General features: G+C 41.7%; 1 protein-coding gene, 30 non-coding genes and 1 pseudogene across 33 annotated transcripts; 31 read left to right on the forward strand and 1 right to left on the reverse strand.

Annotated features, from left to right (window-relative positions):
- Window positions 1-3,439: 3,439 nt before the first annotated feature.
- LOC135501868 (breast cancer anti-estrogen resistance protein 3 homolog) lies at window positions 3,440-23,032 on the reverse strand. Of its 3 annotated transcripts, XM_064794260.1 has the most exons (7): window positions 22,803-23,032; window positions 19,728-19,898; window positions 17,583-17,694; window positions 14,461-14,515; window positions 11,625-13,124; window positions 10,264-10,432; window positions 3,440-7,424 (listed from the first exon to the last, which is right to left on the reverse strand). In XM_064794260.1, exons 2-7 carry the CDS (start codon window positions 19,821-19,823, stop codon window positions 6,921-6,923), a joined length of 2,436 nt encoding a protein of 811 aa, XP_064650330.1. In that variant the 5' UTR covers window positions 19,824-19,898; window positions 22,803-23,032; the 3' UTR covers window positions 3,440-6,920. The 3 variants fall into 3 exon arrangements, with proteins under 3 accessions (XP_064650330.1, XP_064650332.1, XP_064650331.1); XM_064794262.1 differs by lacking the exons at window positions 17,583-17,694; window positions 19,728-19,898; window positions 22,803-23,032 and adding an exon at window positions 16,064-16,166; XM_064794261.1 differs by lacking the exons at window positions 17,583-17,694; window positions 19,728-19,898; window positions 22,803-23,032 and adding an exon at window positions 14,818-14,927.
- Window positions 23,033-28,450: 5,418 nt separating this feature from the next.
- Window positions 28,451-28,571, forward strand: LOC135501948 (U5 spliceosomal RNA). Its single transcript, XR_010449690.1, has one exon. It is a non-coding gene; the product is annotated as a U5 spliceosomal RNA (small nuclear RNA).
- A 1,327-nt stretch (window positions 28,572-29,898) lies between these two features.
- On the forward strand, window positions 29,899-30,017 carry LOC135501936 (5S ribosomal RNA). Its single transcript, XR_010449680.1, has one exon. It is a non-coding gene; the product is annotated as a 5S ribosomal RNA (ribosomal RNA).
- Window positions 30,018-30,418: 401 nt separating this feature from the next.
- Window positions 30,419-30,539, forward strand: LOC135501950 (U5 spliceosomal RNA). The gene has a single exon (XR_010449691.1). It is a non-coding gene; the product is annotated as a U5 spliceosomal RNA (small nuclear RNA).
- Window positions 30,540-31,865: 1,326 nt separating this feature from the next.
- LOC135501946 (5S ribosomal RNA) lies at window positions 31,866-31,984 on the forward strand. Its single transcript, XR_010449689.1, has one exon. It is a non-coding gene; the product is annotated as a 5S ribosomal RNA (ribosomal RNA).
- Window positions 31,985-32,377: 393 nt separating this feature from the next.
- Window positions 32,378-32,498, forward strand: LOC135501951 (U5 spliceosomal RNA). Its single transcript, XR_010449692.1, has one exon. It is a non-coding gene; the product is annotated as a U5 spliceosomal RNA (small nuclear RNA).
- A 1,325-nt stretch (window positions 32,499-33,823) lies between these two features.
- LOC135501958 (5S ribosomal RNA) lies at window positions 33,824-33,942 on the forward strand. Its single transcript, XR_010449699.1, has one exon. It is a non-coding gene; the product is annotated as a 5S ribosomal RNA (ribosomal RNA).
- A 401-nt stretch (window positions 33,943-34,343) lies between these two features.
- Window positions 34,344-34,464, forward strand: LOC135501952 (U5 spliceosomal RNA). The gene has a single exon (XR_010449693.1). It is a non-coding gene; the product is annotated as a U5 spliceosomal RNA (small nuclear RNA).
- A 1,326-nt stretch (window positions 34,465-35,790) lies between these two features.
- On the forward strand, window positions 35,791-35,909 carry LOC135501970 (5S ribosomal RNA). The gene has a single exon (XR_010449710.1). It is a non-coding gene; the product is annotated as a 5S ribosomal RNA (ribosomal RNA).
- Window positions 35,910-36,310: 401 nt separating this feature from the next.
- On the forward strand, window positions 36,311-36,431 carry LOC135501953 (U5 spliceosomal RNA). Its single transcript, XR_010449694.1, has one exon. It is a non-coding gene; the product is annotated as a U5 spliceosomal RNA (small nuclear RNA).
- Window positions 36,432-37,759: 1,328 nt separating this feature from the next.
- Window positions 37,760-37,878, forward strand: LOC135501974 (5S ribosomal RNA). Its single transcript, XR_010449714.1, has one exon. It is a non-coding gene; the product is annotated as a 5S ribosomal RNA (ribosomal RNA).
- A 401-nt stretch (window positions 37,879-38,279) lies between these two features.
- LOC135501954 (U5 spliceosomal RNA) lies at window positions 38,280-38,400 on the forward strand. Its single transcript, XR_010449695.1, has one exon. It is a non-coding gene; the product is annotated as a U5 spliceosomal RNA (small nuclear RNA).
- Window positions 38,401-39,726: 1,326 nt separating this feature from the next.
- On the forward strand, window positions 39,727-39,845 carry LOC135501937 (5S ribosomal RNA). The gene has a single exon (XR_010449681.1). It is a non-coding gene; the product is annotated as a 5S ribosomal RNA (ribosomal RNA).
- A 393-nt stretch (window positions 39,846-40,238) lies between these two features.
- On the forward strand, window positions 40,239-40,359 carry LOC135501955 (U5 spliceosomal RNA). Its single transcript, XR_010449696.1, has one exon. It is a non-coding gene; the product is annotated as a U5 spliceosomal RNA (small nuclear RNA).
- A 1,325-nt stretch (window positions 40,360-41,684) lies between these two features.
- On the forward strand, window positions 41,685-41,803 carry LOC135501938 (5S ribosomal RNA). The gene has a single exon (XR_010449682.1). It is a non-coding gene; the product is annotated as a 5S ribosomal RNA (ribosomal RNA).
- A 401-nt stretch (window positions 41,804-42,204) lies between these two features.
- Window positions 42,205-42,325, forward strand: LOC135501956 (U5 spliceosomal RNA). The gene has a single exon (XR_010449697.1). It is a non-coding gene; the product is annotated as a U5 spliceosomal RNA (small nuclear RNA).
- Window positions 42,326-43,651: 1,326 nt separating this feature from the next.
- Window positions 43,652-43,770, forward strand: LOC135501939 (5S ribosomal RNA). The gene has a single exon (XR_010449683.1). It is a non-coding gene; the product is annotated as a 5S ribosomal RNA (ribosomal RNA).
- A 401-nt stretch (window positions 43,771-44,171) lies between these two features.
- On the forward strand, window positions 44,172-44,292 carry LOC135501957 (U5 spliceosomal RNA). The gene has a single exon (XR_010449698.1). It is a non-coding gene; the product is annotated as a U5 spliceosomal RNA (small nuclear RNA).
- Window positions 44,293-45,618: 1,326 nt separating this feature from the next.
- Window positions 45,619-45,737, forward strand: LOC135501940 (5S ribosomal RNA). Its single transcript, XR_010449684.1, has one exon. It is a non-coding gene; the product is annotated as a 5S ribosomal RNA (ribosomal RNA).
- Window positions 45,738-46,138: 401 nt separating this feature from the next.
- On the forward strand, window positions 46,139-46,259 carry LOC135501959 (U5 spliceosomal RNA). Its single transcript, XR_010449700.1, has one exon. It is a non-coding gene; the product is annotated as a U5 spliceosomal RNA (small nuclear RNA).
- Window positions 46,260-47,585: 1,326 nt separating this feature from the next.
- Window positions 47,586-47,704, forward strand: LOC135501941 (5S ribosomal RNA). The gene has a single exon (XR_010449685.1). It is a non-coding gene; the product is annotated as a 5S ribosomal RNA (ribosomal RNA).
- A 401-nt stretch (window positions 47,705-48,105) lies between these two features.
- On the forward strand, window positions 48,106-48,226 carry LOC135501960 (U5 spliceosomal RNA). The gene has a single exon (XR_010449701.1). It is a non-coding gene; the product is annotated as a U5 spliceosomal RNA (small nuclear RNA).
- Window positions 48,227-49,554: 1,328 nt separating this feature from the next.
- LOC135501942 (5S ribosomal RNA) lies at window positions 49,555-49,673 on the forward strand. The gene has a single exon (XR_010449686.1). It is a non-coding gene; the product is annotated as a 5S ribosomal RNA (ribosomal RNA).
- A 401-nt stretch (window positions 49,674-50,074) lies between these two features.
- LOC135501961 (U5 spliceosomal RNA) lies at window positions 50,075-50,195 on the forward strand. Its single transcript, XR_010449702.1, has one exon. It is a non-coding gene; the product is annotated as a U5 spliceosomal RNA (small nuclear RNA).
- Window positions 50,196-51,525: 1,330 nt separating this feature from the next.
- On the forward strand, window positions 51,526-51,644 carry LOC135501943 (5S ribosomal RNA). The gene has a single exon (XR_010449687.1). It is a non-coding gene; the product is annotated as a 5S ribosomal RNA (ribosomal RNA).
- Window positions 51,645-52,045: 401 nt separating this feature from the next.
- Window positions 52,046-52,166, forward strand: LOC135501962 (U5 spliceosomal RNA). The gene has a single exon (XR_010449703.1). It is a non-coding gene; the product is annotated as a U5 spliceosomal RNA (small nuclear RNA).
- A 1,716-nt stretch (window positions 52,167-53,882) lies between these two features.
- LOC135501963 (U5 spliceosomal RNA) lies at window positions 53,883-54,003 on the forward strand. The gene has a single exon (XR_010449704.1). It is a non-coding gene; the product is annotated as a U5 spliceosomal RNA (small nuclear RNA).
- A 1,329-nt stretch (window positions 54,004-55,332) lies between these two features.
- LOC135501944 (5S ribosomal RNA) lies at window positions 55,333-55,451 on the forward strand. Its single transcript, XR_010449688.1, has one exon. It is a non-coding gene; the product is annotated as a 5S ribosomal RNA (ribosomal RNA).
- Window positions 55,452-55,844: 393 nt separating this feature from the next.
- On the forward strand, window positions 55,845-55,965 carry LOC135501964 (U5 spliceosomal RNA). Its single transcript, XR_010449705.1, has one exon. It is a non-coding gene; the product is annotated as a U5 spliceosomal RNA (small nuclear RNA).
- A 1,764-nt stretch (window positions 55,966-57,729) lies between these two features.
- LOC135501945 (5S ribosomal RNA) lies at window positions 57,730-57,848 on the forward strand (annotated as a pseudogene).
- A 401-nt stretch (window positions 57,849-58,249) lies between these two features.
- LOC135501966 (U5 spliceosomal RNA) lies at window positions 58,250-58,370 on the forward strand. The gene has a single exon (XR_010449706.1). It is a non-coding gene; the product is annotated as a U5 spliceosomal RNA (small nuclear RNA).
- Window positions 58,371-60,557: 2,187 nt separating this feature from the next.
- On the forward strand, window positions 60,558-60,678 carry LOC135501967 (U5 spliceosomal RNA). The gene has a single exon (XR_010449707.1). It is a non-coding gene; the product is annotated as a U5 spliceosomal RNA (small nuclear RNA).
- Window positions 60,679-65,246: the final 4,568 nt, after the last annotated feature.

The following is a 65,246-nucleotide window of genomic DNA, read 5'->3' on the forward strand; positions in this document are numbered from 1 at the left end:
ACTGTGGTCAATATGCTAATGAGCGGCTGATAATGAGCTGGACAAGCAACATCAAAAATGTGATAGCCACTTCGTTGATGACCAGAAAGGGTGTAAATTGTACTCATTCACTACAGTAAGACATGGTCAACACCTTGGAATTGACCTTCTGCACTTGAAGTATCAGAAACAAAATCTATCCCTATTACAAGATCAAAGGAATATGCCGCCTTGCAAACAAGCAGCCTGCTGAGTTTGAGAGATTATAGCAGACAAGTGTATAAACAAATTAACCCAAATGTGTGTAATTAATCAAGCAGAAAGGTCCCTGTACCAGGCTGTATCATGATACCATACACAAGTTGACCACCAAGAATGTTATTGACAGTTTAGTTGAGGGGGAGGGGGCTGTGCTGGGTGGACTCCAGCCATTCATAAGCCTCATACATCAAGGGGTGTGCATATTCATTGAGAAAAGTGGTTGAATTCCACAGCCAAGATGTCAATCAAAGGTCTCCCATCAATGGTCTCTTGTTTTAGACATAGAAACTTTTTCTATCCCAATTAGAAGTTGGGGGTGGGGTGTGTGTTGGACAGTACTCACAATGAAATGCATTTTATGCTCTGAAAAGTGCTTAAATGGAATACATGTTGCATTAGGATTGTAGTGTGGTATGTATCTAACAATATTAAGCATGTTTATTGAGGTAAAAAAAGATTTGGGCTGTGTCAGAGTCATTTCAAATAATGACCCCAGCTATCAAAGCACTATCTGAGATCATAGTGCATTGAAACTGGAATGCACTAGATAGTACACAAACTAGGTCAATCCAGAACGAGGCTGACTTTGGCCTATTTTGTATAAGTTTTGACCCAGGTTGTACACTGAGTGGGTGGTATTATCAAGCTGGTCTTATAGAGCTGAGTTGAGAGTATATGGCTCCATGCAGCGCCTTTCTATAGTACATCGTGGGGTCGTCTTACGGAAACGAGGCTGACTGAGCCTTATGAAACGAAAATACACATGTCAGCAAGTAGATTCAATCGATGCCTGATGTCGGTATAAGCGATTGTCCGCTGATCTCACTCCTCACCGGTATAGGCCCGCCGCATACCAAGCGATTCGTTTGAATTCGAGAACATCTCAAATAGTTGTCGTCACATGCGAAGAATCGATTCGAAATATTGTAAACCCATCGCAAACAAAGTCATTCATCGCAACTCAAATATTATTGCAATGCATCACTCAATGTTTGTTATACTTACGATGGATGGGAGCGCACGGTTCAACGGTAAAAGACGTCGCACAGCCGGCCGTACATACAGTCTGGACGCAGTGGACAGGCCTCCTCGTCCTTCCTCACCAAGGAGACCCAATTAGGATAACGCAATGGACTGCCCGGGGAGTCTAGTCATACACTGCAGATTCATTTATGTCTCCTCGATCCATTGCATTAAATCGCTTGATATGGGTTTGGTCCTGTAAGCATCATGAATAATGGATTGCAACTCGATTCATTCCAAGTGTACCGTGAAGCCCTTAAAAGGTAGGCTTCACGGTGTTCATAGGGTTAACTCAACTCGTTTGAAGTATACCGGCGTGCCTTACCAAGCTGTTCGCCATTGTTCTTAGCCTTGATTAATATTATTACACATTATAAGCAGTGAGTCCAGGTGTCCGAGACACGCGGTTCCAAGGGGATTGCGGCGACAGCAGTATTCGTCTTCCGTAATCCTGGACTCTGAGCCCGTGACTTGGCGTCTGGGTATTTAAGCACTGGGCACGTCAGCTCGCTCTCTCTTTCCTCTCTGTTGCCAACCACCTCTGAACTAGGACTTTAAGCGTGCTCTGCCGTTAAGGATTACAAACTGATTGCGATTGTAAGTACGAATAAACTACATGTATTCTAATTAATACTCTTGTCTTCCGGCTTCCTCTTCTACCAGTAGTTAGTCTCTTTGCAAGTTCAGCCGGTTTACGGCAGCAGGGTTTCTGGATACCCCGTATCCAGGGACTTTGTGTACACAAGTTTGCTTTCAACTTCAGCGAAATCGCTTAGTCTGTGGCACCAGGTGATAAGCGGGCACCGATTGCGCCATGCCAATCCCTGACATCTATTATGGTTACGCCGAAACCGTTTCGTAAACTTAGGCAGCACAGTTTATTTGAAAGGCTCTGATAGGTAAGCCCAGTATCGTTTCCGTAATTCCCCCCCCCCCCCGACTTACTAAGTCGTCCCCCAAGATAATGAAAATGACGGCAAAAAAACGAAAAAATAACCACTTTCTTCGTTTTTTGTTTTTGTTAGCCCGTCCCCCCAATTTCATAACTCTATCGTCCCGCCCATAAAAAAATATGACCTTTCCCACGGCCGCAACCGTACTTTCTGCCTAGATACCAAAGCATTTTAGCTGGCTATTTGGCAAAATTCATTACTAGCTGTATCATGGAGCTGGGTATACCCTGTTGACAATGTACAATGACATACTGCATTGTACGAGACATACTTTCTATAGAAGGACAGCAGACGACAGAAAAAATAAACACAAGATAAGTTACAATGATTTTTTTTTAATGTTACATTGGAGAAACATGCAGGCCCCTCCTCGCTACGAGGATCACTGAGCATTTAAATTACCCAAAATCAGCGGCGTTTATGAACACGTTACGAACAACGGCCAGAATATCGACTGGGACCGAACAGAAGTTCTAAACTCACGCCTTGAGAAATTTTACCATCGAAAACTCCACATTATATTCGCCTTCCTCAAGAAAGCCATTCAAAGATTTGAGAAAGAATGATTATTTTTTTTGCCATGCTGAACTTGCCAACAGTCAAGTTTACCGTCGAATCAAATGCATTGTACATCACGTTACGTTACATCGTAGTTACGTCATGCATTGATTCCTTGACAAAATTCAGTGATAAGTAACGACAATATTAATATTATAAAGTGCCATAAAATATTCATAAGAATCCTTTTTGTAAACAAACCTTTATTGCTTGTATGTATTTGCGTAATATTGTACTGATCATCTGGGGTTTTTTCTTACCGGTACGAAAGGTAACGCCATGAGGCAACGATGATTACCCGGTGTAGCAGTACAAAATGTAGCCAAGACCTTGTATTCTGATGGATTATAATAATATGGTTCCATAGAGACCACAATCGTCAATACCCAAGCGATTGAATGTGCGTTATAGAATACATGTACGTACTTCCAGACATGCTATCTTGGGAAATTTCAAACGTTTACACAAAGATCATCTGATCCAAAACTAGACACACTACGGCTTTGCCATACGGTCTTTCGTACAAAACAAACAAATATTTTCTTCATGAAGAATCCCGACACTAGCACTGTAAAACCTTCGAATCCAAGGGTACCGCACATGTTGTACTTCATTTTTGTATACAGAGGCAAGAAATACCCGTAACAATATGCCTTTTTTACTATTTTGTAACTTAATTGAGAGTCAACCTTACTGCACTTAGTTTACCTTAGAAACGAGGTGATTATGGTAAGATTTCATTAGAATATGCCAGCAAATACTTTACAAAACGAACAATAAAGAGCCGCCAAATATCCTGGTTTTCAGACGCTTGAACAAAGCCAGGGATAGGACCAGGTTACAATAATATTATGATGATAATAGAGAGTTTTTTATATAGCGCTTTTCACTGTAGTATCTACAATGTACAGTCTCAGAGCGCTTTACAATTACCCCAGCATACCAGACACATTTCTGGAGAACCAAGGGCAGCCACAATCTACCGCACACATGGACCTTTCAGGCCAGTTGAGAGTTTCAAGCAGCACCGGCTGAGTATCGAACCCGGGACCTCCAAATCACAAGGCCGCGGCTCAACTGTTGTGCGAACCACTCACCCCTAGTTCGTAGCATCTCCTAACTCGAGCATCTTGCAAATAACGACTGCAGCATCCCAGGAATGGAGGGTGTAAAATCAATCTGAAGAATTATCATTTTAAAAAATTCTGAATTAATAAGTAGTCACAAGTCATTCAACAATGCCGATAGTCATCTAAATAATTCATTACGATCATGTCAACCATACGTGGAATGACTCGAGTGCTGTAACGTACTGGGCGGGAACCGCCACCAGTCGTCACTGTTGGAGGGGGGAATTAACCACGACCTCCAGAGGTCTGATGTTCGACCGACTGTCTGCAGAGATCCTTTCCCTAAGTTAGTATAAGTTTGTCAGCAACACAAAATATCGATTATAACAAAGCACCAGTATATAGGGTCATATAAAGCAAGTTGTGCTTTTTACATCAGACTATATAAATTGTTCCCGCTAGAACTGAGATGACTATTGATCAAGTCTATATTTTGGCATTTATCTGTGATAAGAACAATCAGGGAAACGAATTAATTGAGACATATTCCCATGAGTTGACAAATCGGGATGATCAAAAACATTTTAGTTGTAAACACAAACTGCTCGCGTTTTTATTTTATATTTTAAGGCTCTATTTCGCTGAGAAATCATTGCCGACAACTCCCAAGGACGACAACAACTGGGCCTATATCGAGGACGAAATGAAGTCATACAACCGTGAGCGGGGAGGAGTCTTGCGAGAACACCGACTGTTCCAAGTAAGCGATGGATCAGCGAATACGAACTGTACCTCCATAAGGACTCTTCCAGTATATATGACATTTTGCAAAATTAAACGTTGGGCGTCCAGGACACTTAAGTTTCGATCATTATACACGTCAGCTCGTCCAAGTTGTGGAGTGACTTTCAAGTGAGACTGAAATGCCGTGCATGACGTTAGAGCTCAGCCGTATACAGTGATTGACTGTTATGTCTCTTCACGCAACGTGATCGGCCGATAATGTGACTCGGTGGCCGTGCGAATAACAGGGATATCGATAGTTAACAAATCAAAATGCATATTTTGCTACTTATAGTGTAGTTTAGACACTAAACTAATCGAATTCACGCCAGAAACGGAGACTGTGATTATGATCTTCACGACGCTGTGAAAGATAATGCTGAAAGGAGCTAGGTTAGTCCAAGGAGTACAACACAATAGGAACAATACGTTTAGAGATATTGCTATTCAACATTTAAATCGATGTCCCGCACCTTATCAAGGTATTATTATAATAGCTATAAGAATTGAGACACTGTCAAACTTCGTCGTCGTGCGGTATACTATATGTTCACCTATACTGACATCATCGGATGGAACTGATGAATTTAATACTCGAGGCAGAGAGTAGGCTACAGAAGTGTGAGGAGTAAGAAATGTCATGCAGTTCGGAGCGCACTCTATCAAAAACGGCGTCCGATCAACTACTGAACTTATTCTTCGTTTTTAACCTGAACATTGGCTCAGACTCAACTGGACGCAGACAACAATCATGTTACATGTAATTCGGGATAAACAGAACTCAGATGATACATCATGTACTGTTGCAGTTATGCACTACCAAGTGCTATAACATTCGCAACCGCCTTGTCGAATTGTTTACTGACAATATAGACGTCATCATTTGTACAATTCATCTCCAACATTCCTATGATACATCGACATAGTCAATACATCAAGATTCCTGACAGATCCTGATTCATTGACATTTGAAGTCACAGCAATGTCGGCAGTCAAGGAAGAAACGATCTGCAGGCCAAGAGCAGCGGGAGATCGAATGCAATGATTTTTCCGGTTTTCAGCATTTGATCAGAATAAGGGCTATTGTTGACTGCAGTGCATGTCGCAGCCTGGGGACAGGCTTCAAAGTAAAGGACGGCATGTACCGAACTGTTAGCTCAGAAGGCTCAGTCTTTATTCCTGACCAAATGTTTATTATTATATTGTGCACGAATGTGAAGTAGAATTACCCGTAACCTATTTACGTAGCCAAGAGGCTTGAACGGGGAATCATAGTGATGATGCGTTCGGTGATATACGTGTCGGCCGTTGATTCGTTACCAGATGGTCGACACGGTATACAGCACTGGCCTCACCTTGTGAAAATTGCTTAGCGGGTTTGTTACCACAGAGGATGGTCTGGTAACGACGTGCAGCTTCCGGCTAAGCCCGGCATTACTCTTTCAAGACTCTGGCACTCTTTGTTCAGTTAAGTAAATCCTGTTTCTGAATTTACGGGGTTTGTGTTCCTCTCTTAACTTTTGGCATGTTGATTGTCAAGCATAAAATATGGAGGCCCATGGACACGGAAACGGTCTATTCAAAGCGGCCTCTGTGGTATGGAATCTGCTTGGACTCCATCCAAAACATGCTAACGTACATACTAGTACTCGTGGTCTTATAAGCTCAAAGCTAATTCTGTACATAGTAGCAGAGCACCAAAACAATTCAGTACAGTGCGTGAAATAGCTGAAGTGGATATCCGGATTGGGAAAGAACATTGGTGTAGTTTTGCACTATCTCAAAACACTCCATATTAAACATGTTAAAGGGGACGTTGCACGATCAGCTTGTAAGATTCGTCATGATGAATATGTGGACGATAGAGACCGCAATAGAATTCACTCAGAATCTCGCGTATGACTTGATGATGCGTCAATTACTGAGGCGCGGGAAGGGCGTTGTAATGCTCGTAGGAAAATCGCTTATTTCAAGTGGAGGAGAAATTGGGGATTCGGGGATTTACAGTTTATCGGTTTAATTCATGTTGAACGTACCATGACTGCCGGATGCAGCCAAGAACCTCCGCGACTCTCAGCATGTCGCAGTGACTGGCAACCCAAGACCCTGTTGGCAGGCTGTAGTACGCCTGACGAAGAAATACTCTCTCGAAACTCTATCTAAGGCATTGGTCACATTGGCCATAAATCCCCGACATTCGGCCTCGAAAATCTTTGAACAATACGGTATGGCAAGACTAATTCTCTAGGAAAACATCAATTGCTTATACCATCATCTGGCGTTATTGCCAAATCTACACAGATGACTCTGGCTGCTGACTAGGCTCCGCTCTCTCCGACAACAATGATAGCAACTGCTCGAACTTGACAAGCCTGTCACAGCGCCTAACCCCCGCCCCTTTCGCTCCCCACAGCAGCCGCAGATGGAGATCGGTACTAAACACATCCAGAAGTTCTGTGTCCGCTTGTAATTTATCCACAATCGACTGTCCTTTGATTCGGTATAAACCACATTGTTCAGTCACAATCCTGGCAGTGTCTAAATGTGCTAGGATGATATCCATACCTTGGTGGGGGTCGTTTTCCTCCCACGACGTCAAGGACAGGACAGTGTCAAGGTCGCGCTCGAGGAGTTCCACCAGTGGGATTATGTGAGGAATGCAGACGTTCTGCAGCGGCAGGGCTGCGGTGCCTTGGTTCAGGGAGGCCATCAGAGGTCGTAGCTTCATCTTGTAGAGGTATGTCTCGTCGCTAAATTGTTGGCTGAAGGCAATCCACGTGTGGCGGAGGCGAAGCACCTGAAATGAAACAGTCATGATCAAATTGATATGTTCACATCGGGATATAAATTTTTGAAACTAAACAATAAAAACTTAAATCGAGCGTTCGACGGCAACACTCATTTTTTTCTATATATTCAGGTTGTCTCTAGAATGCCAAGGTATCGATGCTGGGAACGGCAATTCCCCGACCACCTGTGAAATAAGATTCTGTAGTCGTAATACAAACATTAAAAAAATTACTAATGGCTCCAGGCGCTTGTTTTGATAATGAGAGCAGGATGCCCCGCCAGCCATCTTGTTATCACGGATGAATTGCACTTTAGTACTAAGTTATACAACTAAGCAGTATAGATGTAAAGAAAGAAAATATATTCATCCTAAGTTTTGGTACCTTTTGTAGCCGATTTTGAGGAGATAGCATTGTAAGTAAACCGAACATACGCGGCCATATTGTATATGCAGACGAAATCCAAACATGAATAAACTTCAACATTTTCCCAAATCTAATGGTCATTTTTCGCAGAAATCTAGTAGGTTTTCAATGCGAAGTAAAAAAAGATCAATATTGCACCCGGCTATTCCTCAAATACTGGCGTAAAACATAAAACATGATATTTGAGTTTCAGACGAGAAATCTCGGTTTGGTCTCGTGATCAAGCCAGTACTCGAGATGTGTTCGAGATTTTCCCTCGTTGTCCGCTGATAATGACGTCATATCATGAAGTGTTTATCCGTGTTGTCATGCATGCCAATAAAACGCTCTGTTTTCCAAAACGTTCCATTGGTGTACTATAGAGGCTATTGACGAAGTCTCACGATCAGATAGTGTTGATAATTAGTGTTGTCTATTTGTCTAAGAGGTCCTGCGTTCGAACCCCATTTGGATTATTACATTTCTCTTGGTCACATTCAGAAGCGAATGTTATGATAAGAAACCTTTGTCGGGAAGTGCGTGACTTCAAAGTTGGATTTGGTTTTAACACTGAGATTTAGTGATAATCTTAGTGTTAATCTGTGGCTATTTATCCTGCTATCAGATTAATACTAACACTTACACTGGCGCTAAAACGAAAACCTATGATAAAACCGGAATTGAAATCTGGTAAAGTGTTAGTTTTTAACACCTAGATGTTGTCTTATCCTTGGGTTTAAGTGTCACACTAACACCAAGAGAGCGGTCTTAATCCTACCTTGGTGTAATGTTCTCAGTAAAAGCAATGTATTTTGTCTTACCTTTAACACTAATGCGTGAGGCATTAACAACGAACAGATGTCAAAGTTGGTGTTGGTTATCAACTTGCATCAGCTGACTAGTTTTGGAATTCAAAAAATTCCTTTTTTTTCAGAGGTATTCTTATCAGATATGGAGATTACAATGGAAAACATTAATTGGAATTTAATTCGGGGTTTAAAACATATTTTAATCTTTACACCAAGAAGCACATGTTTCTTAGTGTTAAGACAAGGTTTTATCTTAATATTAGTTTAAATGTTTGATGGACACCAAAACCATCTCTTAGTGCAAGTGTAAAACCTGGTGTGATACTAAAACCTACTTTGAAACAGACTTAAAGCTAATATTAAGTATCGAACACCAAGCATGATTTTAACCTTGGCCTAATCCGTGGTTCTTGTGTCAGATCTTGTATTAAAACATCATCTTAAAACTGACTTTGAAATCATCCAATGTCTCTTATGCGAACCCCTTCGCGTGAGCTTTGAAAACGCCCTATTATTTTTGGAAGTGACTACTTGGCAAGCCCGGCTTACCAAAACAGCGACTTTTTCTTGTCCTGAATGGAGAGCCGAACTCATTAATATTAAAGTAAAGTCTCCGGCTCGCCAAACACGGTAGATTTTTTACCTGTTTGGCAAGCCCGGCTGGCCGAACAGGGTGGCTTTTTAGTGCTGTTTAGCAAGCGGCTCTCCAAACAGGACAAAAAAGATGCCTGTTCGGCGAGCCGCTTGCCAAATAGACCCGGCCATTATTTTTTAACGTGACAATGGACCGGCTCTTCACGATTCTATCTGAGTGAGGCTTTTGGCCACAAAGACTATGGTTTAAACGGGGGTTTCACAATCCTAACGACACGAATACGTTCATAAATACGAATTTGTAACATTCTAATGCATTTTATCGAGGATTCCAGAACATTCCGAATCCTCCAACAACGATAAAAGATTATTTACAGATATCGAGTAAATGAATTACATGTGGCACAGGACATGATGACATCACACATCTTAATTCTTAGGTTGTCTTACGGAATGCGAAACCTGCCGATCATCGCATCAACGAAGTGGGTTAACCAGTATATTTGTTCCTAGTTGTGTTGTTTTACATGAAACTTCCTGTCGTCCTCATCATAAGTATGTCAATATATTAGTGATGTACAATTTGTAGAATGACACATAATTAGAGCAATTCATTTGAATGTAATAATTAATGGGAATATGCCCATTCACCATCTGAAAGGGCTTCTAACAGATAATGGTATACTGACATGACTGGTGCATGGTATACATGGTATATATCCTACTATTATACAATGTTATATCGTATGCAGTCTTTCAGGCCTTTTTTGGACAATTGTGCTGAGACATCCATTGCTATTTCTAGAGAAAATATGATGTGCTAATGCAGTTTATCTCGAAACTTAAATAAGTACAATCTAGAACGATGTACATGTATAATAGGGTTTAGTTCGTGGTTTGCATTAAAATATTTCGTAATAAAATATCAATCGGAATATCTTGGGCTGACTACCATTTCCACGCTGTGTGTCGAACTAGTACAATGTCTTCAACATAAAACATGTTGACTTAAAAATAGAATTCTCTCTTCAATGCTTACCTGGGGAAGCTCCAAGCCGTCCATAATTGCTGCAAAACCAAGCAAGTTTCCAAGATTACTCTTTAGCTCCAAGGCAACCTTGATCCATTGTCGCAGTGTGTGTGAGCGTTCGGCAAACGTATGGCATGTCAACACTACCAGACCTACTAGCATCTGAAGACAGTGGTATCTGTGAATGAAGAACATTTGGGAGGAAATTATTCAGACCAAAGAGGGAATTGATATGTTCACTGTGCGAATTCTCATTCCGATCACATCATATATACAGAGAAGGACCATGAGCGGGGATCAAGGTATCTAACCAGAATCCGAACTTGGCCCGTATGCCAGCTGTCCTAGTTCTAGTCGAGTCCTAATTAAAAAAGATCGACCATAAAAAACATTCATAAGCTTCTTCGAAATATTTATGGACAAATATTTATGGACATATTTACTCTTATCGGCACAATCCTGTCCAAATTGAAATACAATAAATAGAATGGAATTGCCTATAAAACCAGTTGATTATAAAATGCAGGTGGTCTTTGTTGACAAATTTTGATTTTACGGATAAATAACGAACTAATTTTTGCTAATTTTTGCTAATTTAGTGAATCTGTAACTTGTGCTGACGCGCTACTGCATAGTTCTAAAATATAATGCGGAATGAATGTCATGAATGGAACCATTTTTTGAATCATCAGGCCCTATTCGAATCATCGGTACGACTAATTCGGAAAGGGAAAAATCTCATGTTTCTCGAGATTTCTGTTGTCAATTACTGCAGGATCTGCCATAGGTATATTGTACCGACGGGAACGAGATTGATATCATCCAGGTACATGACGTGTTTCTAATTGCGCTTGTGAATCTGGACTGTGCCCAGGTTGTTATGGTGTGGAAGGTATCAGTCACCACTGAGATGTGAAAGGGATCTGAAACTACAGAATATGGAATTCCGGCCCTGGGAATAAAACATTCTATCTTAAAGGGACAACTTGGGCATGAGATATGTTGGTTTTTCATACTTCAGACTTCCAGAAGGGGGTGAAGCCATAGGCTTGCCTTCAATTCATAAGCCATGTCCAAAACTGCCTCGCAACACCAGCGAAAATCCTTATTAGAGATCATCATTAGTGTGATACTACAAGTGGTGGCGCATGGTGGCGAGCAGGGACACTATCCTCCTGGCCAAGTAAATCCCACGCCCAAGTTATCCCCTAGGCCGCGCAAACAGGTGATCACCCCTATCGGTCATTTAACAAGATGGCTGGAGTAGTTCGCCAAGAGAAACTAACATAGTGCCACGGCGGTCATACAAACGTTAGAGTACATCGATGGTTGGATACCACACGTCATGGTGACATTGAATTCCTACTTACCTTTCGAGAATATCCTGTCGAAGTTGACGACCTTGAGGCAAGGTCATGAGTTCCAGTCCCGAGGTCACGTTCATCCCAAGGTCATCATTTCCAAGGACATTCAACAGATCAATATCCAGCTTAGTGATATGCTCCGCTAACGTTCTGGCGGAATTATGCAATATCGCATTCTTAACTCTAAATATGCAGGCACTGTCCAATGGTTTATTGTCTGGTTGGAGAAGGTGCGTTGTCAGATTTAAAGGATTGAAAAAGGAATCTGGATTCATCTCGGGTAACCTGATGTGCCCCTGGATGGTAAGCGCCCCAGTTGCGTCATTGACGGCGAGTGGCTGATGCCTGCTCACCCGATTCACAGGGCTGTCACCATTTTTCCCATTTTCCTCCTCAACATCAGCATCATCCACTTGGCCCAGCTCTCTCCTTTGTTGCTCATCCAACATGATAGAGGGTGTGGCCTTCACTTGGGCGTAATCCGAATAATCCTTATCATCGTCTTCCCATAATGCCCTGTTTCGGATTTGAACAATCGGGCGTTCTCTGTAATATTTTATTGACGGGACGCGACTAGGCTTGGGGGGAGGTGCCTTACTCAGGTTGGACTCGGACCCTGTTGGAACCGTTGCTAAATTTGACTTCGGACTCACTTTCAATCGGTTTTTATCCTCGATGCTCAAGTTGGGATCACTTCCAGATCGGAATCTACTGGCGTTGCGTAGTGGTCGCGGAATGACATTGTCGTACGTACTTTGATCAGTGTCTCTATCTGGAGTGATTGTAACTCGTGGTGGTAGACTAGCGTAGGACTGCGGGTGCGGGCTCACTGACCGTGCCCTTTGCGACTCCACTCGAGACTCGCACCCTTTTTCTTGAGACACAACAGGCTGACTTATCCGCCTTTTGGGCAAGGCCTTCCGTGTCGCATTAGGACTATTCTTCGGACTAGACATTGGGCTACTGCTCGGCGACAAATTGTGGATCTTTGCTGCCTTTGTCGACTGATAAATCGGAGAGTTCTGATTAGAAAACCTTTGGGGCATAGTGACAACAGAGTGTCTCATGTCTAATCCTTCAAATTCACCAGTCGCCCTCGCAACAGGTTGACTGATTATCGCCCCTGAAACCTTTGAGACTGGCTTTCTGCACGTTACGTAAAAATTGATGAGGCCAGGCACACTGTCAAATAAATCGTCTTCGAATTGATATTTCATTTTTGTGTATTTTCCTGTTGGTTCCACTTGCTTGTTAACCATGAAGTGTAAGATGGTTTCCTTCCATTTGCAAGTGAGTACGTAGTCTCCTGGATTTGATATAGAGTTTCGTACGATAAAATCGCCATCTTGATGCATCTCGGCTTCGGCCTTTTCCCGCGGAATATTGCCATGGTACCAGGGGTGGGACTCTATGTTAAACGTCTGCTTAGGGGACGACATGATGTTTGGCGAAGAGTTCGTCACGTTGAGTTTGGCATAGTCTGGGTAGGCGTCGGAATAGGAAAAGCTAAAAATAATAAGGAAAAATTTTTGTTTTAATTAGAAATAAATATTTAGGACTGAAAGTAATGCTCGGTATATCGTTTAAAAGAATTAACGAATATTTTATGTGACGAAATGGGATTTATCCGACAAATCCTTAACTGGTCGAAGCACCTAACTCCTCGCTCATGGTTTGACGTTAAGCTAAGGATCGGCATGATACGTTTCAACTCATGTCGCACATGTACTTGTAAACGCCGTAAATATCACGAAAGTTCAGCCTGCCTTCGTTTCGTTTATCCTGTGTACTGTACCCCAAACGTTCGGTTATTAATCGCTGCAAAAGCCTTGCAATCTACGAACGATAAATGACAATAGCAGGCACGGCATGAAGGACTTTGTAATCCGAAAAGCCCGTACTCTTCTCCCCGCCATCAAATGGTGTTTAACCAGTGGAAAACAATTAATGGCCACTTCGATAATGAGCATCTATCAAGGAATTAGTAAGCCTTTACGTCACTTGTGATAACAAGTTCAGCCTACATGACACAACTGGACTTGATATACCATATATAGGGTGACCTAATTATACATGCCTATACAATCAGGGTTGTGGGATTGGTGCAGAGGAAACATCAGCTCCTGGCACCTCTAAGATCCCGGTATAGAAGTAGAAAATGTCCCTCCAGAAAAAGCGTCCGGCCCTACTACATTCTGACGGTTCGATAGAGGCAATGACAATCGATACCAAAGAGACTAAAAGTGCATAATATCATCTTTTGTTTCCCCAACATTCCATCCTGTACTTGGACATTTTAAACTTCTACACCCCCGTGTTCGATTCTTGCAAGTGAGTACGTAGTCTCCTGGATTCCCGGAAATCAAAGATGGCAGCCTGGCGGCCATGTTGGAATTTTGGTATAGGGAACCTATATTACAATAGGCCATTTCACCACAGTAGTTTCAGGTCTGTCTCACACTTTCACAATATTAACAATTGTGATTCATCTTGCTTGTGTCTCATAGGTGAACAGTATTTCGAATGACATTAAAGGAAACGTATCACGAAAAGCTTACAGAAATGGGGAGTTTTGACGCGCCGGTTAAAACCTAGGCAGGAATAAACTTCCATTGATAAATCTTAGCAGTTTCGAGTTCCCCTCAGGTAGTTGATTATGGGAGCTGGGCATCATTGCATAACGTTGCATAACATTACTGACTCCAGTCAGTGAACCTGCATAACAGGTAATCACTAATTTAGTTATTTTTACTACGTTCAGCTAGTCTACATAAAGATTTTGTGCCACGACTAGATCTCCTTAAATGCCATCCACTGACTCACTTAAAGCGGCAAATCTTACCTGTTTGAATGAATCAAGGGGGCTGTCGTCCCTGAACTTCTACGGATTCCCGTCTCTTGAAAAGCAGACAGTTTATGATTAGTTCTTTGTTCTATGTTTATGAATTTTCTGTCAAAATCACGAGGATGATTCTTAAAACCTGGGCCATAAAAAATGCTAATAAAAACCACAAATTACAGTATTTTCAAAGGTTAATGTTGAGTCAATATTATTCAGTCCACATTTATTATTCTTGTTATAGTTTACGCCGTCAAATTATGGATGCAATATCAGTTTTTCAGGGCGAGTGGCTTATGAAGGAGTGCAGAGGCTATGACTTGCAAATATCAATTCGGTTGTGGCTGCATAAAAACCTACCGATGATGACAATGTTTTTCAGCTCCATGACGAAGACTCGATCAAACCGATCAAATGAGACGATATTTCGTCCACTAATCCTACTTTCCCCGGTATCACTCCTAGTATATTGTAACGAAATATGCAAAACCACAACTCTTTACCATCCGAGAGACATATACATGTAGTAAGGGACAATGAATGCATTCCTCCATGAACAGATGCCCTTCCATTTTCCAACAGGAATCCAGTCTTTACATTCACTAGGCCCACTGCACACCAGTCTGATAGTAGACGGGAATCTAGTAAGCCAGCATACAGCTGCAGTCAGACAACAGGCTCATATCCAAAAATATGTTCAGGTAGTTTTAACTGTTTACTCCAAGCATAAAAACCCCCTCGCTACTGCCTTCATCAGCAGTGTAACCAGCCTTTCTGCAAGTAGATATATTCAAGCATATTCGGAACGGCGTCCTCTCCCAATTATCATTAGTTTTGTCATGTAGTTTTGTCTTTTTACGCCATATCAATCAATTCACGTTTCTTGTTAGTAGCTCCCCCCTTCTTTATAACCCCACCGTCGCGTAACGTACGTGCAGATTATAGTTCGATACGTGTTCGTCCAGACGGCGTTGTTATCATGTAAAAATATTGTATCGTAGAGAAGTTGATGTGAATGGATATGATAACAAGGCCATCTTCGTGACGAGTGTGAGTCTCTGAAGTACGGATGCAAACGCGAAATTAGGCAGATTTCAATTTAATTCAAATTCATCCTCCAAGACTTTATACATACTGACTATATATTATATATATGAATAGTATGAAGAGGGACGTTATTAGAGTAGTTCGAGATAGATACTTAATACAGGAAAGAGACTTCTGGTCTACAAGAATTTCACCGAAATATTAAGCCAATTCTAGTACAATTCTAGTAAAGTTTGGCCTGCAGCTACGCGACAAAACATTTTATTTATATACTAATTTTTCCTCTAAGTAGCGACATCAGATTTCTCCACACAGTAACGAATTTATAACCTGTACTGTGCGTTGTGATGTCTGAGAAAACATCTGATCACATTTACAGACCAACACTAGCTGGCGGAATACTACGCGGATTCCAACAGAATAATCAGAACTTTGAAAACGAAGCATAGATATGAGATCATTTAACTTACTTCCTATGTGCGTATATCTAAATGCATGAATTCCACACAGAGCAATGTTCGCAATAAAAACAAACACAACATGCATAAAGACTACTTACCATTGCATTGCAACCATTTCAATGCTTTCGATCCTGAACCTATCGCATAACTGACCTATTTTCTATTCGACCACAGATTTAATTCATTCACTGTCCACTGTCAGTATAACAATGTTCATGGAATCTGTTAGCTGAGGTCACCTCATAGGGTCGGGTTTCCTGGGTCACACTTATATATGTGGTACCATGGTTCCTGTTCCACTTTCCTTGGTGTTTCGTCGTCGCCGCGCCGACCCGTTTTTAATTGGGGATGGATTCGCAAGGGAGGTGCGCAAGGGCCAATTCGAAAAAGAGGAAACAGAGCGAGGTCTGGGTCTGCTGCTGCCGACATCATACTCCTTGCGCAGTGATAGACCTTGCACTGCGTTGGAGGATGCTACTGGTATATGACATCATTGCGAATATGGGAAATCCCCAAACCAAGTCGACTCAGTAATGATGTAAAACATGAATCGGCACGTGGCGGATTGATCAATGGGCAGAAATCTTATATTTGTCAGATGAATATTTCAAGATGATGATTAGTATCACGAAAAGCATAACTGTAATGACATCGCTGCTTTCTAGTCTATCTGGCCTCAGAATTTACCATGATGCATATACAGGAGCAACTTTAAAAACCGAATGGTTTGACAATATAAGAACCAAATGGTGATTGTCATCAATCAATGAATTCAGCTAATTCGATCAGTCTTTTATCATTGGATCTGATCAAAACAGTTTAGATAGACTTGAAAATTTGGAGTGAACTCTGCAATTCTTACCAAAACTACTTCTTTTAATAAATGGTGTGTGTCTCCTACCTATTCCTTCTTTGATTACATGCAGAACTTGGCATTGCATGAAAAATGTCATGAAAAACCTATCTTTTTAAATCCTGTTATTAATATTCAAATGGAACAGAATCATATTCTGGTCCACTCTTCGACTTTTTGTGTAAAAAAATGAACTCTTTGTTTCACGTGCCTGTGACAAGAGAGGCCAGGTGGATGTTGAAAATGAGTTAAATTCCGTGATATCTATAAAACTTCAAAGTTCAGTGCATACCTCGTGATATTATCGGCACTGTAAATATTCTTTTTTCTACAACGTACTGTATGAATATATTATTTGATATCAAGCCAAATCATGGATGCCCGCATTAGTAGAAACAATGTACATTTTTAATGTTTTTCCTGATATTTTCAGTAACGTGACATTTTCATGAAATTTTCTGACAAGAACAGGATTGCTATATTCAGTCGGGTAAATAGCAAGGGCCAGTCCCGTGAAATTCCATCATGATCAAACTCACTATATACGTTCTTTTTTGGTTAGAAGCTGTAGTATGAGGTTAAGTTAGAAGAACAGGTGAGCAGATAATCTTCAGACCACCTTTTGTCGCGGGCGTGACCACCAAAACGAGAGATTATTGTTCCATGCAATCATGTTCACTGGTCGCAGCAAAAAACGGATATTTCGCCTGGGGTGTGTTTGCCTCGAGCCACACTCGGCGACTGGTTGTCGCTGCCTAACTTACTTCTATGAAACTTGTCCCGCAGCATGACGAGGCTCGTGATAATTCTAGCCCTGTGAGCACCGTTTGTGATACCCAGTTCCAAGACATCCTTCTCACTCAGATGAAGGATTGACTAAAAATAAAATAAGAAATAGCGGTAGCATAAAATCGTCTCAAACTTTGATGGTTGATACCGACCGAGGCGCGGGAAGGGCATTGTATTGCTCATACAATTATCCGCCTTATCGACACCATTCTGTCCACGCTGTGTACACGTATCATGATAACTCACTTTTAAGATAGACAAGATAGCAGCCAATGTTTGGTGAGACTGGTATATGTTTGATTCCAAGATATAACACAGCCCGTATCACTCAGACACTCTCATTTCATCTAACAAACTGTCAATTTACGATGATTTATAAGCCACGGCACTCGTGCCTTGTAAGTGCACAGTAATTTGTCTTCTGAATAAATGCCTTGATTACCCTCAAGGGACTCCAAGTTGAACAAATATTGAATGAAATCAGCAACACTAATTCCACGCCAGCAAATGAGTCACATTCCACATTTTTAGTTCAACTGATATTAGTATGAGTTTTACTAGCAGTGTATGACCAGTCATACACAACTGAATACACGGTTAATTCTAGTTATACATGTACTTCAATTCTCGGATAAAATCTCCTCATTACGCAACCAGTGAGAAGAACTACAGCGTTGAAAAAGGACATCAGTTTAACCGAAATAATTTCGGTTGAACTCAAAATAATTCATGTTCAACTGAAAAAAAATGAAGCAATTCTGACCGTCTCGTCTCGCAATGATGTTTAAACGCATGTTACAGAGTTTGGTCGATGATTTTCCTACGTGAAATTTTTTGTCGAATCAATTAAATCTACAAGTGCATAATAACGATCACACTGTGTAACTTATGAATGTAATCGGCTACTTCTATGGAGGTGACAGTTGGCAATCTTTGTCTCATCGTCGAGATATCATCAGTTGATTCCGAAGAAAGATCGTGATACGACAAATTTCTGTGGTGGATAACGAAATTGACTGTGAATTGTTTAGAATAATCGGCGCCCGGTTGTGGCCAATTTAACCCCCGTGTGTGGCCTAAAGGTTTTAGAGTAGGGCCTAAAGGTTTTAGAGTAGGCCCAATTCTGCATTTTAATGGAGTCACCATTGTATTGGGCATGACAACTATTTAAATCTTTTATATAAATATAGAGTGGTGTTGCGGCTTTTGTTTGAGTTTTTTGCCCTCGAAATTTTACTAAGAGAACATTTGCAATCTCACAGACACTAGTCTATGTCAACTTCCTGTTGAGCTATAAATAGCAGGCGGGGCCTGCTCACCGCGTAAGTGCACAGAAGAAGCTGGTACTTTGCTCAAATAATCGTCAGAGCTACCCCTTCACAAAATACCTCGGACATTTACATTTGAACAAGTAGCAATAGGGGAGAGTAGGCCAATCTGTATCCATGGCAATCCCCCTAAATTGAAGAGCTAGTTTGTTTGGTTTTTGGGGGGGGGGGGGGGGGGGGGGGGGGGGGGCTACGATCCGGACCTGATCACCACTGGCTAGTGATACAATGTATCTTATTGCAAACAAAAGCAGCTTTCAGATGGTTTTTTAATGCATTTAGACATGTTTGAGGGCCAAGAAAGCAGAAAGTGGCGTCCCCCAACCACTTCCAAAAAGCTAGCTAGAGAGCCAAGGACCTCCGTCTCGGCGATGGTGTACAAGCATCGAAGAGGATTTCACAAACTGTCATCTATATATCACAGTACCTGGAGATTGTCTTTAGTTTCACATTTGTCCACACTGTGGACCACAGTGGCGTGTTCTGTAAATTCGAATCCAGTGAACAGATTGTTCGAACTTTTAAATTGTTATTTTAAAACCGATGGATATTCGGATTGATTTTACAGTAACCAGCCTGGTTACTCGAAGGATTGATGTCGGCCAGGGGGCTGATGAACCCCACAGTTATCTATTTCCGATGTCAGTCAACGTAGAATACCCACCCAATACTCCAAAAGCCCCCCCCCCCCCCTTATTATAGATATGCAAACTGTGTGGGTTGCCTTATCATCAACGATCAGCTTTGTCCACGGGGTAACGAACTCTCACATCGCCCACGCGAAAATCTTACCTCGACTCCAGTGTACCTCCTGAAAGTGTGGTTGTACTGTGACAGTTGTATCCTCTCTAGCCAGAGGGCGATTCCTATGTGCGGGGTACCCATCATCTCTCTCACGTGTATGCAAGACCGTAGCCGATACACTAGTGGGGGCTTTCCGAAGGCGGTCTGATTTTCATATCGCTGAAAGAAGAGAATATAAGAGGCCTACATGTATATTATGACGTCAGGATCTCAAGATTTTGCACCTGCATGCCGAAGAGCAGTCCACTATAATCTAAATCTCATGGTCTTACATACCTGTTAAATGTAGGTATATTCTAGATCTCGTTAAGATGAAAGAAAAAAGATGTTGGTCAAAGATAAGGGCAGTGCCCCTAAGGCAGGGCGTTGCCTATTGACGCCTACTAGTCCTAGCTGCATGATGAGTAATTCTTCAACACAACTGAGGCAAGAGCCGCCTAAATCCTACCACAAAGAGGCCTCTCTCCGCATCAGATCTCCCCGCTCCACGTGAATACCATGTAGGTTACACCGTATATATATACTGTGGAAGAGGAGACGAGTACGACTCGAGTCAGAGGTAGAACGGCGAGATCTCACGGGAACTCCAATTCCAAGAGCAAAAGATTGTCACATTGCCGTCTTAGGAGTGATACCCGATCCGTTAACACAGCACTTAAACTTTCGCCTCATGGTATAAGTTCCCGTCAGTTCACGCGCCTCGTGTGCATGAAGACTGTACAAGATAAACGAGGCCTACGTCCTTTTGAACATCTTACCTCCACAGCCACAGCAGCACCACGAAAATACGAATATAGGCCTGCAGGCCTTATCAGCAGACTAGACAAACACTTGATACATTCAAAGAAATAATTGATAGATAAAAAAGACATGCAGCCACTTGTTTCTATTTTTGTTTAGAAACTGGGCCAAGTATTCGAAGATCACTCGCACTTCTGTGTTTGAGGACGGGAGGGGGGAGGGGGACTATGCTGCGAACAAAATATTTCTGGTAAGATTTTAATAGCAACACGTTGGAAAATTGTTTTTCTAGTCCAAATTTTCCGATATTCAAAGCAGAATTTTCGCTGCCGTTAAAAACCGTGCTTCCGCCACGCTTCAGCCTTATGAAGTTCAGTTTTGTGTGCAGGGCCGGAGAAGCGAACATTTACCCCTTATCTCCTCAGGATGCCATTCACCAGGAACGAGATTTGAGAACTACCAGTACAAGTAATCCCTTTAAACTGCCGTCGCCACGAAGTTCAACACGCCACGCTTGTCTTGTAAACTCCTAGCATGCAATCAGGGTCTGGTTGGACAAACACGTTAAGTTACTGACGTTTAGTGGTGTAAGTTCCTTCAGTTATCGTCAGTTAGTCACTATTCGAGAGGGCCATATGAATAAATAGAAGTACTTACTTTTACCTCACAATTTTAAGTATTTACTACCATTTATATGAATAATAATTTAGTAAACAGTTTTAGTAAATACTATTTGCCAATAGTAAAAGTTTGTACTATTTACTAGTACAGTAGTTACTCCGAAAATAGTACATACTATAGTCAGTATGAATAAAGTTGAGTATTTACTAATGTTTTTCAAGTAGATACTATAAATTTTAAAGGTAGCTTCAGACCTACCTTGGAAGTCGGAGTGACCAGAAGCAACTTTTTTATGATGGAAGCATTTTTGCAAATTCCGCGCCAGAGAAGGTGTATGCCCAAAAGCGAACTTGCGAGGAGAAGAAATATAGAACTTATTTCCGATTTGACGAGAAAAATGTAATTTGGATGGCTGAACACTTTATGAATGATTCGACTAGAGAAACTATAGGAATGCGTGCAATTTTCGAGTCTTGAATGTGGTTCGATCGGCTCGCATCCAGATCCGATCCAAATGTGTTTTTTTCGCCTGCCGTCTAAATGGCCTTTCTGAGGAACAAAGAAGTTTGAGGAGAAGAACCCCTTACCAAACTTGTCATGGATCTGATCACTATGAGTGCGGTGAGCACAGGACACAAACAAGAAGGGACTACTTTAGTAGAAGTAGGTGCTTTGAAGTAAAAGTACATTACCAGCTATTGCGGGCCTAGCCAATCAAGCCAATTAGTGCACCTGCTTAATTGGTCCTGGCAAGCCTAATGGAAAATGCATAGGAAATATCAATAAAGTTGGCTTTTTGGGCGGGGGTTAAAAATAATCCCAACTCCCGACTTCTGACATAATTCTATATATGTCTAGGTATTTACTGGCAAAATTTGGAGTGATTTGGATGGAAATTCGATGTGTCCATCTATAGGTTGAAAATTTTGGTAAATCTGTAATGCTTCACTCGTAGCCCGTAGTGTAAATTCCTGAGAAAGTGGGTTTTGGGGGCTTTTCTAGCTGCGCTAGCTCCGAAACTATACATTTGATACAAACTCCCGACTTCAGACGTGGTTGATATAACTCTTAGGATTATATGCCCAAGATTTCAGCTTTATTGGAGAAAAATTCATAGTGTCCATAGGGGGGTTGAAAATTGGAGGATTTTCAATTTTTTTCCCAACAAATATGCGAAAAATATTACTTTCCACCTAGAATTAATCAAAATTTCGCAAACTATCATAAAGTACTTCCTTGCAACAATCATTTGTGAAGCTTTCAAAACTTTTGGCTGATTTATTTGACCCTAAATCAGCAAAAACCAAACATTTTAGTGTTTTTATGCACCAATGCACAGGAGGCTAATTGCCAGATTAATTCACACCTTTCCAATCTCAAACAATAGGAATGATGGAGTCTCCCTCTATTCAAAACAGAGTGTGCTAGGCCCGCAATAGCTGGTAATGAAAAGTTTTGAAATGAAGTATTTACTTTTACTTTAAGTATAATACTAACCAGTAGATAATTTTACTACTTACTTCTACTAGCAAGTAAATACCCTTTTTTATTCATATGACCAATCTTTTGAACAATCCCGGGCGGTCTCGGAAATGTCACAGCTGATAATAAAATTGTAATGCTATGGACTATTTAGTGCTGACATGGCTGAATATGTTATGTTATAGCAAAAATCTACGAATACAACTTTAGCATACTTACAGTAAACACTTCGGTGGATCTCCATCCTTAGTAAACAGTGTCTTTCAAAAGGGATAGTAAGGCCGTTAAACCTGCCCTCCAGTTTATCTCCTTCTTATACACCTTTTGGTCGTTCAGTACATATCTGTAGGTCTAGGCACCGCACCTGTGCTTAAAGTCAATCAAACTTTGTTAGATAACAATACGAAATACATACATTCATTTTAGGCCTAGGCCTACCTGCAAAGGGAGACACAAACATCACCCTTATCATCGTAGCATTGTGGCCGGCAGCCACGTTGGTTTAAATTTTGCTGAGTCATCGAGAAATATTGCCAATACTTTTTCTCTCTTGCATTGATTTTGCACTTCAATATGGGAGGGAGGTATGCATACGAATTTTGGGAAAAAGGAATTATTAGCAGAAATGAGACCCAAATAATGGGAGGCTGTTCTCAGTCTAAAGAACAAAGACCACACTTTCAACATTGAAAATAGTATTCATTTCTGCGTTCTAATTGCTTTACAGGATTTCAAGTTCTAGCCAAAATGGTGGTGCTGCAACTGAAGTGTCGGTGGAACATAAAAGGCTTATTTTGGCTGACACAACAAACATACACATATCTATGGCCATGTCAGTTCTTCGCTGCCGCATTTTCTTTAGGGCCTAGACCCTGACACTATTTCCAGGAAGCGGCATGGTGACCTTCCTTCAATGCGCCATACATGGCCGCAAAGTGAATAACACATCCAATCATACGTTATATTTGGGAGGGGGGGACTAATACTGTAAAATACAGCTCTCCCTAGAAATTTTTTATATAATACATGGGTAAATCTCTGTCTATACTTGCCAAGAGTTAATATTAATTGAATCAAACAACTGCGGGTTCAGATCCACCGACAACAGCAACGATCATGGTAATCACGCACGTGGCAGCCTCCGTCCCTGCTTGAATATGCTATATGCCATTTCAATTTTATATGACTTTTAGACCCTCTTGTCACTCGAAATTTGGTCACATAATTAAAATTGTACATTGAAAGTGAGTACGAATCCGTGTTCGCGGCATGGGAGCTAATGCTAGTCCACCGAGGCTAACGAAACGAGCTCACGTGTATGGCGGGGGTGGACAAAATTCTAAATTAGGGGTGAGCATGAATCTTAATTTTTCCCGCGCATAAATTAACCAATCAATACACTGGCTATCCCGAATATTATGCCCCGCCATAAAGCTGAATAAGTGGTGCACGTCCATTCGGCAAAAACATATAACCAATCAGATACACGTGGCTGTGAATTGCGGGCTGAAGTGTGATTTATCGAAGCCGGAAGTGTGATTTTGCGATTTATGCCGTGCCATAAATACAAGGACATGTCCAGTTCTGTTTGGTCTAATTTAGGCGAGGTATCATGATTCATGCTTTATGCAAAGGCATATTTTGGAGATCCGAGGTTTTGATTGGCTGATTTGTCATCATAATTTGGAATTATGCCGACAATAATTCATATTCATGTTCACCCTTAATTCTGAAATATGTCCATTCCGGCCAGCCATACACGTGGGACGGACCATCCCTTCATTGGACCATCTCCTCATTGCTTTCCACTGTATTTTTCGATATATTTCTGCGAACACAGGGGAGGTTAAATTTGGGGAACAGTGAAAAATTGAAGATTGTTCGTTGAGTCTATTTCAATTGTATCGTTTAGATAAGACAGAAAAGATTCAGTAAGAAACAAACATTCAAGTCCCACCCAATGCAGGAAAGGGTAAAACAATTATTTTGAAAACCGTTTCTGCATTTGAAGATAATGTCACTCCAAGCACTAAAAAACTTACCTTTAGGTATGTATAACACGCGCACATTCCGAGTAACGTATCCTCCGCGAATTTTTCCTTCGAACTAATGTCCATTTAAAACGTGTCCTTCAAATAGTCACGGAAGCGTCCCCTTGATGAGTCTTGATAGAATGCGTTGACGAACAGCCTCACGGAAGTGAATGGCGAACTCTTCATCTCATGGCATGCTATAGCTGATGCTACTGCGCACGCTACTGTGTTTTAGCAGGAAGGTAAATGAATGAGAATTGGCGGACTGTCGGATAACGAACAGTCAAAAATAGAAGACAACCTAAAATACCCATCCTGCCCCGTAATGCATTGTCACTGCTCAGTGGGTCCTGAATGGGGCAGGGCGTTCAGTGTATCAAATACCTTCGTCTTTCGTAAAAGCGCCAGGTCCTGAGATATGCGGAGTGAAAATAATGAATAAGTTATGGTCTTGTCCGCGTCGATAGGTATCCTGTGTTTGTCCATATTTATCCATGTTGGAGATGAATTCATCATGCTTAAAATAGACAGTGGTGCGAATTGCCTGCGCTCAGAGATGAACCCTTGCGAGTTATTCTAATTCACTTGCTTTCAGGATGATCTTCTTTTCGAACTTGAAATCTTATTATGGTGGCCAACACCACAACTTTACTGCTTTCAGAAGTTAGTACCCCCTCCCTTTCTGAAATCAGCACTAATTTCAAATAACAATCGAGGATATGACTAAGCGTTTTTACTCCACTGCAATTTGCAAATGCACTTCAGATTCAGGCAACAAATAACGGTTGATTTTTTTCAGAACAATAATTTCTAAATAATTAAAATGTGATTTCAAATGACAAATAACAACAGGATCCCTTGTATTGTTTGGTGTCTTGAATAATTCATAGTTTCAGCTATCAAAGACCCCCTTCATTGATGAGCCGCAAAATGTCCATCACGACCATCGTACAACTTTGAGGTACCTAATATATCAGCATTCATTACGCTGGTTAGCAAGGCCTTTGCCTTCTTTTAATTACCAACCTATTCCACTTGATTGTCCTTGTCTGACCTGGTGGAATTATCATGACTTTTGTTATCCACCCCTCCCCTAGAGATTCATCCCCGACACGGCGCCTAGGCGTGTTCAGGAGACCGTATACCTGAAATGCGAGGTCTGAGACAATTGTGCTTGGTGCGTGGTTGGTGCTGATCGCCGTGGTGATCTCAGCCATTATAGTTCACGAGAACTTTCCATGCAACCTGAACTTTTTTCATCGGCACAAAAACATGCACCAACGCCAAGAAATGCCCAATGCCCAATGCCCAATGCTGACGTGGTTAACAAGTTTGATACTGCGGCAGTGTTTAGGGGCCTAAATAATAGGCCAACTGGCACGGCGTTAACGGAGAACAATTCATTATGCCTGAACGCATGCGAATACCGTTTTGGCGGGTGTCGGTTGAGCAGCCATGGCAGTTGCTCTTCGGGTTGATGATTGAGTTGCACGTTGCTTGGAATATGTTGGACATCAATCTACAACGGTATTTGCATAAAGCAGGCCTAAAAGTTGAGAAGACTCACCTCTGCTCTTGATGAACTACGGTCTCATTAGCGAGGGTTTTCTTGTATTCATGCGCGGCCAACCCCTAACCGTAGTTCCTAAAAAATGATTGGATTGATTTCTTGGTTCTCACACAGTATGCCAGTTGTTTTGGCAAATACATGTTCTTTGGAGTTTCTGAAACCTGGAGCGCTACTAAATAGGCGGCTAACAAGAAACTCCACATTTTACTGTTGTTTCCGACGTATGTGTACACTGAACTTGGGATGTGCGTCGGCCCCGTGTTGAAATATGCTTCGGGGAGGTGAAGTGAAGTCAGGCACTGCATGTTCGATGGGCGAGGGAAAGGGAAAGACACTTTTGCAAGACACCACGGTTTGCTCGAGATGTTTAGTGGCGAAACAAATACACAGGTGTCACTACTGACCATCCGGAATTTCGGTTCGTTGTAAAACTGCACGATTTCGAGACTCTCAAATGGCAATCAGTGTTACAGTAGGCCCACTACTGCCAAAACACTTTGAATATATACTGTCACATGTATACTGTCGAAAAGATGGTTACGTCGCTGGCCTACTGTTATGAGTAGCCCAAAAAGTCTGCCTCCGATGTCTACGACCATATCACGTTGAAAACACCGGTTCTCGTCCGATCACCGAAGTTAAGCAACGTCGAGTATGGCATGTTTTTTGTAGCAAAATTCGATTTGAGCAACATTGCAATTAAAATTCGATTTTTGTGCCTATCTATTCGATTTTAATCAACTTTGTTCGATTCTTCCCTCAATCATTTGATTTTTTTGCATATTCATTCGATTGTTTTCAAACATTTATCAACAAAAAATACTGTTCTTGTTGTATATCAAATCAAACACTATAAATTCATAATCGAATATAACTTAGAAAAAATCAAAAGGTGAAAGAAATAGATCAAAATCAGATTCAAATATATCGCATTAACTGGTCAAAAAACGAAGCATTTTCGATTTTAATTACACCAAATCTTTCAATTTAATCAAAGTATATTCAATTTCAGAATCAAATAAGAAGTATATACGATTTTGAAATCGAATACTCATTCGATTTAAATCGAATAGGTCATTCGATTTAAAATCGAATAGACCATTCGATTTAAAATTGAATATGTCATTCGATTTTTGTAGATTTCTATTCGATTTTGATTGGTCAATCGTAGTCACGTGACAAACTAGCAACCAATTAGAATCGAATGGAATAGGAGCAGAATCGAATAGACCATTCGATTTAAAACCGAATAGGTCATTCGATTTTGTGTAGATTTCTATTCGATTTTGATTGGTCAATCATAGTCACGTGACAAACTAGCAACCAATTAGAATCGAATGGAATAGGAGCAGAATCGAATGAGACAATTTGATTTAGAAATCGAATACTCATTCGATTTAAATCGAATAGGTCATTCGATTTAAATCAAATAGACCATTTGATTTTTAAATCGAATATTGCTTTTCATTTGATATGGAATCGAATGAACATTCATTCTTGAAATCAAATTATCATTCAATTTTTTGTAAGAACTATTTGATTATATCGAAATCTACTTTAATCTATATGACGAATTATGCGATTAATATTGAATAGGTGATTTGTAAGAATCGAATGAGATTGTTTGATCTCGGTCTTGATATTTTAAACTCTTTCCAATACATTTTTGATAAAACAACCTATCATTCGATTCGATAGACAATTTATTTGATTTATTTTTCACTAAAGAAACTATTCATTCGATTTCTGACTGAAATATTGAATGAATCAGTGAATCGCATAGTGCTACACATAACAGGCCATAGTCGAGCGTGGTTAGTACGTGGATGGGTGACCGCCTCGGAATACCACGTGTTGTAGACTTTTGGTTTTTTTCCTTTTCTTTTTGCATAATCGACCAATATTATTGCAGGGTTAAGTCGGCTAGAACTGACTAAAGGTCAAAGTTAGATAACACAGGCGTCGGTGTTCTTTCTTATATGTTTTTTGAATCCGCAATTGGCACGGCCGACATGGATGTACGCCGTGCATGGGGCCATAACTCACAACGAGCTGAATAATATGTTGATTGTATCATCAAAAATTTAAAGTCGCAACATCAAAACATTTTTGGCAATAGTGGCAAGTGTTGGTTATTAATAGTTTTTAGCTTGCAACGCTTTCCTGTTGTCTAGAGAATCAAAAACTACTAGGTATCTCATTATCCAAAACCAAGCGCATAATGAAGAACTTGGCAAACTCTAGACAACTCTGACTTCACAACATCACTCTGGTTTCTCTTCAATCCCACGCATAAATCTTTCGCCTTTTACTAAAGATTTCCGTGGAGAGGAACACTCTAATGAGTCTATAGACATTTTTTGTAGCCCTGCCGTTGTCAGGGTAGTTAATACCAAAGGAAGACCGATCCCCCTAACCTCAAGGTGATATGGGGACTAATAAATCCGCCCCCCCCCCCACCATATCGGGGATTAGTCGAAAGGGGGAGGGGTGGATAACAAAAGTCATGATAATTCCACCAGGTCTGACAAGGACAATCAAGTCACATAGGTTGGTAATTAAAAGAAGGCAAAGGCCTTGTCAGCTTGCTGCCGACCCTCCACACACTTGCACAGATGACCGGCGGCAATCATGGGACAAAAAATATATGAAATATGATAAATGCGCTGCTTAAAAAGCCCTGTCATGCCCGAATACCGCCTCGAATGTTAGTCATTTGATTTGCAAACAACATTTTGGTGTGTTTTTTTAATTTTGAATAATATCAACTAAGATAATCCAGGTCGATTTTGTAATAGGAACTCCTTTTCTCGATTTTACGGGATCGGAAAGATATTTTCTCTCACGGGCAGTAAACACGGCCGCGTATTGTGTCATATTCTGACATGTCTCATGAAAACGCAAATAAAACAATAAAATTTTGAATCATTGGAACTTTTACAAATTCACTGATGACATTGACAAGATATATGACTGCACTTCTGCAAAGTTCGAAGCTTTGATTTTTTTTAAATCACGAAAATGTATGTATACATTAATATTATGTACACGGACGATATAGCAGATATAATTGCGTACTGAGCCCATGACTCCGGTGTACTGCAAAGCCTCGGAGCGCTGTCGTTTTCTTTTAAAGGGGGACTATAGGCACGAGAAGCAGCCGTATCGATGACAAAACGGTTGTATCTGGTAGATTATTTCGATGTTACGGAACTCGGGCTCGTCTAAAGAAGAAGCGCTATTAGGAGATAGAACAAACATATGTTGATGACTTCGATCGAGTAACGTAATCTCGCCCGCCTGGTTATCAACCTATAGTCTCCGTTTACCTTTTCCATGATGTTTCGTGGGCTCCTCGTACGGCTTACCTTACTGATCAAACCTGTAATGTTTGTGTTTCGGGGAGGTGAAGTGAAGTCAGGCACTGCATGTTCGATGGGCGAGGGAAAGGGAAAGACACTTTTGCAAGACACCACGGTTTGCTCGAGATGTTTAGTGGCGAAACAAATACACAGGTGTCACTACTGACCATCCGGAATTTCGGTTCGTTGTAAAACTGCACGATTTCGAGACTCTCAAATGGCAATCAGTGTTACAGTAGGCCCACTACTGCCAAAACACTTTGAATATATACTGTCACATGTATACTGTCGAAAAGATGGTTACGTCGCTGGCCTACTGTTATGAGTAGCCCAAAAAGTCTGCCTCCGATGTCTACGACCATATCACGTTGAAAACACCGGTTCTCGTCCGATCACCGAAGTTAAGCAACGTCGAGCGTGGTTAGTACGTGGATGGGTGACCGCCTCGGAATACCACGTGTTGTAGACTTTTGGTTTTTTTCCTTTTCTTTTTGCATAATCGACCAATATTATTGCAGGGTTAAGTCGGCTAGAACTGACTAAAGGTCAAAGTTAGATAACACAGGCGTCGGTGTTCTTTCTTATATGTTTTTTGAATCCGCAATTGGCACGGCCGACATGGATGTACGCCGTGCATGGGGCCATAACTCACAAAGAGCTGAATAATATGTTGATTGTATCATCAAAAATTTAAAGTCGCAACATCAAAACATTTTTGGCAATAGTGGCAAGTGTTGGTTATTAATAGTTTTTAGCTTGCAACGCTTTCCTGTTGTCTAGAGAATCAAAAACTACTAGGTATCTCATTATCCAAAACCAAGCGCATAATGAAGAACTTGGCAAACTCTAGACAACTCTGACTTCACCACATCACTCTGGTTTCTCTTCAATCCCACGCATAAATCTTTCGCCTTTTACTAAAGATTTCCGTGGAGAGGAACACTCTAATGAGTCTATAGACATTTTTTGTAGCCCTGCCGTTGTCAGGGTAGTTAATACCAAAGGAAGACCAATCCCCCTAACCTCAAGGTGATATGGGGACTAATAAATCCGCCCCCCCCCCCCCCTATCGGGGATTAGTCGAAAGGGGGAGGGGTGGATAACAAAAGTCATGATAATTCCACCAGGTCTGACAAGGACAATCAAGTCACATAGGTTGGTAATTAAAAGAAGGCAAAGGCCTTGTCAGCTTGCTGCCGACCCTCCACACACTTGCACAGATGACCGGCGGCAATCATGGGACAAAAAATATATGAAATATGATAAATGCGCTGCTTAAAAAGCCCTGTCATGCCCGAATACCGCCTCGAATGTTAGTCATTTGATTTGCAAACAACATTTTGGTGTGTTTTTTTAATTTTGAATAATATCAACTAAGATAATCCAGGTCGATTTTGTAATAGGAACTCCTTTTCTCGATTTTACGGGATCGGAAAGATATTTTCTCTCACGGGCAGTAAACACGGCCGCGTATTGTGTCATATTCTGACATGTCTCATGAAAACGCAAATAAAACAATACAATTTTGAATCATTGGAACTTTTACAAATTCACTGATGACATTGACAAGATATATGACTGCACTTCTGCAAAGTTCGAAGCTTTGATTTTTTTTAAATCACGAAAATGTATGTATACATTAATATTTTGTACACGGACGATATAGCAGATATAATTGCGTACTGAGCCCATGACTCCGGTGTACTGCAAAGCCTCGGAGCGCTGTCGTTTTCTTTTAAAGGGGGACTATAGGCACGAGAAGCAGCCGTATCGATGACAAAACGGTTGTATCTGGTAGATCATTTCGATGTTACGGAACTCGGGCTCGTCTAAAGAAGAAGCGCTATTAGGAGATAGAACAAACATATGTTGGTGACTTCGATCGAGTAACGTAATCTCGCCCGCCTGGTTATCAACCTATAGTCTCCGTTTACCTTTTCCATGATGTTTCGTGGGCTCCTCGTACGGCTTACCTTACTGATCAAACCTGTAATGTTTGTGTTTCGGGGAGGTGAAGTGAAGTCAGGCACTGCATGTTCGATGGGCGAGGGAAAGGGAAAGACACTTTTGCAAGACACCACGGTTTGCTCGAGATGTTTAGTGGCGAAACAAATACACAGGTGTCACTACTGACCATCCGGAATTTCGGTTCGTTGTAAAACTGCACGATTTCGAGACTCTCAAATGGCAATCAGTGTTACAGTAGGCCCACTACTGCCAAAACACTTTGAATATATACTGTCACATGTATACTGTCGAAAAGATGGTTACGTCGCTGGCCTACTGTTATGAGTAGCCCAAAAAGTCTGCCTCCGATGTCTACGACCATATCACGTTGAAAACACCGGTTCTCGTCCGATCACCGAAGTTAAGCAACGTCGAGCGTGGTTAGTACGTGGATGGGTGACCGCCTCGGAATACCACGTGTTGTAGACTTTTGGTTTTTTTCCTTTTCTTTTTGCATAATCGACCAATATTATTGCAGGGTTAAGTCGGCTAGAACTGACTAAAGGTCAAAGTTAGATAACGCAGGCGTCGGTGTTCTTTCTTATATGTTTTTTGAATCCGCAATTGGCACGGCCGACATGGATGTACGCCGTGCATGGGGCCATAACTCACAACGAGCTGAATAATATGTTGATTGTATCATCAAAAATTTAAAGTCGCAACATCAAAACATTTTTGGCAATAGTGACAAGTGTTGGTTATTAATAGTTTTTAGCTTGCAACGCTTTCCTGTTGTCTAGAGAATCAAAAACTACTAGGTATCTCATTATCCAAAACCAAGCGCATAATGAAGAATTTGGCAAACTCTAGACAACTCTGACTTCACTCTGGTTTCTCTTCAATCCCACGCATAAATCTTTCGCCTTTTACTAAAGATTTCCGTGGAGAGGAACACTCTAATGAGTCTATAGACATTTTTTGTAGCCCTGCCGTTGTCAGGGTAGTTAATACCAAAGGAAGACCGATCCCCCTAACCTCAAGGTGATATGGGGACTAATAAATCCGCCCCCCCCCACCATATCGGGGATTAGTCGAAAGGGGGAGGGGTGGATAACAAAAGTCATGATAATTCCACCAGGTCTGACAAGGACAATCAAGTCACATACGTTGGTAATTAAAAGAAGGCAAAGGCCTTGTCAGCTTGCTGCCGACCCTCCACACACTTGCACAGATGACCGGCGGCAATCATGGGACAAAAAATATATGAAATATGATAAATGCGCTGCTTAAAAAGCCCTGTCATGCCCGAATACCGCCTCGAATGTTAGTCATTTGATTTGCAAACAACATTTTGGTGTGTTTTTTTAATTTTGAATAATATCAACTAAGATAATCCAGGTCGATTTTGTAATAGGAACTCCTTTTCTCGATTTTACGGGATCGGAAAGATATTTTCTCTCACGGGCAGTAAACACGGCCGCGTATTGTGTCATATTCTGACATGTCTCATGAAAACGCAAATAAAACAATAAAATTTTGAATCATTGGAACTTTTACAAATTCACTGATGACATTGACAAGATATATGACTGCACTTCTGCAAAGTTCGAAGCTTTGATTTTTTTTAAATCACGAAAATGTATGTATACATTAATATTATGTACACGGACGATATAGCAGATATAATTGCGTACTGAGCCCATGACTCCGGTGTACTGCAAAGCCTCGGAGCGCTGTCGTTTTCTTTTAAAGGGGGACTATAGGCACGAGAAGCAGCCGTATCGATGACAAAACGGTTGTATCTGGTAGATTATTTCGATGTTACGGAACTCGGGCTCGTCTAAAGAAGAAGCGCTATTAGGAGATAGAACAAACATATGTTGGTGACTTCGATCGAGTAACGTAATCTCGCCCGCCTGGTTATCAACCTATAGTCTCCGTTTACCTTTTCCATGATGTTTCGTGGGCTCCTCGTACGGCTTACCTTACTGATCAAACCTGTAATGTTTGTGTTTCGGGGAGGTGAAGTGAAGTCAGGCACTGCATGTTCGATGGGCGAGGGAAAGGGAAAGACACTTTTGCAAGACACCACGGTTTGCTCGAGATGTTTAGTGGCGAAACAAATACACAGGTGTCACTACTGACCATCCGGAATTTCGGTTCGTTGTAAAACTGCACGATTTCGAGACTCTCAAATGGCAATCAGTGTTACAGTAGGCCCACTACTGCCAAAACACTTTGAATATATACTGTCACATGTATACTGTCGAAAAGATGGTTACGTCGCTGGCCTACTGTTATGAGTAGCCCAAAAAGTCTGCCTCCGATGTCTACGACCATATCACGTTGAAAACACCGGTTCTCGTCCGATCACCGAAGTTAAGCAACGTCGAGCGTGGTTAGTACGTGGATGGGTGACCGCCTCGGAATACCACGTGTTGTAGACTTTTGGTTTTTTTCCTTTTCTTTTTGCATAATCGACCAATATTATTGCAGGGTTAAGTCGGCTAGAACTGACTAAAGGTCAAAGTTAGATAACACAGGCGTCGGTGTTCTTTCTTATATGTTTTTTGAATCCGCAATTGGCACGGCCGACATGGATGTACGCCGTGCATGGGGCCATAACTCACAACGAGCTGAATAATATGTTGATTGTATCATCAAAAATTTAAAGTCGCAACATCAAAACATTTTTGGCAATAGTGGCAAGTGTTGGTTATTAATAGTTTTTAGCTTGCAACGCTTTCCTGTTGTCTAGAGAATCAAAAACTACTAGGTATCTCATTATCCAAAACCAAGCGCATAATGAAGAACTTGGCAAACTCTAGACAACTCTGACTTCACAACATCACTCTGGTTTCTCTTCAATCCCACGCATAAATCTTTCGCCTTTTACTAAAGATTTCCGTGGAGAGGAACACTCTAATGAGTCTATAGACATTTTTTGTAGCCCTGCCGTTGTCAGGGTAGTTAATACCAAAGGAAGACCGATCCCCCTAACCTCAAGGTGATATGGGGACTAATAAATCCGCCCCCCCCCCACCATATCGGGGATTAGTCGAAAGGGGGAGGGGTGGATAACAAAAGTCATGATAATTCCACCAGGTCTGACAAGGACAATCAAGTCACATAGGTTGGTAATTAAAAGAAGGCAAAGGCCTTGTCAGCTTGCTGCCGACCCTCCACACACTTGCACAGATGACCGGCGGCAATCATGGGACAAAAAATATATGAAATATGATAAATGCGCTGCTTAAAAAGCCCTGTCATGCCCGAATACCGCCTCGAATGTTAGTCATTTGATTTGCAAACAACATTTTGGTGTGTTTTTTTAATTTTGAATAATATCAACTAAGATAATCCAGGTCGATTTTGTAATAGGAACTCCTTTTCTCGATTTTACGGGATCGGAAAGATATTTTCTCTCACGGGCAGTAAACACGGCCGCGTATTGTGTCATATTCTGACATGTCTCATGAAAACGCAAATAAAACAATAAAATTTTGAATCATTGGAACTTTTACAAATTCACTGATGACATTGACAAGATATATGACTGCACTTCTGCAAAGTTCGAAGCTTTGATTTTTTTTAAATCACGAAAATGTATGTATACATTAATATTATGTACACGGACGATATAGCAGATATAATTGCGTACTGAGCCCATGACTCCGGTGTACTGCAAAGCCTCGGAGCGCTGTCGTTTTCTTTTAAAGGGGGACTATAGGCACGAGAAGCAGCCGTATCGATGACAAAACGGTTGTATCTGGTAGATTATTTCGATGTTACGGAACTCGGGCTCGTCTAAAGAAGAAGCGCTATTAGGAGATAGAACAAACATATGTTGGTGACTTCGATCGAGTAACGTAATCTCGCCCGCCTGGTTATCAACCTATAGTCTCCGTTTACCTTTTCCATGATGTTTCGTGGGCTCCTCGTACGGCTTACCTTACTGATCAAACCTGTAATGTTTGTGTTTCGGGGAGGTGAAGTGAAGTCAGGCACTGCATGTTCGATGGGCGAGGGAAAGGGAAAGACACTTTTGCAAGACACCACGGTTTGCTCGAGATGTTTAGTGGCGAAACAAATACACAGGTGTCACTACTGACCATCCGGAATTTCGGTTCGTTGTAAAACTGCACGATTTCGAGACTCTCAAATGGCAATCAGTGTTACAGTAGGCCCACTACTGCCAAAACACTTTGAATATATACTGTCACATGTATACTGTCGAAAAGATGGTTACGTCGCTGGCCTACTGTTATGAGTAGCCCAAAAAGTCTGCCTCCGATGTCTACGACCATATCACGTTGAAAACACCGGTTCTCGTCCGATCACCGAAGTTAAGCAACGTCGAGCGTGGTTAGTACGTGGATGGGTGACCGCCTCGGAATACCACGTGTTGTAGACTTTTGGTTTTTTTCCTTTTCTTTTTGCATAATCGACCAATATTATTGCAGGGTTAAGTCGGCTAGAACTGACTAAAGGTCAAAGTTAGATAACACAGGCGTCGGTGTTCTTTCTTATATGTTTTTTGAATCCGCAATTGGCACGGCCGACATGGATGTACGCCGTGCATGGGGCCATAACTCACAACGAGCTGAATAATATGTTGATTGTATCATCAAAAATTTAAAGTCGCAACATCAAAACATTTTTGGCAATAGTGGCAAGTGTTGGTTATTAATAGTTTTTAGCTTGCAACGCTTTCCTGTTGTCTAGAGAATCAAAAACTACTAGGTATCTCATTATCCAAAACCAAGCGCATAATGAAGAACTTGGCAAACTCTAGACAACTCTGACTTCACAACATCACTCTGGTTTCTCTTCAATCCCACGCATAAATCTTTCGCCTTTTACTAAAGATTTCCGTGGAGAGGAACACTCTAATGAGTCTATAGACATTTTTTGTAGCCCTGCCGTTGTCAGGGTAGTTAATACCAAAGGAAGACCGATCCCCCTAACCTCAAGGTGGTATGGGGACTAATAAATCCGCCCCCCCCCCCCACCATATCGGGGATTAGTCGAAAGGGGGAGGGGTGGATAACAAAAGTCATGATAATTCCACCAGGTCTGACAAGGACAATCAAGTCACATAGGTTGGTAATTAAAAGAAGGCAAAGGCCTTGTCAGCTTGCTGCCGACCCTCCACACACTTGCACAGATGACCGGCGGCAATCATGGGACAAAAAATATATGAAATATGATAAATGCGCTGCTTAAAAAGCCCTGTCATGCCCGAATACCGCCTCGAATGTTAGTCATTTGATTTGCAAACAACATTTTGGTGTGTTTTTTTAATTTTGAATAATATCAACTAAGATAATCCAGGTCGATTTTGTAATAGGAACTCCTTTTCTCGATTTTACGGGATCGGAAAGATATTTTCTCTCACGGGCAGTAAACACGGCCGCGTATTGTGTCATATTCTGACATGTCTCATGAAAACGCAAATAAAACAATAAAATTTTGAATCATTGGAACTTTTACAAATTCACTGATGACATTGACAAGATATATGACTGCACTTCTGCAAAGTTCGAAGCTTTGATTTTTTTTAAATCACGAAAATGTATGTATACATTAATATTATGTACACGGACGATATAGCAGATATAATTGCGTACTGAGCCCATGACTCCGGTGTACTGCAAAGCCTCGGAGCGCTGTCGTTTTCTTTTAAAGGGGGACTATAGGCACGAGAAGCAGCCGTATCGATGACAAAACGGTTGTATCTGGTAGATTATTTCGATGTTACGGAACTCGGGCTCGTCTAAAGAAGAAGCGCTATTAGGAGATAGAACAAACATATGTTGATGACTTCGATCGAGTAACGTAATCTCGCCCGCCTGGTTATCAACCTATAGTCTCCGTTTACCTTTTCCATGATGTTTCGTGGGCTCCTCGTACGGCTTACCTTACTGATCAAACCTGTAATGTTTGTGTTTCGGGGAGGTGAAGTGAAGTCAGGCACTGCATGTTCGATGGGCGAGGGAAAGGGAAAGACACTTTTGCAAGACACCACGGTTTGCTCGAGATGTTTAGTGGCGAAACAAATACACAGGTGTCACTACTGACCATCCGGAATTTCGGTTCGTTGTAAAACTGCACGATTTCGAGACTCTCAAATGGCAATCAGTGTTACAGTAGGCCCACTACTGCCAAAACACTTTGAATATATACTGTCACATGTATACTGTCGAAAAGATGGTTACGTCGCTGGCCTACTGTTATGAGTAGCCCAAAAAGTCTGCCTCCGATGTCTACGACCATATCACGTTGAAAACACCGGTTCTCGTCCGATCACCGAAGTTAAGCAACGTCGAGCGTGGTTAGTACGTGGATGGGTGACCGCCTCGGAATACCACGTGTTGTAGACTTTTGGTTTTTTTCCTTTTCTTTTTGCATAATCGACCAATATTATTGCAGGGTTAAGTCGGCTAGAACTGACTAAAGGTCAAAGTTAGATAACACAGGCGTCGGTGTTCTTTCTTATATGTTTTTTGAATCCGCAATTGGCACGGCCGACATGGATGTACGCCGTGCATGGGGCCATAACTCACAAAGAGCTGAATAATATGTTGATTGTATCATCAAAAATTTAAAGTCGCAACATCAAAACATTTTTGGCAATAGTGGCAAGTGTTGGTTATTAATAGTTTTTAGCTTGCAACGCTTTCCTGTTGTCTAGAGAATCAAAAACTACTAGGTATCTCATTATCCAAAACCAAGCGCATAATGAAGAACTTGGCAAACTCTAGACAACTCTGACTTCACCACATCACTCTGGTTTCTCTTCAATCCCACGCATAAATCTTTCGCCTTTTACTAAAGATTTCCGTGGAGAGGAACACTCTAATGAGTCTATAGACATTTTTTGTAGCCCTGCCGTTGTCAGGGTAGTTAATACCAAAGGAAGACCAATCCCCCTAACCTCAAGGTGATATGGGGACTAATAAATCCGCCCCCCCCCCACCATATCGGGGATTAGTCGAAAGGGGGAGGGGTGGATAACAAAAGTCATGATAATTCCACCAGGTCTGACAAGGACAATCAAGTCACATAGGTTGGTAATTAAAAGAAGGCAAAGGCCTTGTCAGCTTGCTGCCGACCCTCCACACACTTGCACAGATGACCGGCGGCAATCATGGGACAAAAAATATATGAAATATGATAAATGCGCTGCTTAAAAAGCCCTGTCATGCCCGAATACCGCCTCGAATGTTAGTCATTTGATTTGCAAACAACATTTTGGTGTGTTTTTTTAATTTTGAATAATATCAACTAAGATAATCCAGGTCGATTTTGTAATAGGAACTCCTTTTCTCGATTTTACGGGATCGGAAAGATATTTTCTCTCACGGGCAGTAAACACGGCCGCGTATTGTGTCATATTCTGACATGTCTCATGAAAACGCAAATAAAACAATACAATTTTGAATCATTGGAACTTTTACAAATTCACTGATGACATTGACAAGATATATGACTGCACTTCTGCAAAGTTCGAAGCTTTGATTTTTTTTAAATCACGAAAATGTATGTATACATTAATATTTTGTACACGGACGATATAGCAGATATAATTGCGTACTGAGCCCATGACTCCGGTGTACTGCAAAGCCTCGGAGCGCTGTCGTTTTCTTTTAAAGGGGGACTATAGGCACGAGAAGCAGCCGTATCGATGACAAAACGGTTGTATCTGGTAGATCATTTCGATGTTACGGAACTCGGGCTCGTCTAAAGAAGAAGCGCTATTAGGAGATAGAACAAACATATGTTGGTGACTTCGATCGAGTAACGTAATCTCGCCCGCCTGGTTATCAACCTATAGTCTCCGTTTACCTTTTCCATGATGTTTCGTGGGCTCCTCGTACGGCTTACCTTACTGATCAAACCTGTAATGTTTGTGTTTCGGGGAGGTGAAGTGAAGTCAGGCACTGCATGTTCGATGGGCGAGGGAAAGGGAAAGACACTTTTGCAAGACACCACGGTTTGCTCGAGATGTTTAGTGGCGAAACAAATACACAGGTGTCACTACTGACCATCCGGAATTTCGGTTCGTTGTAAAACTGCACGATTTCGAGACTCTCAAATGGCAATCAGTGTTACAGTAGGCCCACTACTGCCAAAACACTTTGAATATATACTGTCACATGTATACTGTCGAAAAGATGGTTACGTCGCTGGCCTACTGTTATGAGTAGCCCAAAAAGTCTGCCTCCGATGTCTACGACCATATCACGTTGAAAACACCGGTTCTCGTCCGATCACCGAAGTTAAGCAACGTCGAGCGTGGTTAGTACGTGGATGGGTGACCGCCTCGGAATACCACGTGTTGTAGACTTTTGGTTTTTTTCCTTTTCTTTTTGCATAATCGACCAATATTATTGCAGGGTTAAGTCGGCTAGAACTGACTAAAGGTCAAAGTTAGATAACGCAGGCGTCGGTGTTCTTTCTTATATGTTTTTTGAATCCGCAATTGGCACGGCCGACATGGATGTACGCCGTGCATGGGGCCATAACTCACAACGAGCTGAATAATATGTTGATTGTATCATCAAAAATTTAAAGTCGCAACATCAAAACATTTTTGGCAATAGTGACAAGTGTTGGTTATTAATAGTTTTTAGCTTGCAACGCTTTCCTGTTGTCTAGAGAATCAAAAACTACTAGGTATCTCATTATCCAAAACCAAGCGCATAATGAAGAATTTGGCAAACTCTAGACAACTCTGACTTCACTCTGGTTTCTCTTCAATCCCACGCATAAATCTTTCGCCTTTTACTAAAGATTTCCGTGGAGAGGAACACTCTAATGAGTCTATAGACATTTTTTGTAGCCCTGCCGTTGTCAGGGTAGTTAATACCAAAGGAAGACCGATCCCCCTAACCTCAAGGTGATATGGGGACTAATAAATCCGCCCCCCCCCACCATATCGGGGATTAGTCGAAAGGGGGAGGGGTGGATAACAAAAGTCATGATAATTCCACCAGGTCTGACAAGGACAATCAAGTCACATACGTTGGTAATTAAAAGAAGGCAAAGGCCTTGTCAGCTTGCTGCCGACCCTCCACACACTTGCACAGATGACCGGCGGCAATCATGGGACAAAAAATATATGAAATATGATAAATGCGCTGCTTAAAAAGCCCTGTCATGCCCGAATACCGCCTCGAATGTTAGTCATTTGATTTGCAAACAACATTTTGGTGTGTTTTTTTAATTTTGAATAATATCAACTAAGATAATCCAGGTCGATTTTGTAATAGGAACTCCTTTTCTCGATTTTACGGGATCGGAAAGATATTTTCTCTCACGGGCAGTAAACACGGCCGCGTATTGTGTCATATTCTGACATGTCTCATGAAAACGCAAATAAAACAATAAAATTTTGAATCATTGGAACTTTTACAAATTCACTGATGACATTGACAAGATATATGACTGCACTTCTGCAAAGTTCGAAGCTTTGATTTTTTTTAAATCACGAAAATGTATGTATACATTAATATTATGTACACGGACGATATAGCAGATATAATTGCGTACTGAGCCCATGACTCCGGTGTACTGCAAAGCCTCGGAGCGCTGTCGTTTTCTTTTAAAGGGGGACTATAGGCACGAGAAGCAGCCGTATCGATGACAAAACGGTTGTATCTGGTAGATTATTTCGATGTTACGGAACTCGGGCTCGTCTAAAGAAGAAGCGCTATTAGGAGATAGAACAAACATATGTTGGTGACTTCGATCGAGTAACGTAATCTCGCCCGCCTGGTTATCAACCTATAGTCTCCGTTTACCTTTTCCATGATGTTTCGTGGGCTCCTCGTACGGCTTACCTTACTGATCAAACCTGTAATGTTTGTGTTTCGGGGAGGTGAAGTGAAGTCAGGCACTGCATGTTCGATGGGCGAGGGAAAGGGAAAGACACTTTTGCAAGACACCACGGTTTGCTCGAGATGTTTAGTGGCGAAACAAATACACAGGTGTCACTACTGACCATCCGGAATTTCGGTTCGTTGTAAAACTGCACGATTTCGAGACTCTCAAATGGCAATCAGTGTTACAGTAGGCCCACTACTGCCAAAACACTTTGAATATATACTGTCACATGTATACTGTCGAAAAGATGGTTACGTCGCTGGCCTACTGTTATGAGTAGCCCAAAAAGTCTGCCTCCGATGTCTACGACCATATCACGTTGAAAACACCGGTTCTCGTCCGATCACCGAAGTTAAGCAACGTCGAGCGTGGTTAGTACGTGGATGGGTGACCGCCTCGGAATACCACGTGTTGTAGACTTTTGGTTTTTTTCCTTTTCTTTTTGCATAATCGACCAATATTATTGCAGGGTTAAGTCGGCTAGAACTGACTAAAGGTCAAAGTTAGATAACACAGGCGTCGGTGTTCTTTCTTATATGTTTTTTGAATCCGCAATTGGCACGGCCGACATGGATGTACGCCGTGCATGGGGCCATAACTCACAACGAGCTGAATAATATGTTGATTGTATCATCAAAAATTTAAAGTCGCAACATCAAAACATTTTTGGCAATAGTGGCAAGTGTTGGTTATTAATAGTTTTTAGCTTGCAACGCTTTCCTGTTGTCTAGAGAATCAAAAACTACTAGGTATCTCATTATCCAAAACCAAGCGCATAATGAAGAACTTGGCAAACTCTAGACAACTCTGACTTCACAACATCACTCTGGTTTCTCTTCAATCCCACGCATAAATCTTTCGCCTTTTACTAAAGATTTCCGTGGAGAGGAACACTCTAATGAGTCTATAGACATTTTTTGTAGCCCTGCCGTTGTCAGGGTAGTTAATACCAAAGGAAGACCGATCCCCCTAACCTCAAGGTGGTATGGGGACTAATAAATCCGCCCCCCCCCCACCATATCGGGGATTAGTCGAAAGGGGGAGGGGTGGATAACAAAAGTCATGATAATTCCACCAGGTCTGACAAGGACAATCAAGTCACATAGGTTGGTAATTAAAAGAAGGCAAAGGCCTTGTCAGCTTGCTGCCGACCCTCCACACACTTGCACAGATGACCGGCGGCAATCATGGGACAAAAAATATATGAAATATGATAAATGCGCTGCTTAAAAAGCCCTGTCATGCCCGAATACCGCCTCGAATGTTAGTCATTTGATTTGCAAACAACATTTTGGTGTGTTTTTTTAATTTTGAATAATATCAACTAAGATAATCCAGGTCGATTTTGTAATAGGAACTCCTTTTCTCGATTTTACGGGATCGGAAAGATATTTTCTCTCACGGGCAGTAAACACGGCCGCGTATTGTGTCATATTCTGACATGTCTCATGAAAACGCAAATAAAACAATACAATTTTGAATCATTGGAACTTTTACAAATTCACTGATGACATTGACAAGATATATGACTGCACTTCTGCAAAGTTCGAAGCTTTGATTTTTTTTAAATCACGAAAATGTATGTATACATTAATATTATGTACACGGACGATATAGCAGATATAATTGCGTACTGAGCCCATGACTCCGGTGTACTGCAAAGCCTCGGAGCGCTGTCGTTTTCTTTTAAAGGGGGACTATAGGCACGAGAAGCAGCCGTATCGATGACAAAACGGTTGTATCTGGTAGATTATTTCGATGTTACGGAACTCGGGCTCGTCTAAAGAAGAAGCGCTATTAGGAGATAGAACAAACATATGTTGGTGACTTCGATCGAGTAACGTAATCTCGCCCGCCTGGTTATCAACCTATAGTCTCCGTTTACCTTTTCCATGATGTTTCGTGGGCTCCTCGTACGGCTTACCTTACTGATCAAACCTGTAATGTTTGTGTTTCGGGGAGGTGAAGTGAAGTCAGGCACTGCATGTTCGATGGGCGAGGGAAAGGGAAAGACACTTTTGCAAGACACCACGGTTTGCTCGAGATGTTTAGTGGCGAAACAAATACACAGGTGTCACTACTGACCATCCGGAATTTCGGTTCGTTGTAAAACTGCACGATTTCGAGACTCTCAAATGGCAATCAGTGTTACAGTAGGCCCACTACTGCCAAAACACTTTGAATATATACTGTCACATGTATACTGTCGAAAAGATGGTTACGTCGCTGGCCTACTGTTATGAGTAGCCCAAAAAGTCTGCCTCCGATGTCTACGACCATATCACGTTGAAAACACCGGTTCTCGTCCGATCACCGAAGTTAAGCAACGTCGAGCGTGGTTAGTACGTGGATGGGTGACCGCCTCGGAATACCACGTGTTGTAGACTTTTGGTTTTTTTCCTTTTCTTTTTGCATAATCGACCAATATTATTGCAGGGTTAAGTCGGCTAGAACTGACTAAAGGTCAAAGTTAGATAACACAGGCGTCGGTGTTCTTTCTTATATGTTTTTTGAATCCGCAATTGGCACGGCCGACATGGATGTACGCCGTGCATGGGGCCATAACTCACAACGAGCTGAATAATATGTTGATTGTATCATCAAAAATTTAAAGTCGCAACATCAAAACATTTTTGGCAATAGTGGCAAGTGTTGGTTATTAATAGTTTTTAGCTTGCAACGCTTTCCTGTTGTCTAGAGAATCAAAAACTACTAGGTATCTCATTATCCAAAACCAAGCGCATAATGAAGAACTTGGCAAACTCTAGACAACTCTGACTTCACAACATCACTCTGGTTTCTCTTCAATCCCACGCATAAATCTTTCGCCTTTTACTAAAGATTTCCGTGGAGAGGAACACTCTAATGAGTCTATAGACATTTTTTGTAGCCCTGCCGTTGTCAGGGTAGTTAATACCAAAGGAAGACCGATCCCCCTAACCTCAAGGTGGTATGGGGACTAATAAATCCGCCCCCCCCCCACCATATCGGGGATTAGTCGAAAGGGGGAGGGGTGGATAACAAAAGTCATGATAATTCCACCAGGTCTGACAAGGACAATCAAGTCACATAGGTTGGTAATTAAAAGAAGGCAAAGGCCTTGTCAGCTTGCTGCCGACCCTCCACACACTTGCACAGATGACCGGCGGCAATCATGGGACAAAAAATATATGAAATATGATAAATGCGCTGCTTAAAAAGCCCTGTCATGCCCGAATACCGCCTCGAATGTTAGTCATTTGATTTGCAAACAACATTTTGGTGTGTTTTTTTAATTTTGAATAATATCAACTAAGATAATCCAGGTCGATTTTGTAATAGGAACTCCTTTTCTCGATTTTACGGGATCGGAAAGATATTTTCTCTCACGGGCAGTAAACACGGCCGCGTATTGTGTCATATTCTGACATGTCTCATGAAAACGCAAATAAAACAATAAAATTTTGAATCATTGGAACTTTTACAAATTCACTGATGACATTGACAAGATATATGACTGCACTTCTGCAAAGTTCGAAGCTTTGATTTTTTTTAAATCACGAAAATGTATGTATACATTAATATTATGTACACGGACGATATAGCAGATATAATTGCGTACTGAGCCCATGACTCCGGTGTACTGCAAAGCCTCGGAGCGCTGTCGTTTTCTTTTAAAGGGGGACTATAGGCACGAGAAGCAGCCGTATCGATGACAAAACGGTTGTATCTGGTAGATTATTTCGATGTTACGGAACTCGGGCTCGTCTAAAGAAGAAGCGCTATTAGGAGATAGAACAAACATATGTTGGTGACTTCGATCGAGTAACGTAATCTCGCCCGCCTGGTTATCAACCTATAGTCTCCGTTTACCTTTTCCATGATGTTTCGTGGGCTCCTCGTACGGCTTACCTTACTGATCAAACCTGTAATGTTTGTGTTTCGGGGAGGTGAAGTGAAGTCAGGCACTGCATGTTCGATGGGCGAGGGAAAGGGAAAGACACTTTTGCAAGACACCACGGTTTGCTCGAGATGTTTAGTGGCGAAACAAATACACAGGTGTCACTACTGACCATCCGGAATTTCGGTTCGTTGTAAAACTGCACGATTTCGAGACTCTCAAATGGCAATCAGTGTTACAGTAGGCCCACTACTGCCAAAACACTTTGAATATATACTGTCACATGTATACTGTCGAAAAGATGGTTACGTCGCTGGCCTACTGTTATGAGTAGCCCAAAAAGTCTGCCTCCGATGTCTACGACCATATCACGTTGAAAACACCGGTTCTCGTCCGATCACCGAAGTTAAGCAACGTCGAGCGTGGTTAGTACGTGGATGGGTGACCGCCTCGGAATACCACGTGTTGTAGACTTTTGGTTTTTTTCCTTTTCTTTTTGCATAATCGACCAATATTATTGCAGGGTTAAGTCGGCTAGAACTGACTAAAGGTCAAAGTTAGATAACGCAGGCGTCGGTGTTCTTTCTTATATGTTTTTTGAATCCGCAATTGGCACGGCCGACATGGATGTACGCCGTGCATGGGGCCATAACTCACAACGAGCTGAATAATATGTTGATTGTATCATCAAAAATTTAAAGTCGCAACATCAAAACATTTTTGGCAATAGTGGCAAGTGTTGGTTATTAATAGTTTTTAGCTTGCAACGCTTTCCTGTTGTCTAGAGAATCAAAAACTACTAGGTATCTCATTATCCAAAACCAAGCGCATAATGAAGAACTTGGCAAACTCTAGACAACTCTGACTTCACAACATCACTCTGGTTTCTCTTCAATCCCACGCATAAATCTTTCGCCTTTTACTAAAGATTTCCGTGGAGAGGAACACTCTAATGAGTCTATAGACATTTTTTGTAGCCCTGCCGTTGTCAGGGTAGTTAATACCAAAGGAAGACCGATCCCCCTAACCTCAAGGTGATATGGGGACTAATAAATCCGCCCCCCCCCCACCATATCGGGGATTAGTCGAAAGGGGGAGGGGTGGATAACAAAAGTCATGATAATTCCACCAGGTCTGACAAGGACAATCAAGTCACATAGGTTGGTAATTAAAAGAAGGCAAAGGCCTTGTCAGCTTGCTGCCGACCCTCCACACACTTGCACAGATGACCGGCGGCAATCATGGGACAAAAAATATATGAAATATGATAAATGCGCTGCTTAAAAAGCCCTGTCATGCCCGAATACCGCCTCGAATGTTAGTCATTTGATTTGCAAACAACATTTTGGTGTGTTTTTTTAATTTTGAATAATATCAACTAAGATAATCCAGGTCGATTTTGTAATAGGAACTCCTTTTCTCGATTTTACGGGATCGGAAAGATATTTTCTCTCACGGGCAGTAAACACGGCCGCGTATTGTGTCATATTCTGACATGTCTCATGAAAACGCAAATAAAACAATAAAATTTTGAATCATTGGAACTTTTACAAATTCACTGATGACATTGACAAGATATATGACTGCACTTCTGCAAAGTTCGAAGCTTTGATTTTTTTTAAATCACGAAAATGTATGTATACATTAATATTATGTACACGGACGATATAGCAGATATAATTGCGTACTGAGCCCATGACTCCGGTGTACTGCAAAGCCTCGGAGCGCTGTCGTTTTCTTTTAAAGGGGGACTATAGGCACGAGAAGCAGCCGTATCGATGACAAAACGGTTGTATCTGGTAGATTATTTCGATGTTACGGAACTCGGGCTCGTCTAAAGAAGAAGCGCTATTAGGAGATAGAACAAACATATGTTGGTGACTTCGATCGAGTAACGTAATCTCGCCCGCCTGGTTATCAACCTATAGTCTCCGTTTACCTTTTCCATGATGTTTCGTGGGCTCCTCGTACGGCTTACCTTACTGATCAAACCTGTAATGTTTGTGTTTCGGGGAGGTGAAGTGAAGTCAGGCACTGCATGTTCGATGGGCGAGGGAAAGGGAAAGACACTTTTGCAAGACACCACGGTTTGCTCGAGATGTTTAGTGGCGAAACAAATACACAGGTGTCACTACTGACCATCCGGAATTTCGGTTCGTTGTAAAACTGCACGATTTCGAGACTCTCAAATGGCAATCAGTGTTACAGTAGGCCCACTACTGCCAAAACACTTTGAATATATACTGTCACATGTATACTGTCGAAAAGATGGTTACGTCGCTGGCCTACTGTTATGAGTAGCCCAAAAAGTCTGCCTCCGATGTCTACGACCATATCACGTTGAAAACACCGGTTCTCGTCCGATCACCGAAGTTAAGCAACGTCGAGCGTGGTTAGTACGTGGATGGGTGACCGCCTCGGAATACCACGTGTTGTAGACTTTTGGTTTTTTTCCTTTTCTTTTTGCATAATCGACCAATATTATTGCAGGGTTAAGTCGGCTAGAACTGACTAAAGGTCAAAGTTAGATAACACAGGCGTCGGTGTTCTTTCTTATATGTTTTTTGAATCCGCAATTGGCACGGCCGACATGGATGTACGCCGTGCATGGGGCCATAACTCACAACGAGCTGAATAATATGTTGATTGTATCATCAAAAATTTAAAGTCGCAACATCAAAACATTTTTGGCAATAGTGGCAAGTGTTGGTTATTAATAGTTTTTAGCTTGCAACGCTTTCCTGTTGTCTAGAGAATCAAAAACTACTAGGTATCTCATTATCCAAAACCAAGCGCATAATGAAGAACTTGGCAAACTCTAGACAACTCTGACCTCACAACATCACTCTGGTTTCTCTTCAATCCCACGCATAAATCTTTCGCCTTTTACTAAAGATTTCCGTGGAGAGGAACACTCTAATGAGTCTATAGACATTTTTTGTAGCCCTGCCGTTGTCAGGGTAGTTAATACCAAAGGAAGACCGATCCCCCTAACCTCAAGGTGATATGGGGACTAATAAATCCGCCCCCCCCCCCCACCATATCGGGGATTAGTCGAAAGGGGGAGGGGTGGATAACAAAAGTCATGATAATTCCACCAGGTCTGACAAGGACAATCAAGTCACATAGGTTGGTAATTAAAAGAAGGCAAAGGCCTTGTCAGCTTGCTGCCGACCCTCCACACACTTGCACAGATGACCGGCGGCAATCATGGGACAAAAAATATATGAAATATGATAAATGCGCTGCTTAAAAAGCCCTGTCATGCCCGAATACCGCCTCGAATGTTAGTCATTTGATTTGCAAACAACATTTTGGTGTGTTTTTTTAATTTTGAATAATATCAACTAAGATAATCCAGGTCGATTTTGTAATAGGAACTCCTTTTCTCGATTTTACGGGATCGGAAAGATATTTTCTCTCACGGGCAGTAAACACGGCCGCGTATTGTGTCATATTCTGACATGTCTCATGAAAACGCAAATAAAACAATAAAATTTTGAATCATTGGAACTTTTACAAATTCACTGATGACATTGACAAGATATATGACTGCACTTCTGCAAAGTTCGAAGCTTTGATTTTTTTTAAATCACGAAAATGTATGTATACATTAATATTATGTACACGGACGATATAGCAGATATAATTGCGTACTGAGCCCATGACTCCGGTGTACTGCAAAGCCTCGGAGCGCTGTCGTTTTCTTTTAAAGGGGGACTATAGGCACGAGAAGCAGCCGTATCGATGACAAAACGGTTGTATCTGGTAGATTATTTCGATGTTACGGAACTCGGGCTCGTCTAAAGAAGAAGCGCTATTAGGAGATAGAACAAACATATGTTGGTGACTTCGATCGAGTAACGTAATCTCGCCCGCCTGGTTATCAACCTATAGTCTCCGTTTACCTTTTCCATGATGTTTCGTGGGCTCCTCGTACGGCTTACCTTACTGATCAAACCTGTAATGTTTGTGTTTCGGGGAGGTGAAGTGAAGTCAGGCACTGCATGTTCGATGGGCGAGGGAAAGGGAAAGACACTTTTGCAAGACACCACGGTTTGCTCGAGATGTTTAGTGGCGAAACAAATACACAGGTGTCACTACTGACCATCCGGAATTTCGGTTCGTTGTAAAACTGCACGATTTCGAGACTCTCAAATGGCAATCAGTGTTACAGTAGGCCCACTACTGCCAAAACACTTTGAATATATACTGTCACATGTATACTGTCGAAAAGATGGTTACGTCGCTGGCCTACTGTTATGAGTAGCCCAAAAAGTCTGCCTCCGATGTCTACGACCATATCACGTTGAAAACACCGGTTCTCGTCCGATCACCGAAGTTAAGCAACGTCGAGCGTGGTTAGTACGTGGATGGGTGACCGCCTCGGAATACCACGTGTTGTAGACTTTTGGTTTTTTTCCTTTTCTTTTTGCATAATCGACCAATATTATTGCAGGGTTAAGTCGGCTAGAACTGACTAAAGGTCAAAGTTAGATAACACAGGCGTCGGTGTTCTTTCTTATATGTTTTTTGAATCCGCAATTGGCACGGCCGACATGGATGTACGCCGTGCATGGGGCCATAACTCACAACGAGCTGAATAATATGTTGATTGTATCATCAAAAATTTAAAGTCGCAACATCAAAACATTTTTGGCAATAGTGGCAAGTGTTGGTTATTAATAGTTTTTAGCTTGCAACGCTTTCCTGTTGTCTAGAGAATCAAAAACTACTAGGTATCTCATTATCCAAAACCAAGCGCATAATGAAGAACTTGGCAAACTCTAGACAACTCTGACTTCACAACATCACTCTGGTTTCTCTTCAATCCCACGCATAAATCTTTCGCCTTTTACTAAAGATTTCCGTGGAGAGGAACACTCTAATGAGTCTATAGACATTTTTTGTAGCCCTGCCGTTGTCAGGGTAGTTAATACCAAAGGAAGACCGATCCCCCTAACCTCAAGGTGGTATGGGGACTAATAAATCCGCCCCCCCCCCCCCCACCATATCGGGGATTAGTCGAAAGGGGGAGGGGTGGATAACAAAAGTCATGATAATTCCACCAGGTCTGACAAGGACAATCAAGTCACATAGGTTGGTAATTAAAAGAAGGCAAAGGCCTTGTCAGCTTGCTGCCGACCCTCCACACACTTGCACAGATGACCGGCGGCAATCATGGGACAAAAAATATATGAAATATGATAAATGCGCTGCTTAAAAAGCCCTGTCATGCCCGAATACCGCCTCGAATGTTAGTCATTTGATTTGCAAACAACATTTTGGTGTGTTTTTTTAATTTTGAATAATATCAACTAAGATAATCCAGGTCGATTTTGTAATAGGAACTCCTTTTCTCGATTTTACGGGATCGGAAAGATATTTTCTCTCACGGGCAGTAAACACGGCCGCGTATTGTGTCATATTCTGACATGTCTCATGAAAACGCAAATAAAACAATAAAATTTTGAATCATTGGAACTTTTACAAATTCACTGATGACATTGACAAGATATATGACTGCACTTCTGCAAAGTTCGAAGCTTTGATTTTTTTTAAATCACGAAAATGTATGTATACATTAATATTATGTACACGGACGATATAGCAGATATAATTGCGTACTGAGCCCATGACTCCGGTGTACTGCAAAGCCTCGGAGCGCTGTCGTTTTCTTTTAAAGGGGGACTATAGGCACGAGAAGCAGCCGTATCGATGACAAAACGGTTGTATCTGGTAGATTATTTCGATGTTACGGAACTCGGGCTCGTCTAAAGAAGAAGCGCTATTAGGAGATAGAACAAACATATGTTGGTGACTTCGATCGAGTAACGTAATCTCGCCCGCCTGGTTATCAACCTATAGTCTCCGTTTACCTTTTCCATGATGTTTCGTGGGCTCCTCGTACGGCTTACCTTACTGATCAAACCTGTAATGTTTGTGTTTCGGGGAGGTGAAGTGAAGTCAGGCACTGCATGTTCGATGGGCGAGGGAAAGGGAAAGACACTTTTGCAAGACACCACGGTTTGCTCGAGATGTTTAGTGGCGAAACAAATACACAGGTGTCACTACTGACCATCCGGAATTTCGGTTCGTTGTAAAACTGCACGATTTCGAGACTCTCAAATGGCAATCAGTGTTACAGTAGGCCCACTACTGCCAAAACACTTTGAATATATACTGTCACATGTATACTGTCGAAAAGATGGTTACGTCGCTGGCCTACTGTTATGAGTAGCCCAAAAAGTCTGCCTCCGATGTCTACGACCATATCACGTTGAAAACACCGGTTCTCGTCCGATCACCGAAGTTAAGCAACGTCGAGCGTGGTTAGTACGTGGATGGGTGACCGCCTCGGAATACCACGTGTTGTAGACTTTTGGTTTTTTTCCTTTTCTTTTTGCATAATCGACCAATATTATTGCAGGGTTAAGTCGGCTAGAACTGACTAAAGGTCAAAGTTAGATAACACAGGCGTCGGTGTTCTTTCTTATATGTTTTTTGAATCCGCAATTGGCACGGCCGACATGGATGTACGCCGTGCATGGGGCCATAACTCACAACGAGCTGAATAATATGTTGATTGTATCATCAAAAATTTAAAGTCGCAACATCAAAACATTTTTGGCAATAGTGGCAAGTGTTGGTTATTAATAGTTTTTAGCTTGCAACGCTTTCCTGTTGTCTAGAGAATCAAAAACTACTAGGTATCTCATTATCCAAAACCAAGCGCATAATGAAGAACTTGGCAAACTCTAGACAACTCTGACTTCACAACATCACTCTGGTTTCTCTTCAATCCCACGCATAAATCTTTCGCCTTTTACTAAAGATTTCCGTGGAGAGGAACACTCTAATGAGTCTATAGACATTTTTTGTAGCCCTGCCGTTGTCAGGGTAGTTAATACCAAAGGAAGACCGATCCCCCTAACCTCAAGGTGATATGGGGACTAATAAATCCGCCCCCCCCCCCCACCATATCGGGGATTAGTCGAAAGGGGGAGGGGTGGATAACAAAAGTCATGATAATTCCACCAGGTCTGACAAGGACAATCAAGTCACATAGGTTGGTAATTAAAAGAAGGCAAAGGCCTTGTCAGCTTGCTGCCGACCCTCCACACACTTGCACAGATGACCGGCGGCAATCATGGGACAAAAAATATATGAAATATGATAAATGCGCTGCTTAAAAAGCCCTGTCATGCCCGAATACCGCCTCGAATGTTAGTCATTTGATTTGCAAACAACATTTTGGTGTGTTTTTTTAATTTTGAATAATATCAACTAAGATAATCCAGGTCGATTTTGTAATAGGAACTCCTTTTCTCGATTTTACGGGATCGGAAAGATATTTTCTCTCACGGGCAGTAAACACGGCCGCGTATTGTGTCATATTCTGACATGTCTCATGAAAACGCAAATAAAACAATAAAATTTTGAATCATTGGAACTTTTACAAATTCACTGATGACATTGACAAGATATATGACTGCACTTCTGCAAAGTTCGAAGCTTTGATTTTTTTTAAATCACGAAAATGTATGTATACATTAATATTATGTACACGGACGATATAGCAGATATAATTGCGTACTGAGCCCATGACTCCGGTGTACTGCAAAGCCTCGGAGCGCTGTCGTTTTCTTTTAAAGGGGGACTATAGGCACGAGAAGCAGCCGTATCGATGACAAAACGGTTGTATCTGGTAGATTATTTCGATGTTACGGAACTCGGGCTCGTCTAAAGAAGAAGCGCTATTAGGAGATAGAACAAACATATGTTGGTGACTTCGATCGAGTAACGTAATCTCGCCCGCCTGGTTATCAACCTATAGTCTCCGTTTACCTTTTCCATGATGTTTCGTGGGCTCCTCGTACGGCTTACCTTACTGATCAAACCTGTAATGTTTGTGTTTCGGGGAGGTGAAGTGAAGTCAGGCACTGCATGTTCGATGGGCGAGGGAAAGGGAAAGACACTTTTGCAAGACACCACGGTTTGCTCGAGATGTTTAGTGGCGAAACAAATACACAGGTGTCACTACTGACCATCCGGAATTTCGGTTCGTTGTAAAACTGCACGATTTCGAGACTCTCAAATGGCAATCAGTGTTACAGTAGGCCCACTACTGCCAAAACACTTTGAATATATACTGTCACATGTATACTGGTTAGTACGTGGATGGGTGACCGCCTCGGAATACCACGTGTTGTAGACTTTTGGTTTTTTTCCTTTTCTTTTTGCATAATCGACCAATATTATTGCAGGGTTAAGTCGGCTAGAACTGACTAAAGGTCAAAGTTAGATAACACAGGCGTCGGTGTTCTTTCTTATATGTTTTTTGAATCCGCAATTGGCACGGCCGACATGGATGTACGCCGTGCATGGGGCCATAACTCACAACGAGCTGAATAATATGTTGATTGTATCATCAAAAATTTAAAGTCGCAACATCAAAACATTTTTGGCAATAGTGGCAAGTGTTGGTTATTAATAGTTTTTAGCTTGCAACGCTTTCCTGTTGTCTAGAGAATCAAAAACTACTAGGTATCTCATTATCCAAAACCAAGCGCATAATGAAGAACTTGGCAAACTCTAGACAACTCTGACTTCACCACATCACTCTGGTTTCTCTTCAATCCCACGCATAAATCTTTCGCCTTTTACTAAAGATTTCCGTGGAGAGGAACACTCTAATGAGTCTATAGACATTTTTTGTAGCCCTGCCGTTGTCAGGGTAGTTAATACCAAAGGAAGACCGATCCCCCTAACCTCAAGGTGATATGGGGACTAATAAATCCGCCCCCCCCCCCCCACCATATCGGGGATTAGTCGAAAGGGGGAGGGGTGGATAACAAAAGTCATGATAATTCCACCAGGTCTGACAAGGACAATCAAGTCACATAGGTTGGTAATTAAAAGAAGGCAAAGGCCTTGTCAGCTTGCTGCCGACCCTCCACACACTTGCACAGATGACCGGCGGCAATCATGGGACAAAAAATATATGAAATATGATAAATGCGCTGCTTAAAAAGCCCTGTCATGCCCGAATACCGCCTCGAATGTTAGTCATTTGATTTGCAAACAACATTTTGGTGTGTTTTTTTAATTTTGAATAATATCAACTAAGATAATCCAGGTCGATTTTGTAATAGGAACTCCTTTTCTCGATTTTACGGGATCGGAAAGATATTTTCTCTCACGGGCAGTAAACACGGCCGCGTATTGTGTCATATTCTGACATGTCTCATGAAAACGCAAATAAAACAATAAAATTTTGAATCATTGGAACTTTTACAAATTCACTGATGACATTGACAAGATATATGACTGCACTTCTGCAAAGTTCGAAGCTTTGATTTTTTTTAAATCACGAAAATGTATGTATACATTAATATTATGTACACGGACGATATAGCAGATATAATTGCGTACTGAGCCCATGACTCCGGTGTACTGCAAAGCCTCGGAGCGCTGTCGTTTTCTTTTAAAGGGGGACTATAGGCACGAGAAGCAGCCGTATCGATGACAAAACGGTTGTATCTGGTAGATTATTTCGATGTTACGGAACTCGGGCTCGTCTAAAGAAGAAGCGCTATTAGGAGATAGAACAAACATATGTTGGTGACTTCGATCGAGTAACGTAATCTCGCCCGCCTGGTTATCAACCTATAGTCTCCGTTTACCTTTTCCATGATGTTTCGTGGGCTCCTCGTACGGCTTACCTTACTGATCAAACCTGTAATGTTTGTGTTTCGGGGAGGTGAAGTGAAGTCAGGCACTGCATGTTCGATGGGCGAGGGAAAGGGAAAGACACTTTTGCAAGACACCACGGTTTGCTCGAGATGTTTAGTGGCGAAACAAATACACAGGTGTCACTACTGACCATCCGGAATTTCGGTTCGTTGTAAAACTGCACGATTTCGAGACTCTCAAATGGCAATCAGTGTTACAGTAGGCCCACTACTGCCAAAACACTTTGAATATATACTGTCACATGTATACTGTCGAAAAGATGGTTACGTCGCTGGCCTACTGTTATGAGTAGCCCAAAAAGTCTGCCTCCGATGTCTACGACCATATCACGTTGAAAACACCGGTTCTCGTCCGATCACCGAAGTTAAGCAACGTCGAGCGTGGTTAGTACGTGGATGGGTGACCGCCTCGGAATACCACGTGTTGTGGACTTTTGGTTTTTTTCCTTTTCTTTTTGCATAATCGACCAATATTATTGCAGGGTTAAGTCGGCTAGAACTGACTAAAGGTCAAAGTTAGATAACGCAGGCGTCGGTGTTCTTTCTTATATGTTTTTTGAATCCGCAATTGGCACGGCCGACATGGATGTACGCCGTGCATGGGGCCATAACTCACAACGAGCTGAATAATATGTTGATTGTATCATCAAAAATTTAAAGTCGCAACATCAAAACATTTTTGGCAATAGTGACAAGTGTTGGTTATTAATAGTTTTTAGCTTGCAACGCTTTCCTGTTGTCTAGAGAATCAAAAACTACTAGGTATCTCATTATCCAAAACCAAGCGCATAATGAAGAATTTGGCAAACTCTAGACAACTCTGACTTCACTCTGGTTTCTCTTCAATCCCACGCATAAATCTTTCGCCTTTTACTAAAGATTTCCGTGGAGAGGAACACTCTAATGAGTCTATAGACATTTTTTGTAGCCCTGCCGTTGTCAGGGTAGTTAATACCAAAGGAAGACCGATCCCCCTAACCTCAAGGTGATATGGGGACTAATAAATCCGCCCCCCCCCCCACCATATCGGGGATTAGTCGAAAGGGGGAGGGGTGGATAACAAAAGTCATGATAATTCCACCAGGTCTGACAAGGACAATCAAGTCACATAGGTTGGTAATTAAAAGAAGGCAAAGGCCTTGTCAGCTTGCTGCCGACCCTCCACACACTTGCACAGATGACCGGCGGCAATCATGGGACAAAAAATATATGAAATATGATAAATGCGCTGCTTAAAAAGCCCTGTCATGCCCGAATACCGCCTCGAATGTTAGTCATTTGATTTGCAAACAACATTTTGGTGTGTTTTTTTAATTTTGAATAATATCAACTAAGATAATCCAGGTCGATTTTGTAATAGGAACTCCTTTTCTCGATTTTACGGGATCGGAAAGATATTTTCTCTCACGGGCAGTAAACACGGCCGCGTATTGTGTCATATTCTGACATGTCTCATGAAAACGCAAATAAAACAATAAAATTTTGAATCATTGGAACTTTTACAAATTCACTGATGACATTGACAAGATATATGACTGCACTTCTGCAAAGTTCGAAGCTTTGATTTTTTTTAAATCACGAAAATGTATGTATACATTAATATTATGTACACGGACGATATAGCAGATATAATTGCGTACTGAGCCCATGACTCCGGTGTACTGCAAAGCCTCGGAGCGCTGTCGTTTTCTTTTAAAGGGGGACTATAGGCACGAGAAGCAGCCGTATCGATGACAAAACGGTTGTATCTGGTAGATCATTTCGATGTTACGGAACTCGGGCTCGTCTAAAGAAGAAGCGCTATTAGGAGATAGAACAAACATATGTTGGTGACTTCGATCGAGTAACGTAATCTCGCCCGCCTGGTTATCAACCTATAGTCTCCGTTTACCTTTTCCATGATGTTTCGTGGGCTCCTCGTACGGCTTACCTTACTGATCAAACCTGTAATGTTTGTGTTTCGGGGAGGTGAAGTGAAGTCAGGCACTGCATGTTCGATGGGCGAGGGAAAGGGAAAGACACTTTTGCAAGACACCACGTTTTGCTCGAGATGTTTAGTGGCGAAACAAATACACAGGTGTCACTACTGACCATCCGGAATTTCGGTTCGTTGTAAAACTGCACGATTTCGAGACTCTCAAATGGCAATCAGTGTTACAGTAGGCCCACTACTGCCAAAACACTTTGAATATATACTGTCACATGTATACTGTCGAAAAGATGGTTACGTCGCTGGCCTACTGTTATGAGTAGCCCAAAAAGTCTGCCTCCGATGTCTACGACCATATCTATAATAAAATTCGGAGTTGGCCATGGACAACTGAGGTACCGATTTCAGCTTACTCCTTTGGTCGAATGACGTGATTTTTCCACTGTGAGTTACCGTCATTGCCATCTTGCGGCTGCACCACCGAAACCGAGAATATTTGGGGATCTTCTCGAGTTTTTAAGTGCTTTTTGCTCAGATATTGGTGATTTTGTGACAAATCCATTTGACATGGTAAACCACCCCGTGTTCATTTCCGAGTCAGCCGTGGATCGCGCATCTATATCTGTCTTCGGTCATTTGGATGTGTGTTCGGTGAGAAGTCTCGGGGAGTGCGACAATCAGCAGACCTTGGGCTAACTTGACTTCTCGGGGTAGCGGCAGTGGGTGTTCAAAGAAATACTCAATTGACAATGCCCGTACCAGTACAACCCGTCCGTAGGACGGGTACCAACTAGTCACGTTGAAAACACCGGTTCTCGTCCGATCACCGAAGTTAAGCAACGTCGAGCGTGGTTAGTACGTGGATGGGTGACCGCCTCGGAATACCACGTGTTGTAGACTTTTGGTTTTTTTCCTTTTCTTTTTGCATAATCGACCAATATTATTGCAGGGTTAAGTCGGCTAGAACTGACTAAAGGTCAAAGTTAGATAACGCAGGCGTCGGTGTTCTTTCTTATATGTTTTTTGAATCCGCAATTGGCACGGCCGACATGGATGTACGCCGTGCATGGGGCCATAACTCACAACGAGCTGAATAATATGTTGATTGTATCATCAAAAATTTAAAGTCGCAACATCAAAACATTTTTGGCAATAGTGACAAGTGTTGGTTATTAATAGTTTTTAGCTTGCAACGCTTTCCTGTTGTCTAGAGAATCAAAAACTACTAGGTATCTCATTATCCAAAACCAAGCGCATAATGAAGAACTTGGCAAACTCTAGACAACTCTGACTTCACCACATCACTCTGGTTTCTCTTCAATCCCACGCATAAATCTTTCGCCTTTTACTAAAGATTTCCGTGGAGAGGAACACTCTAATGAGTCTATAGACATTTTTTGTAGCCCTGCCGTTGTCAGGGTAGTTAATACCAAAGGAAGACCAATCCCCCTAACCTCAAGGTGATATGGGGACTAATAAATCCGCCCCCCCCCCCCACCATATCGGGGATTAGTCGAAAGGGGGAGGGGTGGATAACAAAAGTCATGATAATTCCACCAGGTCTGACAAGGACAATCAAGTCACATAGGTTGGTAATTAAAAGAAGGCAAAGGCCTTGTCAGCTTGCTGCCGACCCTCCACACACTTGCACAGATGACCGGCGGCAATCATGGGACAAAAAATATATGAAATATGATAAATGCGCTGCTTAAAAAGCCCTGTCATGCCCGAATACCGCCTCGAATGTTAGTCATTTGATTTGCAAACAACATTTTGGTGTGTTTTTTTAATTTTGAATAATATCAACTAAGATAATCCAGGTCGATTTTGTAATAGGAACTCCTTTTCTCGATTTTACGGGATCGGAAAGATATTTTCTCTCACGGGCAGTAAACACGGCCGCGTATTGTGTCATATTCTGACATGTCTCATGAAAACGCAAATAAAACAATAAAATTTTGAATCATTGGAACTTTTACAAATTCACTGATGACATTGACAAGATATATGACTGCACTTCTGCAAAGTTCGAAGCTTTGATTTTTTTTAAATCACGAAAATGTATGTATACATTAATATTATGTACACGGACGATATAGCAGATATAATTGCGTACTGAGCCCATGACTCCGGTGTACTGCAAAGCCTCGGAGCGCTGTCGTTTTCTTTTAAAGGGGGACTATAGGCACGAGAAGCAGCCGTATCGATGACAAAACGGTTGTATCTGGTAGATTATTTCGATGTTACGGAACTCGGGCTCGTCTAAAGAAGAAGCGCTATTAGGAGATAGAACAAACATATGTTGCTGACTTCGATCGAGTAACGTAATCTCGCCCGCCTGGTTATCAACCTATAGTCTCCGTTTACCTTTTCCATGATGTTTCGTGGGCTCCTCGTACGGCTTACCTTACTGATCAAACCTGTAATGTTTGTGTTTCGGGGAGGTGAAGTGAAGTCAGGCACTGCATGTTCGATGGGCGAGGGAAAGGGAAATACACTTTTGCAAGACACCACGGTTTGCTCGAGATGTTTAGTGGCGAAACAAATACACAGGTGTCACTACTGACCATCCGGAATTTCGGTTCGTTGTAAAACTGCACGATTTCGAGACTCTCAAATGGCAATCAGTGTTACAGTAGGCCCACTACTGCCAAAACACTTTGAATATATACTGTCACATGTATACTGTCGAAAAGATGGTTACGTCGCTGGCCTACTGTTATGAGTAGCCCAAAAAGTCTGCCTCCGATGTCTACGACCATATCACGTTGAAAACACCGGTTCTCGTCCGATCACCGAAGTTAAAGGGAACTGGAACCGAAGAGCGATTTATTCAACTTTTCGACTTTCACCGCCCGAGAAAGTCGAACTTCCAACTTCATATTCAAGTTCAAATTTGTAGCTCCGCCCCCAGTGCCCGAGCATGCGCAGTTCAATTTGTTATCATTGAGAATCATGTGAGAATCACGTGAGTCATGCGATCTTTCATTCATGAGTTTTCGTAGTAAATTCCATAGTAGTGACGTCACTCAATGATTGACAGCTAGGCGCCATGTTTCATTCATGCCTCGTTCTGATCACCCGATACGCGGGAAATGAAAACGAGGTCATACGAACTGGCTCGGCGGTTCCAGTTCGCTTTAAGCAACGTCGAGCGTGGTTAGTACGTGGATGGGTGACCGCCTCGGAATACCACGTGTTGTAGACTTTTGGTTTTTTTCCTTTTCTTTTTGCATAATCGACCAATATTATTGCAGGGTTAAGTCGGCTAGAACTGACTAAAGGTCAAAGTTAGATAACGCAGGCGTCGGTGTTCTTTCTTATATGTTTTTTGAATCCGCAATTGGCACGGCCGACATGGATGTACGCCGTGCATGGGGCCATAACTCACAACGAGCTGAATAATATGTTGATTGTATCATCAAAAATTTAAAGTCGCAACATCAAAACATTTTTGGCAATAGTGGCAAGTGTTGGTTATTAATAGTTTTTAGCTTGCAACGCTTTCCTGTTGTCTAGAGAATCAAAAACTACTAGGTATCTCATTATCCAAAACCAAGCGCATAATGAAGAACTTGGCAAACTCTAGACAACTCTGACTTCACCACATCACTCTGGTTTCTCTTCAATCCCACGCATAAATCTTTCGCCTTTTACTAAAGATTTCCGTGGAGAGGAACACTCTAATGAGTCTATAGACATTTTTTGTAGCCCTGCCGTTGTCAGGGTAGTTAATACCAAAGGAAGACCAATCCCCCTAACCTCAAGGTGATATGGGGACTAATAAATCCCCCCCCACCATATCGGGGATTGGTCGAAAGGGGGAGGGGTGGATAACAAAAGTCATGATAATTCCACCAGGTCTGACAAGGACAATCAAGTCACATAGGTTGGTAATTAAAAGAAGGCAAAGGCCTTGTCAGCTTGCTGCCGACCCTCCACACACTTGCACAGATGACCGGCGGCAATCATGGGACAAAAAATATATGAAATATGATAAATGCGCTGCTTAAAAAGCCCTGTCATGCCCGAATACCACCTCGAATGTTAGTCATTTGATTTGCAAACAACATTTTGGTGTGTTTTTTTAATTTTGAATAATATCAATTAAGATAATCCAGGTCGATTTTGTAATAGGAACTCCTTTTCTCGATTTTACGGGATCGGAAAGATATTTTCTCTCACGAATAAACGTTTTATGAGAGAAAGTTGCACTAATTCGACCTGAATAAGATGTACAGTAGTGCAGTGGATGACGTAGGATCATCAAACCCTGAATCTCAGGATGCCGACATCCAAAATGGCGGCAATTAATCAATTCCAGTTTCTGAAATTTTTTAATTCCGGCACTGGGACGAGTTTGTAGTTGTAGGGTGTATTCGACTTCCTGTTCTCCAATGTTCTGGAACGGACCGAGAACAGGCGAACATGTTCCCGGGTCTCGAATGAGTTAGTACTGTTGTCATAACTACCCTATCGGAACCACGGGAAAACTACGAAAACCAAGGAGACTCATTCAATATTCAAATTTCAAATTCAAACCTGACTTCAATACTGAACCGTTGATTTCAATATTGAAATCAGATATTTTCAAATAAGAAAACATCAACCATAAATTATCACACGTACAAATACATTATTCTAGCCCACTATTTTTATATTTGACCTCCCTCTTTAGTCTTGAATGATTTGTTGATTTGTTGATTTTAACCCCCCCCCCCCCGCTTTAGTATCCTGGATGATTTTTCACTTATCTTTGTAGGATAACTTGATAAAGCATGATTTCAATAATCACAGTAAACCACTTCAACATTGAACACAAATTTTAACATTGAACCAGGACTTCAATATTGAACCCCCGCCTCCATCACTCCATCAGTCACGCGTGTTGAGCATGGCATCCGACATTTCTGAAAAGATTTCAGTTTGTAAGGGATCGTGCTCCTTTTCAGGCCGTAGTATTAAAATGTCGTAGTCTAAAAAGACAAAGTAAACTATATGGTGGATGTGCGCATGAACACAGAGTTGAGCTGATGGCGAACGAGAAGACAAGGGTTTGATCTATATCCTATGAAGGTTTATTCTCAACTAACTCACATGCATGGTAAATGATACAACAGGAAATACATACAATACAATAAAGCCGATTGGCTTTTAAAGTAGCGCGGGAGGCGTGGCTAATGCAATGGTAATTAGGCCAATGGTATCTAGGCTAATGCGGAGGGGCCGCAACAGTGGAATAAACAGGGGTTCAATATTGAAATTGGGGTTCAATATTGAAGTTCGGGTTCAATACTGAAGTTTAAGGTTCAATATTCAATCTTGAAGCCAGCGGTTCAATATTGAAATATTGAATGTTTTATTCAGTAATCCTGCAAAGATAAGTGAACAAATCATTCAAGACACTAAAGAGGGAGGTCAAATGTTAAAACAGTGCGCTAGAATAATTTGTACGTTTGTTAATGTATGATTGTTGTTTTCTTATTTGAAAATATCTGATTTCAATACTGAAATCAACGGTTCAGTATTGAAGTCAGGTTTGAATTTTGAATTTTGAATGAGCCTTCTGGGCTTTCGTAGATTTGGGAACAGGGACGGTTCCCGAACGCGTTCTCGCGTGTTTGACTCCTTCGAGAACACCGGCGTTGTAAGGTCTCATTAGGGAGTTTTTTTATTATTCATGCGCACCCCTCCCTCCCCCCCCCCTCCTCACCGTAGTTCATTAAATCATTGATTTCTCAGTCCTTACAGTATGTCAGTGTTGATTCAGCAGTTGTTTTGGCAAAGACATGTTTTTATGGAGTTTCTGAAACCTAGAGCGCTACTCAATAGGCGCTAACAAGAAACTACGCATTTATACTGTTGTTGCCGACGTATGTGTACACTGATCTTGCGATGTGCGTCGGTCCCGTGTTGAAATGCCGTCCAGTGCCAGTTGGTGCGTTTATCGCTGATTTGTGCAAAATTCAACATATCTCAAAAGTTCAAAGGTTGACCCTCGATTTTTTTTGATTTTTGTGTAGCTTAAGCAACTGTCTTTCATGGAAGAATGGTTACTGTAAGAATTATTCAGGAAGAAATGTATAATATTTGGCAGGCGGTATTTGCACCACGCCACCACGGGTACCACGCCACCACCACGCCACCACGCGAACAGGCGGAGCGATCATAATGACGATATCAAAATAGCGGTCGATTCATTGGATCATGGTTTCTTGGAACAATTATAGATGGCGTTGGCTGCTATCCTAGCTTCTCTGATGCCCGTTCTTGGGATTATTGGAATAAGGCGTACGCCAACTACGGAAATACGTACTGAATTACCGTTGAGTAACTAGACCTACTCCAACTGACGACTGACCTGCAAAAACCATACGAGTACGAGTGGGTTATATAGTCGATCTCCCTTTAAAGGGGTGGCCGTTCGTTTGGGTGGGGTTGGTTGGGGGGGGGGAGGAGTTAGATTTATCACTTACTCGAACACGTGTGCATAGTTTCAACATACTGTTGTGTGAGAGACCCTTATTGGCGACTTTGTGTAACTTTATCTTGCCTACCTAGCTGTTGCCTATAGTTTCCCATTAAAGGGGGACTATGTAGGAGCAGGGGGTCAAATTGGCCAACTTTAGCTGACTTATAAACAGAGTAAGGGCATTAGGTCTTATTTGATTCATCACTGAATGTATCCCTGTTACAGGCGTGACTAGGTTAGGACAAACTGTGAGAGGTGAGAGACTCACTGGCTACTTTGTGTAACTTTATGTTGCCTACCAAGATGCTGCCTATAGTGCCCCTTTAATGGACAAGTCTCTGTACAACACGAATTCGCAATAATAGGTCTCCGATCTATACTTTCTCCGCAGTGACAGTATTGTGATAACAATAATGGTGTGATAAGATCTCTCATGACTACGGTGGCTGTAAAAGGCCACGCGAAATCTTTTTTTAGAATGCCCGAATTTAATTTTTATAACTCGAGCGCTCGACTTATATCTCGAGCGCTCGACTTACAGCAAAGAAACTATAAACGACTATGGCTGGCGGGAGTGGACAAATATCTGAATTAAGGGTCGGGATAAATCAGATTTATACCACGACTATATTCATAATAGTAGACAGCCAATCAGAACCCCGCATTTCATGAATTATGGTGACCATTAAATCTGAATTATACCACGACATAAATGAATCAACCCACGACTATAATCGTTTTAGACCCACGACTATATTCCTAATAGCAGACAGCCAATCAGAGAGCCGAATTTATGGACGGAAGTGCGATTTATGGACGCCGGAAGTGCGATATATGGACGCCGGAAGTGCTATTTATGGACGCCGGATGTTAGAGATCCGATGTTTTGATTGGTTGATTTATGGTGCACCACAATTCTGATTTACTTCCGTCCTCCATAAATGACACTTCCGTCCACAATTCCTATTTATGCCGCGGCATAATTCACGAAATCCGAGGTTTTGATTGGTCGATTTATGGTGCACCACAATTCCTATTTATGCCGTGGCATAATTCTGAATTCTGTCCACTCGCGCCAGCCATAAACGACTATGGCTGGCGCGAGTGGACAAAATTCAGAATTATGCCACGGCATAAATCAACCAATCAAAGCATCGGATCTCGTGAATAATGGCGCGGCAGAATTCACAATTATGCCACGGCATAAATAGGAATTGTGGTGTGGCATATTTAGACCAATCAGAAGGTGGCAATCGTATCATTTATGGTGCGGCATAAATCGCACTTCCGTCCATAAATTCGGCTCTCTGATTGGCTGTCTGCTATTACGAATATAGTCGTGGGTCTAAAACGATTATAGTCGTGGGTTGATTCATTTATGTCGTGGTATAATTCAGATTTAATGGTCACCATAATTCATGAAATGCGGGGTTCTGATTGGCTGTCTACTATTATGAATATAGTCGTGGTATAAATCTGATTTATCCCGACCCTTAATTCAGATATTTGTCCACTCCCGCCAGCCATAAACGACCGGCTATTCTGGCTATCGGCTATCGGGACACTACTGCTAGCTGCTGTATCAACACTGATAGTGATGCTTGGTGATGGTGTATCGGCACAGAGGCTACTAGTCATGCTAGTGTATCTGCGACCTAATTCTGTGGATACGGCGATAGTGGTATAGTCTTACCTAATTGAAATACGTCATCATCCGTCTGGTCGTTATGATAACTCGAGCGCTCGAGTTATGAAAAATAAACTCGGGCATTCTAAAAAAGATTTTGCGTGACCTTTACGTAAGTCGAGCGCTCGAGATATAAGTC

The sequence above is a fragment of the Lineus longissimus genome, chromosome 17 (genome assembly GCF_910592395.1).
Source record: "Lineus longissimus chromosome 17, tnLinLong1.2, whole genome shotgun sequence".
Classification (NCBI taxonomy): domain Eukaryota; kingdom Metazoa; phylum Nemertea; class Pilidiophora; order Heteronemertea; family Lineidae; genus Lineus; species Lineus longissimus.

Excerpts from the sequence above, each read along its gene's own strand:
- LOC135501868 (XM_064794260.1), bottom strand. The coding sequence starts at position 19,823 with ATGATGGGTACCCCGCACATAGGAATCGCCCTCTGGCTAGAGAGGATA. Across the intron at positions 14,516-17,582 it reads GCGGGACAAGTTTCATAGAA|AGACGGGAATCCGTAGAAGT; the intron begins GTAAGTTAGGCA and ends CTGCTTTTCAAG. Across the intron at positions 10,433-11,624 it reads CGACAGGATATTCTCGAAAG|ATACCACTGTCTTCAGATGC; the intron begins GTAAGTAGGAAT and ends CTTCATTCACAG.